The 72089-nt window shown below is 46.2% G+C and overlaps 1 protein-coding gene across 1 annotated transcript; it reads left to right on the top strand.

The window, feature by feature from the left end:
• Window positions 1–31715: 31715 nt before the first annotated feature.
• LOC120933559 (protein mono-ADP-ribosyltransferase TIPARP-like) lies at window positions 31716–64846 on the top strand. The gene is made up of 6 exons (XM_040346814.1): window positions 31716–31951; window positions 43117–43967; window positions 47724–47889; window positions 54308–54495; window positions 61333–61587; window positions 63637–64846. The coding sequence occupies exons 2-6, from the start codon at window positions 43537–43539 to the stop codon at window positions 64085–64087; spliced, it is 1491 nt and encodes a 496-aa protein (XP_040202748.1). The 5' UTR covers window positions 31716–31951; window positions 43117–43536; the 3' UTR covers window positions 64088–64846.
• The last annotated feature ends 7243 nt before the right edge of the window (window positions 64847–72089 follow it).

Here is a 72089-nt window from a genome sequence, read left to right as displayed (position 1 = left end):
GAGAAGGCTTGAGGCCTATCTAATTTGACGTTTCAAGCGATTTTAAAATAGTTGTTGCAGTTACACCAGGAGCATTTTCACTTCAAATTTGACTTTATCAAAACTGTGGATTACAGATCACAAGGAATTACTTTAGCTAGCGAAGAAAAGAAGATCCAAGACCAAGTACTTTAAGTGAGATCTCACGCATAGCTTATAAAGTGGGGGGGGCTCCCAGGTATAAACCTATGTTTATGTATACTGGGCCATATTCTCAAAGAATTACGCCGGCGTATCAGCAGATACGCCGACGTAAGTCCGATTCTAAGGCCGTCCTATGTTTAAGTGTATTCTCAAACTGAGATGCACTTAAACGTGCCTAAGATACGACGGCCAGCGCCGTTGTATCTTAGGCTGCAATATCTACGCTGACCGCTAGGTGGCGTTTCCTTTGCGGTCAGCGTAGAATATGCAAATGACTAGTTACGCCGATTCTCTAACGTACGCTTGCCCGTCGTAGTGATTTTACGTTGTTTCCGTAAGCGATACGCGGCGTAAAGATAAACATGCCCCCTAGGTGGCGTACTCAATGTTAAGTATGGCCGTCGTTCCCGCGTCGAAATTTGAAAATTTACCGTCGTTTGCGTAAGTCGTCCGTGAATGCCGCTGGAAGCCATTTACGTTACGGTCAAAACAAATGACGTCCATGAGACGTCATTTAGCGCAATGCACGTCGGGTAATTTACCCGACGGAGCATGCGCATTACGATCGGCGCGGGAGCGCGCCTAATTTAAATGATCCACGCCCCCTACCAGGATCATTTGAATTAGGAGTGCTTGCGCGGGTGGACTTTACGCTACGCCACCGCAAGTTTACAGGTAAGTGGTTTGGGAATCAGGCACTTGCCAGTTAAACTTGCGGCGGAGTAACGTAAAGGACATACGTTACGCCGCCGGAGATCTATAAGAATATGGCCCACTGTTTTCAAATAGCTTATGTTTAAATCAATTGTGCTGTCGTCTTACGTTGGGATGACAGCACAATTACTGTAATCACTTCTTTGCATATTTCACAGTAAAATAGATCTCTGGTTAAGTATCCAGTTGTTGTGGCGTACTGTTTTTCTCACTCCAAGTGCAGTCAGTGGATCCTGGGGTTATAATACAGGTATTTTGTATTGTCTTACATTGTATTGTATTGCTTTGCATCACAGCTGTGCCAAGGGGATTGAGCCAAAGTAGTGGGGTTTATCGGTGCAGGCCCAAATTAAACCAGCAGCTCCTTCGGGGGTCAGTGCTACAGAAGCATAGTAAACACAGTTTACTATGTTTCAGTTATGAATGGACAGTGTCGGTGAACAGTACTGATCACTAGACATGTGCACTGCCAAAAAAATCTTTTTTTTTCGTTTATGTTATTTTTGTTTTTTTTGTTTTCGGAAATTCGGGGGGAAAAAAAAAAAAAAAATCGTTTTTGCTTCATTCGTTTTTTTTGCTTTTTTTGGAAATTCGAAATTTCGAATTCGGAATTTTCGGATTACCGAAAAAGCAAAAAACGAAAAAACGAAATTTCAGAAAAAAAGGAATGAAACGAAAAAATAATTAAATAATTTAATAATTAAATAAATAATTAAAAAAATAATTTTCGGAAATTCAAAAATTTCGGAAATGAAAAAATTGGGAAGTACGAAAAAAAATTAATTTGAAATTTCTAAAAATCGAAAATTAAAAAAAAAAAAAAATTCCACAATTTCGGAAACTCCACAATTTCGAAAATTCAGATTTTTTTATTTTTCGAATTTTCGAATTTTTAAAAAATCAAAATTTCGAAAATGAAAATTTCCAAAAATCGATATTTTGAAAATGAAAAATTCGAAAATTCGAAAATGAAAAATTCGAAAATGAAAAATTCGAAAATGAAAAATTCGAAAATGAAAAATTCGAAAATGAAAAATTCGAAAATGAAAAATTCGAAAATGAAAAATTCGAAAATGAAAAATTCGAAAATGAAAAATTCGAAAATGAAAGATTCGAAAATGAAAGATTAGTAAATGAAAAATTTTGAAAATTCGAAAATTCATAAATTAGAAATTTCGAAAATAAAAAATTCGAAAATTTGACATTTCGAAAATTCGAAAGTTTAAAAATTTGAAATTTCGAAATTGGAAAATTAAAAAATTTGAAAAATCGAATGAAAAATGCGAAAATTAAAAAAAAATGAAAAATTTGAAATTTCTAAAATTGAAATATTCGAAAATGTCTACTGATCACTGACTCTCCATTCAGCACTGGAAGAGGCCGGTAACTTGCACCTTTACCGGCCCCTTCCCCGCTCTCCATCCTGAAAGGTTCTCCACAGCAGCTGGAAGGGGGGGAACCCGGAAGAGCTGTGGGTGACAAGGGAGGCGGCCAGGAGAGAACACAGGGGCTGGGAAAGAGCACGGGATAGCAGAAAGAAGCTGGATAGGAGGAGCCGCATGAGAGAACTGATCTCTCAATTTTCCTCCTGCAGCCGCTGATTGCCTGCTTGAGGAACATGGGGCAATCTGTTCCTCTATATGCAGCCACTCCTCATATGGGGAGGGGCACACTTTCCCCCCTGCAGCATGGGGTGGGTTGCAATTGTGACCCCTGTAGGTACACCCCTGCTTGGAATAGCATATGCCAGAGCTCCTCCTATTTAAAATGATGAGGCATGATCCTCCTATTACAAATGCAGCTGTGGGGTTTCTGTACAAAAACTGCTGCCCCCCCCCCTTTAAGCAGAGCTAGAGAAGGAGATTGTGCGCCGCTCATCCACTGAGTTTCAACAGCCCGGCGTGGGCGCATTACTGTAATATAAGAGGGACCCCCACACAGCTGCATCTGTATTGGGAGGATTAAAAACAGGAAGCTGTGGTAATACCTGCATGTGATGCTGAGCCTCCACTGGAACTAAAATCAGGTTTTCATACTGTGACGGAATTAGAATATCCCCGTCAAGCATTCCCTTCTTCCCATAAAAGCAAATCACCCCAATATTCCCAGAGGAGGAATATTCCTGGAATCACCCAATAAGCCACACATGAGTCAGAGCTTACTGCTGGAACAAGACACTTTAATGGCAGCATGCTGCTCGGTATATATGCAGTTTACAAGCTAAATCCTCAATCACAGAACAATGAAATCTCCACCCCCTTTCCACACACAGTGGGGGCTCTCATACAGATTATAGGCAGACACTTCGGCGCCGACTCTGAAGACACATTTCTTTAGATAATGACATCAGTGAAGGTAATTACTAGTTGTAACAGAATACGTTATCTAGACAGCTTGGCCCCGCATATAGAAGAGGTAATTACCACAATGAAGCAATCAGAATAATTAACATGAGCCCCTTCTAATCACAGTAAACAGTAAACACAGGGCTTCTTCACACAACACACTAGATCAATTACCCTTTCATACACAGCATTACTAGCAGGGAGAATTAACTGAAGCATATCCTTCACACATACATTTTGTTAGCATGTTCTTGAGGGAAGAACCAGGCGAGGCAAAATATAAGCAGAATAAACTTCAGCTTTAAAATGTTTCCTCCCAATTGCTCCCTATTACACCGCATAGATTTTGGCACAGATCATGCTGTAAGGCCTGTTTCATGCGGGCTCCAGCTTGTATAAGAGGAGCATGCACAGCAAGCTTTGACAAAGCATTTGCAGGGCTTTCAGCAAGCTTTTTTGAAGCGCCATTCAGCTCCAGTTTGTAAATGTTGAACAGTTGAATACAGATCCTAATGAGATTATTGATTGCTACTTTAAACGAGCTGCTAGCAGGCTTCAGTAGGTATGCAACAAGCTTCAAATAGTTCTGAAACCTGCTAGCAGCTTTTTTATGTGGTAATCAGCACTCCCATTAGGACCCGTGTTCAATATTTACACACTGGCGTTGAATGGTACTTTAGGCCCCTTTCACACGGGCTGTCCGATCAGGTCCGTCTCAGTTTTTCACCTGATCAGACCCTCCAGTCTCCCCTATGGAGTGGCGGATGTCAGCAGACACAGGTCCACTGACATCCACCGCTATCCGATCCTGCCCGCAAATTCCAGATGGATGGTGGTTCTATTTTCCATCCGTCTATCAGATTGGATGAAAATAGACAGGCAGTCTGTTTCCATCCGATTTCCCAATGGGCTGTGTCCGTATCTGCTCAGGACCTGTCATCCGCCTGCTCAGTGTGGATCAGCGGAGAGATCCCCCCCACTGAGCAAGCGGATTCAAGTGTACAGAGGCACCCATGTGAAAGGGGCCTTAAAGCTTCAAAAAAGCTTGCTGAAAGCTCTGCAAAAGCCTGCTTTTTACACTTGTAGGCAGGTAGTTGTTGAGGGTTTATTGTGTTTCCTGGGTTTTTCTTGGGTCCGGCCCCCCCCCCCCCCCCTATTCCAGGGTAAAAAGGGATGGAAGCCTGGACCCTAAAGGGGGAGAGATCTGTCTTACTAAGGGTTTTGGCTTACACTAAGAGGAACGACTGAGCTGTTCATATTGCTGTTGCCATAGTCTGGATTGCCATGCCATGCTGATGTCGGAGTTCCCGCTACCTAGGGGGGGGGGGGGGGATTGCTGGGCCTTTTTTTTGTTTGTTTAAAGAATTTATTGGTATTTCAGAATAAATCATATTACAAAGCAAGACATATGTGTAAATACATCAAGATAAGGAACAGGAAATTAAGTGAATCATCACTGTCCATGAAACAGCATAAGATATTAAAACATATACGGTATAAATCACTTACAATAAATGCTACCTGTTAGAAAGTTAAAATAAGATCAGATAGAAGAGTATTATATCTCTCTACATGAAATTCAATAAGACCAGTAAAAGAAAGAAAGAAAGAAAAAAAAAAAACCCCATAAAAAAATTAAAAAAAAGGAGGGGGGGGGGGTCACATTGCAAACAAAGGTCGTGTATGAAATAAAAACGATTTCAAATAGGAGTTGAATGGCGAGACAGATCCAGAAACTCTGCAGAGTCAGTAAAGCGAGTCCAACAACTCCACTTATCATGAAATCTAGTGGAGGAGTCCAAAGATTGACAAATCAAGTCCTCTATTTCCGCAATCCGTTCAATTCTTTCGCAACCATTCCGAAACGCTAGGAGGGGAAGTGTCCTTCCAGTGTCTCGGGATACAAAGTTTGGCTGCATTAATCAATGGTATCGTTATCGTATTTTTGTAAATGTGGTGAGGCAGAGAGGTATGGTGCAGTAAGAATTGGGCAGCTGTGAATTTCGGAGAATAAGAAGTGATGCGCGGGATAATGCGGTGAACTTCCTTCCAAAAGGGTTGTATAATGGGGCAGTCCCACCAAATATGTAAGAGAGTACCCAAAGATGATTTGCAGCGCCAGCAGGCAGGTGAAGTGGTAGGGCTGAATTTATGGATGACATAGGGCGTCCTATACCATTTGGAAAAAAGTTTATAATTATTTTCTTGAGTAAGAACATTTATAGAACCCTTATGAATGTAAGAGAAAATATGACACCAATCACTGGTAGAGAGATGTAAATCAAGATCTCTCTCCCAATGTAGGATCCTTTCATCCTTCTCAAGAACTACATCAGAAAACATCAGCGAGTAAGTTTTCGAAATAATATGTCTTTGGGGGACATCATTAACACATATTTTTTCAAAGGGGGTCTTAGGTCTAATCCATAGATGAGGAGGATCCAAGTTCAAAATAGAGTTTAGTATAATTTCATAGTCCATCCTAGAAATATTGAATTCCGAAAATGTAAGACAAAAGGTATCGTAAGATAAAATTTTACCATCAATGAAAAAGAGTTCCGCTCTTAGTGAAGGAAATAAAGCAGGATGAACGAGATGGAGGTTAGAGGAGTCAGGAAAAAGATTAGGGATCACAGGGATAGGCGTCATCGGACCCGGGGAAGACAAAATGTTAAATTTAGTACAAAGTGATCTAAAGATACGTAGCGAGGGACCCGTAAGGGGGTGTGTACTATTTTCACGGGGTACTTTATGTGGGTCAGTCCAAGGAAGGTTGCTGGGCCTTTTTAGTCAGCCCTGATTCCAATCCTGGACACTGCCAGCATGGAATCAGCCAGATATGGACTCTTTCCTGTGCAGCTATGCTGGGGCAGCCACAAGCCTTAACTTAGGGACTAGGGATGTTAGGTAAAGACTGCACTTTATTTCAGACTGTTGTCTGTATATGTCATCATGTTATTTATTCCAGTAAAGCATGTGAAACTTTGCCTGGTCTGAAGTTTCTTAAAGGGGTGTCCTGCAAGTAATCGACACACATTACAGTTTGGGGGTCACTAAAAACAAAATTGGGATATGAAGATAATGGTACGAGTGCATACAGTGGTTACCAAGGGTAACAAAGGTTCCTCTATTGACCCCCATAACGTTACTGGGAGTGAAGTAGCAGTGATACACTGCACAGATGGAGAGGGCAAGAGCGCTGTGTGCCCCTTCTTTTTTTTTTTTTTTTTCCTTAAACAAATGCTTTTATTGAGCAAAAAGAAAAAAATACATACAGCAGTCTTTCTTGACAAACATTGTGCATATCAATCAGTATCTTTCAATAAAGGCATTAAATAACATCCTCCATTATTGTATGCATTAATTCGAGACTAAGTCATTGGTACCGTGAACAATTGGTCGTGTCCATATAGTGAACATGTTGCACTGCGACATACAATCCCCTCCCTGGTGTAGAAATATCGCAGGAGACCCAGGAAGACCTGAAGCCCATATTATTACCAGTCCTGATCAAGCAAAGGTTGTAGATTCCCTGAGCCTCCTGTCCCATATCTTGTTGTACTTTTAGGGGCACCCCCTATGGGAGTAGACCAGTTTCTTATAGGGCAATACATTATTGACCTCCGCTATCCATTGCGAAAACTCTGGTGGATTGGGTCTCATCCAGACCCTAGCTATGACTTTCCGTGCCGCAAAGAGTGTTTCATGCAGGAACACTTTAGTAAATTTGTTAAGCTCCGGATCTGGAAAAATACCCAAGAGGCACGGCTTTGGCTGCAGCGTTATGGGAGAGCCCATTGTGTCGTGCAGAAACCGCACAATCTGTTCCCAGAATGCCTGGATTTTGAGGCATTGCCACAGTAAATGGTAGGTGCCCACCACTTGACCGCACATTGGGCAGGCAGCGGGATGATTTCTTTTGTACCTAGAAACTCTAAGCGGCGTGAGGTACGCCCTGTGTGTGATGAAGATTTGTGTCAGTCGATCCGACAATTTTGGGGAGACTAATTTACAAGTGTCTAGGGCAGTGATGGCGAACGCGTGGCACGCGTGCCACACCTGGCACGTCAAGCCCTCTCTGTGGGCACGCCAGGAGAAAAGCAAACACCGACCGGTGTTGTAAAAAATCCTCGGACAATAGAAACTTATTCGGCCCCCATCAAACTACACATCCCACAGGTCTCTAGGGCAAGCAATGACGTGTCTGAGGTGGGCGTGAATGATAAGACCCGGCTCCCACAAGTCTCTGGGGCCAGCGGTGATGTGTCTGGGGTGGGTGTGACAGAGAACATGGCTCCCATGCGGCTGGAATCAGGGGTGATGTGCGGGCGGGAACGCGCTGTCGGATTGGGAGACACAGACACTGGAGACAGGTGAGATGTGGACATCATGTGTAGATCAGTTCTGTTTGTGGAGTCCTGCTTCTTAGAGGCCGAGGTTTAAGCTCCTAATGTACATCCTGCTGACCGGAGCCATGCTAACCATACCAACTGCTGGAGGTACCTTCCCCTTCAACTTCAACTCCTTCCTGTCTGGTTTCACCTCCTTCATCCTGGCCCTGTGTCTAGGATCCAGATTAACCCCCAAAATAAAAGATTTCCTGGGAATCTCTCCAGAAAGTGCCTTTGCAGATTTTCTCTTTGCCAATACACTTGCTTGTCATACACTTTGTTGGGTGAAATTATCGTTTTTCTTCATTGGAAAAAAAAAATATATATATATACATTTTTAAACAGCAGCCCTGGGAATTGTGCCCCGTTATTATTGGTATCATTGTGAATCCTTGTACCCCATCATTGGTGTCATTGGGCCTCATTATTGGTATCATTGGGAAACCTTGTACCCCATCATTGGGCCTCATTATTAGTGTAATTGGGAAACATTTTACCCCCCTCATTGGTGTCATTGTGCCTCATTTGGAAACCTTGTGCCCCATCATTGCTGTTATTTGGCCTCATTCTTAGTGTCATTGGGACATTGTGCCTTATTATAGGTGTCATTTGGAAACCTTGTGCCCCATCATTGCTGTTATTTGGCCTCATTATTAGTGTAATTGGGAAACATTTTACCCCCCTCATTGGTGTCATTGTGCCTCATTTGGAAACCATATGCCCCATCATTGCTGTTATTTGGCCTCATTCTTAGTGTCATTGGGAAACATTTTACCCCCTCATTGGTGTCATTGTGCCTCATTTGGAAACCTTGTGCCCCATCATTGCTGTTATTTGGCCTCATTATTCGTGTAATTGGGAAACATTTTACCCCCCTCATTGGTGTCATTGTGCCTCATTATTGGTGTCATTGGGAAACATTGTGCCTCATTAGGTAGGTCAGTGCATGTGTAAGGTAGGTCAGTGTATGTTGCACAGTGCATTCTAAGCACAATGCATTCCTGAACCCTGCATTCTGAGCGAATCTGGCAGAATCTTACGTTTTTTACCTCTTAGGGCTCATTCAGAGAAGGATGATCAGTCCCATCCTCTGTACAGAGCCGCTGGTGGGTTTAATTCTGTGTTGGCACTTTGAAAGAAATACGTTCGTTTTGCGTCGCGGTTTGGGCACTCGGGCTCAAAAAGGTTCGCCATCACTGGTCTAGGGCATCACTCCATTCATCATCCTCAAGTGAGCCCACCTCCTCCTCCCACCTAGACTTCAGGGCATATGCCATTGTGGTTGCCTTCGGGAGTGTCAGCATGGTGTGGAAATGAGAGATCAGTTTCTTGGGATCAGGGTATTTTTTTGCCGCCATTAAGTGGTTATCAGGGAGAGAAAGACCGTCTTGGGGGAACTGGGAGCGAAAAGCATGACGGAGCTGGATATACCTAAAATACATCTGATTCGGCAGATCGAATTCAGTTTGAAGACTATTGAAAGATTTCAGTTTCCTGTTAAGGGTGATGTGGGACAGGTAGAATATCCCCCTAGAGCTCCACTATCCTGAATAAGGTCAAACTCATGCAGGGCCGCGTTATGCCATAGGGAGGTATAGCCATGTGGTGTTGTGATGTTCAACCTGTCTGAGGCCATACTCCACACCTTTCTATATTGGTATAATAGTGACTGTCGGTCTTTCAGTGATCCCCCACCCCTCGCCACCGCCACCAACGGGTCCAATGTCGGCCACATCCATCGCGGGTATAGAAAGTGAAGGAATCTGTTCCTGTCCACCTTGTCAATATGAAAGATCTGTGACAGCTGGGCAGCAAGGTAGTAGGTATTGAAGTCCGGTAATGCTGCGCCAGCCAGATCTGTCGGGTTCTTCAACCGATGCCACGGGAGTTTGTGTCTAGTTTTCCCCCAGATAAATGGTTTAAGGAAGGTTTCCAGTATCCTGAAATGCCTGAGCACCAGGTACACTGGGGAGTGCCATATCATGTACAGTATCTTAGGCAACAGGGCCATTTTCACAAGGTTAATGCGACCCATCACTCCCAGTGGGAGGCGGGCCCACACCTGTGTCTTTTGCTTCAACATGTCATATAGTGGCATGATATTGAGTGGGACATAATCCGCAGGGTCGCGGGTGGTCCGGATGCCCAGGTACTTGATGACCTCTACCCTTTGAAGGGGTAGTAGTGCCCTGTCGCGAGGTGGCGGGAAGTGGTCAAGGGGGAGTATCTGAGACTTGTCCCAATTAATCCGGAGGCCAGAAAAGGCGCCGAAGCACTCTATTAAGTCTAATGCTACAGGCAGGGACTCACCCGAGTCCTCTAAGTATAATAGGGTGTCGTCTGCGTAAGTGCTGATTTTCTCCACCACCCCTCCTCTCTGCAGTCCCTCTATCTCTGGATGCGACCGTATGGCTATCGCGAGGGGTTCTGCCGCCAGAGCATAAAGCAGCGGCGACAGGGGGCATCCCTGTCTCGTGCCCCTAGACAGGGGAAACTGTTCCGAGGGCCATCCATTGGCCAGAACCCTGGCCACTGGACTCTGGTATAGAAGCTGCACCCATTTTATGAACCTAGGGCCGAGACCGAACCTATCCAAACAAGTCCAAAGGTACCGCCACTGAACCGAATCGAAAGCCTTGGCGGTGTCCAAGGCTACGATCACTCTGGATCCCGGATTGTCATGCGTCGTCTGAAGGTTAATGAACAATCTCCACAGATTAAAAGAGGTGTTCCGGCCCGGCATAAATCCGGCCTGGTCTCCATGTATCAAGGTCAGAATTACTGTGTTCAGGCGGAGAGCAAGCACTTTTGCAAGTATCTTGACGTCCATCTGAAGCAGTGAGATGGGGGCGATAAGATTCCGGGAGGTGTGGGTCCTTACCAGGTTTGGGAATTAACACTATGGTGGCCTCCCTCCTGTGTGCCCCTTCTAAATGCACAAGTGACCATGGTGATGTACAGTAATATTGGGAGAATCATTAGAAATCAGTCGGTTGTTCCAGTAAAGTTACCCCCTGTGTAAGGCAAGTGACCCTATCTAAAGTGCCTAGCGTATCGCTGAAGAACTCACACTGGAGTAGGCCTCTCATGTGACCCTTGCTTGGTGCCCAACAAGGAGAGGAACACAAGAGACGTGACGACCACCTCGTCACACCACAACTTGCCCACACACTGCTCTTATACAAGCTGAAGCCCAAGTGAAACAGGCCTGAATCTCTGGCTGCGCTGCTATCAATCTATCCAATCAAGAGCCAGTGGGAGCAATGCACGCCGGGAAATTCCCCGGACGGCGCATGCGCATTTAAATCGGCGCGGGAACGCGCCTGATTTAAATAGTACACTCCCCCTAGCTGCGGAATTTGAATTCCGCCGGGGGATTTAGGATCCGCCGTTGCAAGTTTGGAGGTAAGTGGTTTGTGAATTAGCCACTTGCCTCTTAAACTTGCGGGAGCGGATCTTAAATCACGTAGATCGAGCGGATCTATAGATCCGCTGATCTACGTGAATCTGGCCCTATATCTCTATTTCTCTCTCGCTCTGAATGTGTCTCTCTCTCTCTCTCTCCCCCCGCTCCGTCTATGGTAATACGTCACTTCCGTGACAAATTGTGATGGGTTCACTGAAGGGTAGTGTCGTAAATCCTGTGGAACGCATCGCAATTGCGGTTGGAACGCATTGCGCATGCACAGTTGTCCGCCACGTGACTTCCGCAGAATTCTACGATAGGCAGCAGAATGTGACAATACACCGGCCCTTCTCAACCAAAGTTCACTGGAACCCCAACGTTCACCAGTGACCTTTCAGGTATCAATAAAGGTGGGCCTTCTCTCACTCACCACATATGCAAGACGTATTCTGCCCCCTGACCACATATGTACAGAGAATTCTTCCCACTGATCACCAATGTAAGGGACATTCTTCCCACTGATCACCAATGTAAGGGACATTCTTCCCACTGATCACCAATGTAAGGGACATTCTTCTCACTGATCACCAATGTAAGGAACATTCTTCCCACTGATCACCAATGTAAGGAACATTCTTCTCACTGATCACCAATGTAAGGGACATTCTTCCCACTGATCACCAATGTAAGGAACATTCTTCTCACTGATCACCAATGTAAGGGACATTCTTCCCACTGATCACCAATGTAAGGAACATTCTTCCCACTGATCACCAATGTAAGGAACATTCTTCCCACTGATCACCAATGTAAGGAGCATTCTTCCCACTGATCTGACTACCACTGACGGAAAGTATTCAGACCCCCTTACATTTTTTACTCTTTGTTATATTGCAGCCATTTGCTAAAATCATTTAAGTTCATTTTTTTCCTCATTAATGTACACACGGCACCCCATATTGACAGAAAACACAGAATTGTTGACATTTGTGCAAATTTATTAAAAAAGAAAAACTGAAATATCACATGGTCCTAAGTATTCAGACCCTTTGCTGTGACACTCATATATAACTCAGGTGCTGTCCATTTCTTCTGATCATCCTTGAGATGGTTCTACACCTTCATTTGAGTCCAGCTGTGTTTGATTCTACTGATTGGACTCGATTAGGAAAGCCAAACACCTGTCTATATAAGACCTTACAGCTCACAGTGCATGTCAGAGAAAATGAGCATCATGAGGTTTAAAGGAACTGCCTGAAGAGCTCAGAGGCAGAATTGTGGCAAGGCACAGATCTGGCCAAGGTTACACAAAATAAATTGTGCTGCACTTAAGGTTCCTAAAAGCACAGTGGCCTCCATAATCCTTAAATGGAAGACATTTGGAACAACCAGAACCCTTCCTAGAGCTGGCCGTCCAGCCAAACTGAGCTATCGGGGGAGAAGAGCCTTGGTGGGAGAGGTAAAGAAGAACCCAAAGATCACTGCGGCTGAGCTCCAGAGATGCAGTCGGGAGATGGGAGAAACTTGTAGAAAGTCAACCATTACTGCAGCCCTCCACCAGTCAGGGCTTTATGGCAGAGTGGCCCGACGGAAGCCTCTCCTCAGTGCAAGACACATGAAAGGCGGCATGGAGTTTGCTAATAAACACCTGAAGGACTCCAAGATGGTGAGAAATAAGATTCTCTGGTCTGATAAAACCAAGATAGAACTTTTTGGCCTTAATTCTAAGTGGTATGTGTGGAGAAAAACAGGCACTGCTCGTCATCTGTCCAATACAGTCCCAACAGTGAAGCATGGTGGTGGCAGCATCGTGCTGTGGGGGTGTTTTTCAGCTGCAGGGACAGGACGACTGGTTGCAATCGAGGGAAAGATAAATGCGGCCAAGTACAGGGATATCCTGGGCGAAAACCTTCTTCAGAGTGCTCAGGACCTCAGACTGGGCCAAAGGTTTACCTTCCAACAAGACAATGGGCCTGATTTACTAAGCTATGTGCGCTGCGCTGGTTCATGCATTAATTAGTACTCCGGGTGGAGGCTTAATCAGGCGCATGAACCAGCGTAGCAGCCGGCGCATTGAAACTAATATGTAAAGCCGCGCCGAACTCCCTATAGAAGTCTATGGGAGAAATCAAAAGTGTTCATTTTAAAGGCTAATCTGCAAGTTTTGTCCTAAAAAGTGTTTGGGGACCTCAGTCCTGCCCCAGGGAACATGTATCAATGCTTTTTTTATTTTTTAAAACGGCCGTTTTTTCGGGAGCAGTGAAATTAATAATTCTTAAAGTGAAACAATAAAAGTGAAATATTCCTTTAAATTTCGTACCTAGGGGGGGTGTAATGTCAGCATGTGAAATAGCGCATTTTTCCCGCACTTAGAACTCCCCCTGCACAAAGTGACATTCTGAAGGAAAAAAGTCATTTAAAAATTCACACGCGGCTATAATGAATTGTCGGCTCTGACAATTCTAAAGGGATTCATTCATAAAACAAACAAAAAAATGTGTAGGGGTTCCCCCAAATTAAATTACCAGGCCCTTCAGGTCTGGAATGGATATTAAGGGGAACCCCGCCGTAAAAACCAAAAAAAAAAAAGACGTGCGGTTCCCGGCAAATATCCATTCCAGACCCTTCAGGTCTGGTGTGGATTTTAAGGGGAACTCCACCCCAAATTGAAAAAAAAAATGGCGTGGAGTCCCCCTAAAAATCCACACCAGACCCTTATCCGAGCACGTTGACCTGGCCGGCCGCAGAAAAGAGGGGGGGACAGAGTGCGGCCCCCCCCCCTCTCCTGAACCGCACCAGGCCACATGCCCTCAACATGGGGAGGATGTCCCCATGTTGATGGGGACAAGGGTCTCATCCCCACAACCCTTGCCCGGTGGTTGTGGGGGTATGCGGGCGGGAGGTTTATCAGAATCTGGAAGACCCCTTTAACAAAGGGGACCCCCAGATCCTGACCCCCCCCCTGTGTGAAATGGTAATGGGGTACATTGTACCTCTACCATTTCACCCCAAAAAAAATGTCAAAGTGATAAAAATGACAGTAGCCGGTTTTTGACAAATCTTTTAATAAAGTCTTCTTTTCTTCTTTCCTTCGGGGTTCTTCCGCTGCTTCTATCTTCTCGTCCACATCTTGCCCGACGTCTTCTTCTATCTTCTCCGTCCGTCCTTCCGCCTTCTGGTACCGCATCTTGCCCGTTGTCTTCTCCGTCCGCCTCCTCGTCCGCATCTTGGGTCTTCTGCGGTCTTCTTCTCGGTCCGCCGCCTTCTCGTCCCCTGCGTTTGAATTGTAATTGGCCGCCGTTTTCCCGCTCCTGGGACCCGCCCCCCTCTGACGCCACAAGTAAACTCCTTAGAAGGTCATGTGCGTCAGAGGGGGGCGGGGTCACATGAGTGTGACACGGCGGGAACTTCTTCTCCGGGCGGCGCGATTGAAATTGAATTCCCCCGCTGTGTGACGCTCTGCGACCCCGCCCCCCTCTGACGCACATGACCTTCTAAGGAGTTTACTTGTGGCGTCAGAGGGGGGCGGGTCCCAGGAGCGGGAAAACGGCGGCCAATTACAATTCAAACGCAGGGGACGAGAAGGTGGCGGACCGAGAAGAAGACCGCAGAAGACCCAAGATGCGGACGAGGAGGCGGACGGAGAAGACAACGGGCAAGATGCGGGACCAGAAGGCGGAAGGACGGACGGAGAAGATAGAAGAAGACGTCGGGCAAGATGTGGACGAGAAGATAGAAGCAGCGGAAGAACCCCGAAGGAAAGAAGAAAAGAAGACTTTATTAAAAGATTTGTCAAAAACCGGCTACTGTCATTTTTATCACTTTGACATTTTTTTTGGGGTGAAATGGTAGAGGTACAATGTACCCCATTACCATTTCACACAGGGGGGGGGGTCAGGATCTGGGGGTCCCCTTTGTTAAAGGGGTCTTCCAGATTCTGATAAACCTCCCGCCCGCATACCCCCACAACCACCGGGCAAGGGTTGTGGGGATGAGACCCTTGTCCCCATCAACATGGGGACATCCTCCCCATGTTGAGGGCATGTGGCCTGGTGCGGTTCAGGAGAGGGGGGGGGGCCGCACTCTGTCCCCCCCTCTTTTCTGCGGCCGGCCAGGTCAACGTGCTCGGATAAGGGTCTGGTGTGGATTTTTAGGGGGACTCCACGCCATTTTTTTTTTCAATTTGGGGTGGAGTTCCCCTTAAAATCCACACCAGACCTGAAGGGTCTGGAATGGATATTTGCCGGGAACCGCACGTCTTTTTTTTTGGGGGTTTTTACGGCGGGGTTCCCCTTAATATCCATTCCAGACCTGAAGGGCCTGGTAATTTAATTTGGAGGGACCCCCTTTTTTTTTTTTTTTTTTTTAATGAGCAATGACTCTATTCTTTATAGCCATGAGTACTTTAACCACTTGCCCACCGGGTTAATTCTGGCACTTCTCTCCTTCATGTGAAAATCACAATTTTTTGGCTAGAAAATTAATCAGAACCCCCAAACATTATATATTTTTTTTTAGCAGACATCCTAGGGAATAAAATGGCAGTCATTGCAATACTTTTTGTCACACCGTATTTGCGCAGCGGTCTTACAAGCGCACTTTTTTTGGATAAAAATCACTTTTTTGAATTAAAAAATAAGACAACAATACATTTTGCCCAATTTTTTTCTATATTGTGAAAGATAATGTTACGCCGAGTAAAATGATACCCAACATGTCACGCTTAAAAATTGCGCCCGCTCGTGGCATGGCGTCAAACTTTTACCCTTTAAAAAACTCGATAGGCGACGTTTAAAAAATTCTACAGGTTGCATTTTTTGAGTTGCAGAGTAGGTCTAGGGCTAGAATTATTGCTCTCACTCTAACGATCGCGGCGATACCTCACTTGTGTGGTTTGAATACTGTTTTCATATGCGGGCGCTACTCGCGTATGCGTTTGCTTCTGTGCGCGAGCTCGTCGCGACGGGGCGCTTTAAAAATTTTTTTTGGGGTTTTCTTATTTATTTTTATTTAGTTTTATAATGTTTTACACTGAAATAAAAAAATAAAAAAAAAATTATCAGTTTTCTTCCTATTACAAGGAATGTAAACATCCCTTGTAATAGGACTAGTGTGTGACAGGTCCTCTTTATGGAGAGAGGCGGGGTCAATAAGGCTGGAAAGCATGGTATTGAAAAAAAAAAAAATAAGATCTCATGCTTTCAGCTGCAATCATGTTCGTTCACCACAGTGGTGTAGTGTATAGCACTTTGACCTAGCAGCAAAAGAGTCGTTGGTTCGAATCCCGCCCGTGACAGCATCTGCATGGAGTTTGCATGTTCTCCCTGTGCCTGCGTGGGTTTCCTCCCACAATATAAAAACACGCTGTAAATCGGTTCCGGTCTAAATAAGCCCTAATATGCAGTAGTATATTAAGGTTTGGTTCTGCCCTAGGCCTGACTACATATCTGCACCTCCTAATAGAAAAATGACCCACCCCTTCCTGTCAAGGTCACACCCTGTTTTTGTATAACCCCGCCCAGTAATTTTCAGGGGACCCACACACTAGTTCTGGGGGGGCACTGGATTCCCTTAACCACTTCCATACCAGGCACTTACGCACCTTCCCGCCCAAGCCAATTTTCAGCTTTCAACACTGTCGCACTTTGAATGGCAATTGCGCGGTCATACAACACTGTACCCAAACAAAATTGGCGTCCTTTTTTCCCCACAAATAGAGCTTTCTTTTGTTGTTATTTGATCACCTCTGCGTTTTTTTTTTTGCGCAACAACTAAAAAAAGACTGCAAATTTTGAAACAAAAAAACCTTTTTCTTTTTTTAGGTTAATTTTTTTGTAAATAAGTTTTTCTCTTTCAATTACGGGCACTGATATGGCGGCACTGATGGGCCCCGATGAGATGGCACTGATGGACATCGATGAGGTAGTACTGACGGCACAGATGAGGTGGCATTGATTGGCGGCGCTGCTATGCGGCACTGATGGGCACTCATAGGCGGCACTGATGGGCACTCATGGGCGGCACAGATGGGCGGCACTTATGGGTGGCACTGATGGATACTTATGGGCGGCACTTATGGGTGGCACTGATGGATACTTATGGGTGGCACAGGTGGGCACTGATAGGTGGGCACTGTGCATGGATGGGCACTGTGGGGTGGCACTGATTTTCCCAGTCAGTGCCCATTTGTGGGCACTGATTGGCATCTTTTTTCTTATTTTTTAATGCTTTTTGTTTTTTTGTTCTATATTTTTTTTGTTTTTGCACACCCTGGTGGTCCAGGGTGGGCATCCCTGGTGGTCCAGTGTGGTGATCCGAGGGGGGGCTGCGCTGATAAACAATCAGCGCGAACGCCCCCTGTCAGGAGAGCCGCCGATCGGCTCTCCTATACTCGCGTCTGTAAGACGCGAGTGAGGAAGAGCCATCGATGGCTCTTCCTGTTTACATCGTGATCAGCCGTGATTGGACACGGCTGATCACGTGGTAAAGAGTCTCCGTCTCCGTGAGAGACTCTTTACCGAGATCGGAGATGCAGGGTGTCAGACTGACACCCCGCATCACCGATCGCCGCGCTGCGTGCCCCCACAGGCGCGTGCGGCATGAAATCCTGCAGGACGTCCTGTCAGGATTGTGTAACCACTTCCCGGACGTAAATCGGCCATAGGCTGGGCGGGAAGTGGTTAATTTGCATAGTTTTTCTCTCACTTCCTGTTTGGCTATGGGGCAGGAAGTGAAGGCAAATCTCCCCAATTGGACACAGATAATACAAAATAAACTGACAGGGCCTATAACCCTCCCTCACTCTATCCAAAATGAAAGAAAATAAAACTTGTTGATTATAGTTCTTGTCAGGGGCGGACTGACCATTGAGTCACTCGGGCACTGCCCGAGGGCCCCATGCCACTAGGGGGCCCCATCCGGGTTGCCAGGCTCAGTAAAACCAGGGACAGTATGTAAAAATCTGTGTTTTTTTTAGATCTGTCCCTGATATGTCCGAAAATGACATGCTTTTAATGTGAATATCCCAAGATTTTAGCTGCCCGCCTCTGCACTACCTCCTGGCGTGGTGGTCATCTGTAAGCCAGAGGGGCCCCATAATCTTCTATTGCCCGGGGGCCCCATGAGTTGTCAGTCCGCCCCTGGTTCTAGTTTAAGCACAAATTTCATAGAGTTTTATTGAGAGCCCTAAGAAAATATAACCATGCCAATAGGCCAGGATAGAGCGTTGCTAATATGTAGGAATGTGTGTGTTAGAGCACCCCACCCAATGTTAACTAAAAAATTATTAATTTGCAAATAAGTATTATCTGCTCATTTTTTTGGGGATGTCTGCACCCCTGATAGTGACAACATTTGTGAGGTGTCTTCACCCTTTCTAATTCATTCACTTCCTGTCACATAGCCAAACAGGAAGTGAGGGTAAAACCTTACTAATATATTTTCTTGTGGACACAGATCAATCTAAATAGTTTCCCATTATGTAAATTGCACTCTAGCATTTTGCTGTGTACACCCCAAATTATTAGGGATCTTGGACTTTGGGGTCCATTTACTAAAGGCAAATCCACTCCTACAAGTGCAAAGCAAGGACGAAAACAAAACAACTTTGCTTCTACAGGATTGGATGTTAAAACCATCAGTGCTTCCTCTCTGATTTTCAGCAACTATGCTTGTACTGCAGAGTGGCTTTGCCTTTACTAAACCCCAAACTAAATAATCATTTGGGGCAGGGATCCTCAAACTACGGCCCTCCAGCTGTTGTAGAACTACACATCCCATGAGGCCTTGTAATGCACTGACATTCACAGACATGACTAGGCATGATGGGAATTGTAGTTCCTGAACAACTGGAGGGCCGTAGTTTGAAGACCCATGATTTGGGGTGTACACAGCAGTGCTGGAGTGCAATTTGCTTAATGGGGACACTAGTTAGATTGACCGGTGTCCCCAAGAAATGACACTGGTAGGGTTTTAACCTCACTTCCTGTTCAGCTGTGTGACAGGAAGTGAAGCCAATTTTAAGAAAAGGGACACAAAGCTCAACACAAAAATAAATAAACACAAAGCAGGGGTTCTAACACTCACTTGGCTTCCCTCAAACACCCACAATTTGAATAGGATTGCCTTGCGCTAGATTTAAGCACAGTGCTGTAAATCAGCACGTCAAGCCTGTCCACCAATAGCAAACCCCCCCCCCACAGGCCAGGTTTGCAGGTTTTCCTTCATCTTGCACATGTGCTTTAAAATAGTCTGGACAGCAATTCTTGATAAGAGAAATCCCCAAAACATGTCCTGTCGGGGGTACTTGAGGGCTGAGGACCACTGCAGAATAAATAAAATACTTACCAGTTTTTGTCTTTAAAGTCATGGGAGAATAAACATGGCAAACATTTCATGATTACACACCAGGAAAGAAGCTTAGACAAAAATCACACATAATTTGTTAGGCCCAAACCTAGTTCAGCTGCAGCTGTCAACATATGTAGCATGAAAAAGTAACAAAAGACAAACTTAACAATTTTAAAGTAATTTTTATTGGTCAACAAAACAAGGAAAGCAAAAAAAGACAAACAAAAATACATTTCAAAATTCTAATTAACCATAGCTTTACACATTTTTCATAAAATAAGGCCACATAGACAAATACATCAAAGTGAACATTATTTAAAAATAAACCAAAACCATTGGCAAAATAAAACAAAACCCATGCAACAAACCACATTTGTGTTTAGCAACAGCATTTCTGCCAGCCTGCCCCTTCTGAGGGCAGCTGAGGACTGATCGATCCAAGCTTTTTATAACAGTGCTAGTAATGAATCAATTGAAATCACATGAACAAATTGCAGTCTCTAGTTTGGGTGAGCTTGTAATTGGGCACACCTGCAATTAACCCAAACCACGCTCTATGAGCATCCAATGAGTGTTTTTCACCTTTTAAAAAGAAAGGATATTTTTTTTCTAAGTGTTTGAGCATGCTCAGTTCATCACACATGTAGGAACCAAGCTGCAATGGAATGAGAGCTTTTTTTTTTTGTTTCCCCTGATCTGATGCTTTCCAGCCTGAAGGGGAGGTGTTAAAGACAGAAGTAAACACGCACATTTAATAATCTATTTGTGTGAAAAAAAAGGTTGCCAATTTTGTTTGGGAGCCACGTCGCACGACTGCGCAATTGTCAGTTAAAGCGACGCCGCGCCGAATCACAAAAACTTGCCCGGTCATTGACCAGAAATATGGTCCGGGCTCAAGTGGTTAAAATTTAACAAAACACAAAAGTGAGCCCAATTTTTGGGGATAATGTGAAAGATGATGTTACACTGAGTAAATAGATACCTTACATGTCACGCTTTACTATTGGAAACACTCCTGCAATGGGGCCAAAATGAATTCCGTGAATATCCCCATAGGCGACCTTTTATATTTTTTTCCATGTTACCAGTTTATAGTTACAAAGAAAGTCTAGTGGTAAAAGTATTGCTCTCGCTCTAACGCACGCGTCAATACCTCACATGTGTGGTTTGAACGATGTTTATATATGTGGGCGGGACTTGCGTAAGTCCCGCCCACATATGTAAAAAATATTTTTACTTTTTGCTATAATAAATATCCCCAAAAATATATATTCAAAAAACTAAAAAACCCCTCAGTTTAGGCCGATACGTATTCTACATCTTTTTGGTTGCAAAAATTCGCAAATAGCGTTTAGTGTTTGGTTTTTGCAAAAGGTATAGCGTCTACAAATTTATTTTTTTTGTTGTTTTAACTAGTTATTGGGGCGATCAGCGATTTTTATCGGTACTGCGACATTATGGCGGACACATCGAACACTTTTTTGGAACCATTGGCATTTTTCTAGCGATCAGTGCTGTAAAAAATGCATTGCTTACTCAAAAAATGCCACTGGCAGGGAAGGGGTTAACACTAGGTGCGAGGGAGGGGTTAAATATGTTCCCTGGGTGTGTTCTAACTGTAGGGGGGGGGGATGGGACTGACATGTGTAAATGACAGATCGCTGTTCATGAAGGGGAACTCCAGACCCCCCCCAAAAAAATAAGGTGGGTTCCCTCCAGGTGCATACCAGGCTCTTAGGCTTGGTCTGGAACATAAGGGGTTAAACCGGGGCCCAAAAAAATAGCGTGGGCCCCCCCCCCCCAAGATCCAAACCAAGCCCTTATCCCAGGCACGCAGTCTGGTCAGACAGGAATGGGGGTGGGGACGAGCGAGCGCCCCCCTCCCTCCTGAGCCATACCAGACCACATGCCCTCAACATGGGGGAGTGTGTGCTGTGGGGGAGGGGGGCACTGCCCCCCCCACCCCAAAGCACTCTTGCCCCCATGTCGATAGGGACAAGAGCCTCTTCCCGACAACCCTGGCCGTTGGTTGTCGGGGTATGCGGGCGGAGAGCTTATCAGAATCTGAGAGACCCCTTTAATAAAGGGGTCCCCAGATTCCGGCCCCCCACCCTATGTGAATGAGTATGGGGTACATCGTACCTCTACCCATTCACATGGGGGAAATGTAAAGTAAAAAAAAAACACCACACAGAATAAAATATTTTATTAATCTGCTCCGGAGCCCCCCCTTTCTTCTTTAGCTCTCTTAGAAGGGGGGGTTTCTTCTCTCCCGATCTTCCGCCGGGACCCTGGGCTTCGGTGATTTCTGCCGGGGGAGGGCGCCATCCCTCGGTCCTCTCCGGAGCCTTCCGCCGGATGCCCCCACCCCATTTAAGCTCTTTTTCATTAGGGAGGGGCATCCGGACTTCGGGGTCTTCTGCCGGGGGATGGCGCCTATCCCCCGGTCTTTCCGGTGCCTTCCGCCAGGGTTCCGGTCTTCCTGGTCTTCTGCCGGGGGTGCGCCAACTCCCCGGTCTTTTCTCTTCTGTCTTCTCTGCTCCCTCTTCTGCCTGGCTCCCCCGCGGAGCCAGGGCTTTCTTCCGTCTTCTTTCTTCTCTCTTCCTTCTTCTGCCTGTCTCCTCCGGGAGCCCAGGGCTTGTCTCCGCTGTCTTCTTCCTTCTCTTCCATTCGATGTTGACACGACGAGGTTCCGCGCTGACATGCCGTGTCAGCGGCGGGCATGGACTTATATAGGGTAATGCCACCATGTGACCTCAACCCATGTGACATCACATTCCCTGGGCATGATGGGAATGTGATGTCACATGGGTTGAGGTCACATGGTGGCATTGCCCTATATAAGTCCATGCCCACTGCTCAGACGGCATTCCAGCGCCGGACCTCGTCGTGTCAACATCCAATGGAAGAGAAGGGAGAAGACAGCGGAGACAAGCCCTGTGCTCCGCGGAGGAGACAGGCAGAAGAAGGAAGGGAGAATAAAGAAGACGGAAGAAAGCCCTGGCTCCGCGGGGGAGCCAGGCAGAAGAGGGAGCAGAGAAGACAGAAGAGAAAAGACCGGGGAGTTGGCGCACCCCCGGCAGAAGACCAGGAAGACCGGAACCCTGGCGGAAGGCACCGGAAAGACCGGGGGATAGGCGCCATCCCCCGGCAGAAGACCCCGAAGTCCGGATGCCCCTCCCTAATGAAAAAGAGCTTAAATGGGGTGGGGGCATCCGGCGGAAGGCTCCGGAGAGGACCGAGGGATGGCGCCCTCCCCCGGCAGAAATCACCGAAGCCCAGGGTCCCGGCGGAAGATCGGGAGAGAAGAAACCCCCCCTTCTAAGAGAGCTAAAGAAGAAAGGGGGGGCTCCGGAGCAGATTAATAAAATATTTTATTCTGTGTGGTGTTTTTTTTTTACTTTACATTTCCCCCATGTGAATGGGTAGAGGTACGATGTACCCCATACTCATTCACATAGGGTGGGGGGCCGGCATCTGGGGGCCCCCTTATTAAAGGGAGCTCACAGATTCCGATTAGCCCCGCCCGCATACCCCGACAACCAATGGCAAGGGTTGTCGGGAAGAGGCTCTTGTCCCTATCGACATGGGGGCAAGAGTGCTTTGGGGTGGGGGGGCAGTGCCTCCCTCTCCCACAGCACACACACCCCCATGTTGAGGGCATGCGGTCTGGTACGGCTCAGGAGGGGGGGGGGCCGCTCGCTCGTCCCCTCCCCCATTCCTGTCCGGGCCAGACTGCATGCTTGGGATGAGGGCTTGGTTTGGATCTGGGGGGGACCCCCGCGCCGAATCGGCGCGGGTTTAACCCCTCACGTTCCGGACCAAGCCTAAGAGCCTAATGTAGCCCTGAAGGGGGACCCGCGCCGATTTCAAGTTTGAAATTTGGCGCCGAGTTCCCCTTCAGGGCTGAAAACAGCTCGGAGATTCCCGTGCGCCGCGTCACGCAGCGCATTCACGGGTACGCCGCTTGGTATTTACTTTTCTCTCTGCGCATGCCCAGTATGCAAATGAACCTCCCGAGGTTCAGGCGCACTGTGCAAGCGTACGGGGATCTGTTTTCAAAAAACACTTTCCCTTTCAATTCGGCCCGCCAAACACTTCAAAACACATGTCACTTCACTTCCCCTGCATCCCCCCACCTCCCCCCTTAATAAACTCCCGCCCAAACCCCCACAATTTATAGTTTAATGTGCCGTGCGCCAGGTCTGTACTGGTGCACAATGCACCCTCTCCTGGGCGCACGGAGCACATTAGTAACTAGGGAAATACACTGCACTAGCAGCGTATTTCTTTAGTAAATGGCCAAACGGCTGCTACTCCTGCTTTTACTCCATGAGTCATGGAGTAAAGGCTTGGTAAATCAGGCCCCATGACTCTAAGCACACAGCTAAAATAACGAAGGAGTGGCTTCACAACAACGAGCATCTCTGGAGAGACCTAAAAATGGCCGTCCACCAACGTTTACCATCCAACCTGACAGAACTGGAGAGGATCTGCAAGAAGGAATGGCAGAGGATCCCCAAATCCAGGTGTGAAAAACTTGTTGCATCTTTCCCAAAAAGACTCATGACTGTATTAGATCAAAAGAGTGCTTCTACTAAATACTGAGCAAAGGGTCTGAATACTTAGGACCATGTGATATTTCAGTTTTTCTTTTTTAAAGTGGTAGTAAACTCTGTACTACCACTTTTACCTACAGGTAAGCCTATAATAAGGCTTACCTGTAGGTATAAAGCAGGGGTCTCAAACTGGCGGCCCTCCAGCTGTTGCAAAACTACGAGTCCCATGAGGCATTACAAGGCTTGAAAGTTACAAGCATGACTCCCTCAGGCAGAGGCATGTTGGGACTTGTAGTTCCCTAACAGCTGGAGGGCCACCAGTTTGAGATCCCTGGTATAAAGAATATCTCTTAAACCTGTACGGTTTAGGAGATATTCCCCTCGCAATCCCCCGCTGATTGCAGCGGCGCATTCGCAGCGCAGATCCTCGGCTAAAGGCTCGGCAGCCGCCGGACCTTTCCGGAATGAAGTCTCCCGCGCGCATGCGCGGGAGTGACGACATCGCCCCTCCAGCCAATCACATCGCTGGAGCGGCAATACCCGGAAGACACGCCGAGGCAAGATGACATTTCCCTCGGCGTGGACCAGGTAAGTTCCCCACACCTCGTTCCAAGGTAAGTATTTCATAATGAGCTAGTATGCGGTGCATACGAGCTCATTATGCCTTTTGCCTTTCAGACTCCACCCTAGACTCAAGTGAGACCTTCCTCTGTTGAGAGCGCTGCTATTTTGTTTCTTTGTCCATAAAGGAAGAGTAGTTGTAAAAAAGTACTTGTGTTTAACTAATCATTTTTTTGGGGTATAATTCTCCTTTAAGGGGGCGTGGCAGGGGGTGTGTCCTATGCCTGCATACTTTTGGTAATTGGTGTCCCTCGTTCCCATCGCAAAAAAGTTGGGAGGTATGTTAATGGGCCACCATATGTGATGTGAAGGGGTTAAAAAATGGCAGTTGTTGATGACATACATAGCTCCCTACTGTCCCTGAGTTTGAGGGACTGTCCCTGATTAGGAACAATGGGCCAGATTCACATAGAACTGCGACGGCGTAACGTATCATAGATACGTTACACCGCCGCAAGTTTTCATCGCAAGTGCCTGATTCACAAAGCACTTGCGATGAAAACTACGCCGGCGGCCTCCGGCGCAAGGCGGGCCAATTCAAATGGGCGTGTGCCATTTAAATTAGGCGCGCTCCCGCGCCGGACCTACTGCGCATGCTCCGTTTCCTAACTCCCGCCGTGTTTTGCGCGCCGTGACGCCATTTTTTCGAACGGCGACGCGCGTAGCGTACTTCCGTATTCCCGGACGTGTTACGCAAACGACATTAAATTTTCAACGACGGCCATACTTTAGACAGCAATACGATTGCTGACTAAAGTTAGGGCAGGTCAAACGACGACTACCTTTGCGACGGGAAACTAGAGTAGCAGCGACGTAGCAAACGCGAAAATCCGTCGGGGATCCGCCGTAACTGCTAATTTGTATACCCGACGCTGGTTTACGACGCGAACTCCAGCGGCAGCCGCGGTATTGCATCCTAAGATCCGACAGTGTAAAACAATTACACCTGTCGGATCTTCTGGCTATCTATGCGTAACTGATTCTATGAATCTCCACTGTGAATCTGGCCCAATGTCCCTCTGTCCTCCTCATTTGTCCCTCATTTTGGTCTGATCTCTATAGAGTTGTATATAAAATGCACTATTTATCTATCAAAACATGTTTCCCAGCGCTAAACCTTTCATCTGATTTATAAATTGCTGCATTTGTAAATTCCAAAAGCCAATAGTAGTGGTAAAAAAAAAGTCCTTGTGGATTTAATTCGGGATTTTCCTAGTTATCATGACGGAAAATCTGAGTTATATGATGACAGGAGGCGAATATCTTGCATTAATCTTTCTTTTTAATGCTCATAGCAGAAAACATAAACATTTGTTTCTTTACATTTTTGAGAAAAAACTTCATAGAACTACAGTACCCAGATGCCCCATGGACCCCTCCCCCATGTCCTTGAGTCTATATAAGGGGCTGTCTGGGTCTCCTCCTCCTCTTTCTTTATGCGACGTTGGTAAATCCAAAATTTCTCGTAACCTTGCCGTAGTAGACAACACGTTCCACTGTGGTCTGGAGATCTGTCCCCGACGCTGGGAGTAGGCCAACCTGGCCTCATCGACAGTAATACTTGGAGGATGCTCCGACGGTCATAACAGTGCTCAACTGGAACAAAAACAAAATAACCGTCATACTGGAACTCCAGAAACTTTTCTTATCTTCCGCATAGGCGTAGACTCCACCCCTCAATAACCTGAAACGAGAAAAGACATCGTGATAGGGTGGGTAGGGTGGGAAGATATTCGCCTCCTGTCATCATATAACTCAGATTTTCCGTCATGATAACTAGGAAAATCCCGAATTATATATCAGACAGGAGGCTTCATATCTTGCATGTTTAAAGCTAACAGACTTAATATGATACATGCAACAATGTTAAAGTACTGAAGAGGAAACATGACTTTGAGGTCGGAAGTAATAGCGACGAAACGTCGTTTCTGACGACCAATCCGCCGCTAGTAGGAGGTCTGAGAGAGAACCGCCCGATGTGACCACCTTAGTAGCCATGGCCCCTCTGGTGGAATGAGCTCCGAAGAGCGAGATGTCGATCCCAGCCATTTCCATGGCCGTTCTCACCCATCTGGCCAATGATGCTGAAGACACTGGTAGGTGGGGTTTCACATAAGAGACCAGTAATTGAGTACAAATGGGCGACCTCAGGGTTGCGGTCCGATGTTCATATTGCTGTAAACATCGTACCACGCAGATGTGTGGGTGGTCAATGAAAAGGGGATAGAATACTGTCTGTATTCCCGTTTTCGTCCGACGAACCACAGAGAATCTAACTCCTTCTGGCAGGAATTGGCGTCGGGATATGTCAAGAGCTCTAACGTCCGAAACCCTTTTTATGGAAATAAGGCATAAGAGGGTAGAAAGTTTGACAGAAAGTTTCTTCAGAGAGAGGGCCTCATTGTCCCCCCATGAAGTGAAGAGTTGTAGAACCCGAGAGACATCCCAAGTGGATTGATACCTTGGTCGGGGAGGTCGTTTGAATCTCACTCCCCGTAAAAGTCTACAGACCAGAGGGTGTTTACCCACCGGTGCTGCGTCAACCTGACAGTGATAGGCCGATATGGCAGACCTATAGACATTCAGGGAACTGTAGGATCTACCTGTCTCATACGCGTCTGCTAAGTAGTTCACTACCGCTGCTACAGGTGCATGAACGGCATCAATCTGCCGTTGATCACACCAACGAACCCACATGGTCCAGGCAGATCTGTACGCCGACCTAGTCCCGGGGGCCCAGGCCAGGGCGAGGAGATCTCTAGCCGATTGTGAAAAATTGATGTCAGTGGTTCCGAACCCGATACTAACCATGCTAGCAGTGGGAGGTTGCCCTCCAGCAGCAATGGATGGCAACCCTTGGACTCGTTTGATAGGAGCTGAGGTGAGAAGGGAAGCAACCGGGGGTAATCGATTGACATTCCCAGCAGAAGGGGAAACCACGGTTGCGTTGGCCACCAGGGGGTGACCAACACCACCGTCGCCCCTTGGGTCACTACCTGTAGAAGGGTTCTGGTGATCATATTGAACGGAGGGAACGCGTACTGTGTCCCTCTCGTCCAAATTTGACGGAATGCATCGACTGCCAATGCTTCCGGATCCGGCCTCCAGCTGTAAAAACGGAGTAGTTGTCTGTTGAGGCGGGAAGCGAAAAGGTCCGTATGAAAGGGACCCCACATTGTTTGCAATGTCAGGAAGACTGAACGATCCAGTGACCAGTCGCTGGAATCCGTCAGATAACGCGAGTTCCAATCTGCGACTGTGTTGGAAATCCCGGGGAGGTATTCCGCTACCGGAGTGGTATTTATTGACAGACAGAATTGCCAGAATTCTGACGCGATGTCTGCTAATATCTTGGATTTTGTTCCCCCCAAGCGGTTGACATATTGAACCGCTGCTATGTTGTCCATGCGTAAGAGTACGCATTTGTTGGACGTATGTGGAAGAAAACTTTTGATCGCAAAGAATGCTGCCAAAAGTTCCAAAGCATTTATGTGGAGGCGAGTTTCCTCCACTGACCATTTCCCCCCGGTGGTGATTTGTCCGCATCGAGCGCCCCATCCTTGGCGACTCGCATCGGATTCTATGATCACATCTGGGTATGAATTGAAAATTGTTCTGCCGTTCCATTCTACTGCGTGGCGGAGCCACCACAGCAATTCCTCCACTGCGTCCGAGTCTAATGAGACCTCGTCTGCGTATCGCAAGCCCTGGCGCAGATGGAGTGTTTTTAGGCGCTGTAGGGCGCGATAGTGTAAGGGTGCTGGGAAGATTGCCTGAATAGACGCCGATAGAAGGCCTACTATGCGAGCAATCAACCGCAGGGATACCTGTCCTTTGCGCAACGTGGCTCTGATTTCTTTGCGAATCAGAGCTAGTTTCGCCTTCGGTAAGAGGAGCAAAGCCTGTTTGGTGTCTACCAGAAAACCCAAGAATTCCATCTCCTGAGATGGTACCAGAACGGATTTCTTGTAGTTGATAAGGAATCCGAGTTCCCTCAGCAAGGACACCGCCCATTGACTGTGTAGGGTCGCTTGTGTTCTGGAACGTGCCATGATCAGCATGTCGTCCAAGTAGATGATTAGGCGTACCCCCCTGCTCCTCAGAGCAGCTACTACTGGTTTGAGTAGTTTGGTGAAGCACCAGGGGGCTGATGACAATCCGAATGGAAGGCAGGTGAACTGCCACATTCGGTCCCGCCACAGAAATCTTAGGAAAGATTGAGATTGCTTGTGCATAGGGACCGTAAGGTATGCGTCTTTTAGATCTATTTTTATTAGCCAGTCTCCCGGCCACAGGAGGTCTCGTAACAGGTGAATACCTTCCATCTTGAAATGGCGGTATGTCACGTGTTGGTTGAGTTCCCTCAGATTTATGACGGGGCGGTAGCCGCCGTCTTTCTTCTTTACCAGAAAGATGTTGCTGACGAAGCCATTGGAGAGGGGGTCTACCTCCTGAACCGCTCCTTTGGCCAGCAGTTCCTTGAGTTCCTCGTCTATTAATTCTACGTTTTGAGTAGCAAAATGAATAGGAGGGGGTATGACATTCAGTGTTGGGGGAGACACGAACTCTATCCGGTAACCCGTTACCGTCGAGAGGATCCATGCGTCCGCCGAGATCGTGGACCAGGCGTGGGAAAAATACATCAGTCTCCCCCCCACCTGTGTGTGTGGAAGCGTATGTAGAGATAAACTCACCGGTCGGTGGTCTCGATCTGGGGAATCCACGTCCTCCGCGTCCTCTCCAGGGGCGTCCACGAGGAGGGAAGAAGGGTGGTGGTTGAGCCATCGGCATGGTGTACGGCTGTGGAGCAGGAGCATACTGCTGGTTTGGTCTTGCATAGGGCCTGTACTGAGCCATGCGGCCGGTAGATCGCCCTCTGCCTCTACCGGCCTTGCCAAAAACCTTGCCCGGTTGAGATTTCCGTAGCGAGGTCTGTGCCTTGTCTAGGCTTGAAAATAAGCTGACAAACTTATTTATATTTTTTATTAGGTCATCACCGAATAGAAGGCCATCGGCGGATGGTCCCGGTTCGTTCTCAGCGAGATGGCTTAGTTGGGGGTCCAACTTCATCAATATGGAACGTCGGCGCTCCACTGAGCAGGTCGTGTTGGCAGTGCCCAGCAGGCATATAGCCCGTTGCGCCCAGCCCCTAAGCTGTGTCAGGTCAACAGGTTGGGCTGCTGACGCCGCCTGTTCTGACAAGTTTAAGATTTTGGTGAGCGGACCAAGGAGGTCCAAAATGCGGTCTTGAATGACTTTAAAGGACCGCTCGATGCCTTTTTTGGCGTATTTCCCGGATCTCGTGAGATATTTAAGTAATACCGGGTCTATCTCAGGGGTGATAGCCACCTTGTTTGCCACCTGAGGTCTGGGGCATTCTGCTCGCAATTTATTGCGGTTGCCTCTATCTAAAGACCGTCTGGTCCATAATTCAAGATATTGGGCCACATGAGGTAATGGGGTCCAGTCCCCTGAACGAGGATGTGAAATCTCGTCCGGATTAAACAGGGATTGCCCCTGGGCATCCAATATGGCATTTTGCAACACTTCCGTGTTGGCATCCGCCGTAAACCCCGTCTCCTCTTCCTCACTTATGTCAGAGTCAGAGGTCTCGGCGTTGTCAGACAATTCAGATTCGTCTTCAGACGTGTCAAATGAATTTGGTTTAATGCGCCTAGCGGCTCTTTGCCCTTTTATAATCTCCTTGGGGCCCAAGGGTCGCATGTGGTCTGGCCTGTGTGAGGCCTGGCAGGTCTGGTCAGATCCTGCTTGGGGCACATTATAAACTTCCCCTGCCGGGGAGTCGAGGTGCACTGACAAGTGCTTCAACTTTTGGGATGCCTTGCCCTTAGTAGGGGGGCAGCCCGAGGTGGATGGCACTGGTACCTGGTGTTTTGCATTAGCTGTCAGCGCTGCATGGATTGATTTTGAAATCAGTTCTTGAATTTGAGTTGTGGATAGCAGATGCGTCGCATCCATATCCACTACCTCTTTTGCCAGTCCCTCAGTATTTGCCATTTTTTACCACTTTTCAATCTTTAAATATATATATTTTGTAATCTTTCTGGAACCAGAGAGCTTGTCAGGGATAAATCACTGACACTCTTCCACTGTTAGTTAATAGGCAGGTCGGGGGGGGTTAGAGCACTCTATTCCCGATTGGCCTAGTCAGGGATAGTGTGTCTAATCCTTGCCCCCAAGTTTAGTAAGGTACCTGACCGAGGTATCTAGCAGCAGCCGTATCGTCCAGCGCTCCCCTGTGCTCTCCGTCCGTACAGTGAGAGTCAGGGGACGGCGCGCTGCTAGAAACTCCTCGGCCGTAATCTCGCGAGATTACGGCCGAGAGCGTTCCGATAGGTCGGCTGACGGTGCAGAGGCGTGTCGAGGACACTCGTCGCTCGGCCACGCCCCCGTGCAGGAGAAAAGCCCGCGAAGCGCGGCTAAGTGAAAGGGGGGGAGGGAAGGTGGATGAGGAGAGGGCCGTGTATTACGGAGCCTGACTAAGCCAGGATGTCAGTCAGGGTAATACACGGCTCGGAACCGCGGGATTCCCGCGGCAACCTGTAATAGAATACCTACTAGATACCAAAATCTACCTTCATTACTCTAAAATACATAAATAAATACATCAATAATAAATCAATATTAAAATCAATAATAAATAAATCATTAATGACAATCAATATGACACAAAGAAAAAATTGTACTTATCTCTATGCCATGAGCAGAAAGAAAGAGGAGGAGGAGACCCAGACAGCCCCTTATATAGACTCAAGGACATGGGGGAGGGGTCCATGGGGCATCTGGGTACTGTAGTTCTATGAAGTTTTTTCTCAAAAATGTAAAGAAACAAATGTTTATGTTTTCTGCTATGAGCATTAAAAAGAAAGATTAATGCAAGATATGAAGCCTCCTGTCTGATATATAATTAACCTTTTTTTTGTTAATTCTCCTTTATGGGGGTGTGACAGGGGGCGTGTCCTATGCCTACATACGTTTGTCAGTAGGTGTCTCTCATTCCCATTTCAAAATGTTGGGAGGTGTGAACACACAGTGCAATACTGTAGCAAACGAAACGTTATTCTAAGTTTACATTGAATTTTAAGACAATTGCGACTATGTATCCGAGCTCTGAGGTCACATGACACATGACGTGATCCGGTCTACGCTGTTCCTTGTTTGGGTTTTATGGTGCCGTGAAATGACTCAATGTCCTCCTGTACCGTGCCCTTCTCCGGTATTCTATGATTCATCTCTGGAACTTCCCTGCGGGTTTTTAGGAGTGTTTATGATGAGAACTAACAATCATTTACATAAAGTAAAAAGTGAAAGTAAAAGTAGCCAGGCTGCTACTGCCGTCTCTGTTCCTGCTGCTCCGTTCTGGTAAGTCATCGGCTTTGCCTACAAAATTATTTAATGTTGAGAAACATAATTATCCACAACTTCCCAAATAATCATTTCCGGGTCCGTATAGTTCGTTACTACGTCTGCTGTAGTGGGCAGAAGAGGGGTGATTAGGTGGGCTTAGAGGAGGCGTACACTTTTATAGATTGCATCAGTATCCGTAGAAGGATCTGGGCACCCAGAAGAACGTAGGAGAGAGGGTACAGATCTACGTATCGCTGTTTAACCCTTTCATGACTAAGCCTATTGCTGGGGGTTGATTTACTAAAGGCATATTGGGCCAGATTCACGTAGCTCAGCGGATCTATAGATCCGCTCGATCTACGTGAATTAAGATCCGCTCCCGCAAGTTTAGGAGGCAAGTGGCTAATTCACAAACCACTTACCTCCAAACTTGCGACGGCGGATCCTAAATCCCCCGGCGGAATTCAAATTCCGCGGCTAGGGGAGTGTCATATTTAAATCAGGCGCGTTCCCGCGCCGATTTAAATGCGCATGCGTCGTCCGTGGAATTTCCCGGCGTGCATTGCTCCCACTGACGTCACTAGGACGTCAGTGGTTGCGACGTGAGCGGGACTTGCGACGCGCGTGTTCGTGAATCGGCGTACGCAAACGACGTAGAAAAATTCAAATTCGACGTGGGAACGCCGGCTATACTTAACATTGGCTGCGCCTGATAAAAGAAGGGGTAAGTATACGACGGAAAACCGCTACGGAAACGACGTAAGAACACTGCGACGGGTCCGCGTACGTTCGTGAATTTGCGTATCTCGCTGATTTACATATTATTTATCGTAAATCAGCGGGAACGCCCCCGGCGCCATTTTTAAATTTAAAAAAAGATCCGACACAGTGTAACACATTGTAACACTGTCAGATCTAGCCCTATCTATGCGTATCTGATTCTATGAATCAGGCGCATAGATAGGACCAATGTAAGTCAGAGATACGATGGTGTATCTGTAGATACACCGTCGTATCTCTTTGTGAATCTGGCCCACAGACTGTGCATTTTGCAAAGGGCAGTTGCACTCTACAAGAGCAGTTGCTCCAGAGTTTAGTAAATGATTAGAAGTTCTGCTGACTTCCATCATCCAATCAGATGCAAGCAAAAATGCTGTTTCTTTATTTCCCTTGCTTGTGATTGGCTATTCTTTGTAAACTAAAACTTTACCTCATTTACTAAGCTCTGGAGCAATTGCACTTGCCAAAAGGCAACTGCTCTTTGCAAAGTGCACATGGGTAGATTCAGGTAGGGGCGCGCTAATTTGCGGCGGCGTAGCCTAGCGTGTTTACACTACGCCGCCTTAAAGTGGTTGTAAACCCACTATTTTGACTTTTACCTACAGGTAAGCCTATAATAAGGCTTACCTGTAGGTAAGGAGAATATCTCCTAAACCTGCACGGTTTAGGAGATATTCCCCTCGCAATGCGGGCTGCGCATGCGCAGGGGGAAATCCACGGCGATAGGACCGGCATCCGCCGGACCCTGTCGATTTTAAATCTCCTGCGCGCGCGCACGCGCGGGAGTGACGTCATCGCCGCTCCAGCCAATCACAGCGCTGGAGCGACGATACCCGGAAGACACGCCGGAGCAAGATGACATCCTGCTTGGCGTGGACCAGGTAAGTGGTGTTCACCTCGTTCCGAGGTAAGTATTTCATAATCGGCTAGTATGCGGTGCATACTAGCCGATTATGCCTTTTGCCTTGCAAAGTTTATGCGGTTTACAACCGCTTTAAGTAAGAGAGGCAAGTACATGATTCTCAAGGCACTTACCTCCTTACTTAGGGCGGCGTAGTGTAAACACGGCGGGCGTAAGGGCGCCTAATTCAAATGACTGGGAGGGGGGCGTGTTGTATGGTAATGAGGCTTGACCTCACGTTTTTGACGTTTTTTTGTCACTGCGCATGCGCCGGGCGACTACATTTCCCAGTGTGCATTGCGGTTGCGTACGCCGCAGGGGCCTATTGATTTTGACGTGGACGTAAACTACGTAAATCCCGATTCGCGGACGACTTACGCAAACGACGTTAAAATTTAGAATCTTGCGGCGGGAATGGCGGCCATACTTTAACATTGCTATTCCACCTCATAGGTGGAATAACTTTAGGCCTGCAAAACCCTTACGGAAACGGCGTAAATCGACTGCGGCGGCCGGGCGTACGTTCGTGAATCGGCGTATCCCCTCATTTACATAATCTACGCCGACCGCAATGGAAGCGCCACCTAGCGGCCATCCGAAAAATTGCAATCTAAGATAGGACGGCGCAAGCCGTCGTATCTTAGATATGTTTAAGCGTATCTCAGTTTGAGCATACGCTTAAACATCCGTCGGCGTAGATTCTGAGTTAGGCCGGCTTATCTACTGATAAGCCGGCCTAAGGCCCCGTACACACGGCCGAGGAACTCGACGTGCCAAACACATCGAGTTCCTCGGCCAGTTCAGCCCTGAAGCCGCCGAGGACCTCGGCGGGCCGAGAGCTCCCATAGAACAACGAGGAAATAGAGAACATGTTCTCTATTTCCTCGTCGGCTTCCTCGGCCGAAAGTGTACACACGGCCGGGTTTCTCGGCAGAATTCAGCCAGAAACTCGGTCGGAAGCTGAATTCTGCCGAGGAAACTGGTCGTGTGTACGGGGCCTCACTCTTTGTGAATCTACCTAACAGTCTTTTTGCCTTTAGTAAATCAACACCTTGGTGTTTACAAGTTAAAATTCATATTTTTTGCTAGAAAATTACTTAGAACCCCCAAAGATTATATATATATATTAGCAGAGAATCTAGAGAATAAAATGGCGATTGTTGCAATATTTTATATTAGATGCTATTTTGTGCAGTGGTGTTTTTTTTAAACAGGGAAAGTGCAGTGGTATTTTAAACAACATTTTTGGGAAGAATACATTTTCATGAATTAAAAAAAAAAATGAAAAGGTAAAGGTAGCCCATTTTTTTTGTATAATGTGAAAGATGATGTTACGTCGAGTAAATAGATACCAAACATGTCACGCTTTATAATTGCACAAACTCGTGGAATGGCGACAAACTACGGTACCTAAAAATCTCCATAGGCGGCGCTTTAAACTTTTTTTACGGTTACCAGGTTAGAGTTACAGGAGATCTAGTGCTAGAATTATTGCTCTCGCTCTGCCGATCGCGGCGATACCTCACATGTGTGATTTGAACACTGTTTTTCATATGCGGGCGCGACTTCCGTATGCGTTTTCTTTGTTGCGCGAGCTCACAGGGAGGGGAGCGCTTTAAAAAAAATGTTTTCTTATTTATTTTATTTATTTTTATAATAAAAACTTTTTTTTTTTTTTTTTACATTTTGATCAGTTTTATTGCTGTCACAAGGAATGTAAACATCCCCTGTGACAGTAATAGGTTGTGACAGGTACTCTTTATGCATTTATTGCACTTCAAAGTATTCAGATCACCGAAAACGGCGATTCTGAATACTGTGTACTTTTTTTAAATCCGACGCCATTGGCAGCCGAGTAACCCAGAAGTGATGTCATGACCCCGCTTCTGTGTTTACATTGCGGAGACTAAATCGAAGCCGTTTACGACTTTGTTTCAGTCTGCGCCTAGACACTGGAGGCGCCAGATCGCGGATCGGGTCTCCCGGTGGGACGGGAGGCCCGGTCAGAGCGGCGGCGAGAGGGGGGTCCCCTCCCAGAGGGGGGGGGGGGTCCCCTCCCACTCCTCCGACATAACAACCGAGCAGCTTTTAGCCGCATCGGTTGTTATGCCTGGATAGCCAATCGCTGGCTCTAAACAACGGTACCGGGATGATGCCTGCAGCTGCGGGCATCATCCCGGTATAACCACCGAAAGCCGAGGACGCATATATGCGTATGCTTGGCGGGAAAGGGTTAAAGTCTATCTAAAGGCAAAACATTTTCTTTTAATTTTGGATAGAGTAGGGAAGAGATGTTTTTTTTTTTTTTAGTATACAGGTATGTGAACCCTTACCTTGTAAAACAACCCATTCAGTTTAAAGTAGAAATATAAAAAAATCACTTGTGTGCATATAACATATACACTATATTGTCAAAAGTATTGGGACACCTAATTTACATGCTTATCCTTATTATACAGTGCCGACAGTTTACGCAGCGCTTTACAACATGAGGGTAGACAGTACAAATACAATACAGTAGGAATCAGAGGGCCCTGCTTGTTAGAGCTTACCATCTAAGGGGGAGTGTCAAGAGGTAATAACTGTGGGGGATGATCTGATGGAGAATAAATGTAGAGTTGTTAGGTGGGGGCCCGATAGGCTTCTCTGAAGAGATGAGTTTTCAGGGATCGTCTGAAAGTGGACAAAGGGAGCTTGACGGACAGATTGGGGTAGAGCATTCCAGAGGGTGGGAGAGGCACAGGAGAAGTCCTGGACGCGAGCATGAGATGGGGATGAACTTTAATAGCATCCCAGTCTTAGTCCGTAGGGTTCAATATTGAGTCGGCCCCGCCCTTTGCAGCTATAACAGCTTCCACTCTTCTGGGAAGGCTGTCCACAAGGTTTAGGAGTGTTTTTGATTGTTCTTCCAGAAGTGCAACTGTGAGGTCAGGCACTGATGTTGGAACGAGAATGCCTGGCTCGCAATCAAATTCATCCCAAAGGTGTTCTATTGGGTTGAGGTCAGGATTCTGTGCAGGCCAGTCAAGTTCCTCCACCCCAAATTTGCCCATCCATGTCTTTATTGACCTTACTTTGTGCACTGGTCCAAATCATTTGGTGGAGGGGGGATTATGGTGTGAGGTTGTTTTTCAGGGGTTGGGCTTGGCCCCTTAGTTCCAGTGAAGGGAACTCTTAAGGCATCAACATACCAAGACATTTTGGACAATTTCATGCTCCTAACTTTGTGGGAAAAGTTTGGGGACGGCCCCATCCTATTCTAACATGACTGTGCACCAGTGCACAAAGCAAGGCCCAATCCCTGAAAAACAACTGCACACCATAATCCTCCTTCCACCAAATGATTTGGACCAGTGCACAAAGTGAGGCCCATAAAGACATGGATGAGAGAGTTTGGGGTGGAGGAACTTGACTGGCCTGCACAGAGTCCTGGCCTCAACCCGATAGAACACCTTTGGGATCTGCGAGCCAGGCCTTCTTGTCCAACATCAGTGCCTGACCTCACAAATGTTCTTTTGAAAGAATGGTCAAAAATTGCCATAGACACACTCCTAAACCTTGTGAACAGCCTTCCCAGAAGAGTTGAAGCTGTTATAGCTGCAAAGGGTGGGCCAACTCAATATATAACCCTACGAACTTATGCCGCGTACACACGATCGGACATTCCGACAACAAAACAGTGTATTTTTCTCTTCCGTTCATGGACGGACACAGCAGCATCTTGACCTTAGGGTATTATCCTCCTTCTAGGAGATTGACTAGGCAGAAAAACAGCATGTTAAGTGTTAAACACATCACACAGTACAGTACCTCCCAGGGGGCGGTTCCCCAGGGTACATCCTCCTCTCTCTGCATCTGCAGCCTCAGTTTTTTGTCTGCCTAGCACAGGAGAATGACATGGCTCATGTGGCCTGGGGATTTTTTTGAAATTTTCTTGCTTTTCATTTTTGTTTTTCTGCATTTTTGGATCCTGAGATCTACAATCAACTGCCGACTGGGTGACAGGCTGGATCCTTGTAGTCCCCCCAGTTCGGCCATCGAGCGTGTACCCGCCTTTTAGCTACGTGCTGGGTCGTCCACGACATGCCCCGTTGCTCCAGGGGTGGCCGGTGAGCTATACGCTCCAGGGCACACATATGACCGGGCTCTATGTCTGTGTCACAGTGTGTCGGGCCGACAGCCATGCCGTAACCGTGCGGACATTGGTTCTGTCTGGGATGCCTCCTTTTCCGCCCCCAATCGTTTTTTTCGTCCGCCCGGTGCTGCAGGTAAACGTTCCCAGGCCGCTAAGGCGCCCCTGGTTCCGCAAGCCCAACAAGCCTGCGGAAAAACCTGCTTCCGCATGAAGGTCTGCCCCCGCCCGTCTCCCGGGGTGGGGGGCCGACTTCGCAAATTCACGGCTCGGTTGATGTCTCTTCTTTGCGACCGGTGGGTTTGCGTAGTAGTTTCCTCGGGGTACAAGATAGAGTTTCTCTCTTGTCCACCAAACAGATTTTCTCCTTCCAACCTCCAGCTTCCTCCGGGTCGTCAGGAGGCCCTGTTTTTGGCTGTTCAGGATCTGCTGGTGAGGGGGGTGATCGTTCCGGTTCCTTTACTGGAACGGTTTCAGGGGTTTTACTCCAATCTGTTTGTTGTTCCCAAGAAGGAAGGGGTCCGTCCAATCCTGGATCTCAAGGCCCTCAACTGTTTTGTCAGGGTGCAGAAATTCAGGATGGAGCCGGTTCGCTCTGTGGTAGCGGCGCTCCATCCGGGGGATTTCCTGGCGTCCTTGGATATCAAGGACGCGTACTTGCATATCCCCATATGCGCAAAGCACCAGAGATTTCTGCGCTTTTCGGTCGGGGAGGACCACTTTCAATTTGTGTCCCTCCCTTTCGGCCTGGCTTCGGCGCCAAGGGTTTCACCAAGGTGCTGGCTTTGATTCTGGCCCTGCTGAGGCAGTGCGGAATCGCTATTGTAGGATACCTGGACGACCTTCTTCTGAGAGCTTCTTCAAGCTCAGAGTTAGAGGAGGATGTGTCTATTACCTGCCAGACCCTCCGGGAATTCGGTTGGCTGCTAAATGTTCAGAAGTCGGTGTTAGTACCGTCTCAATGCCTGGAATACCTGGGGCTGGTCCTGGATTCCTCGGAGGCGAGAGTTATTCTTCCCATGGAGAAGCTACAGACACTGCGGGCTGCGGTGCAGCGGTTGACAACCCAAAAATGGTCGTTCGCTTTTGCATGTGAGTTCTGGGTCTCATGGTGGCCTCCTTCAAAGGCGGTTCCGTATGCTCAGTTTCAAACTCGAGTGTTGCAGAGGGAAATTCTGTCGCGTTGGGACAGGCGCCCTTCGTCTCTGGATTGCCAAATCCGGGTGAGTCGCCTGGTCAGGTACTCCCTAGTGTGGTGGCTGACGTCCCTGGTTCTTCGGGCCGGGAAGTCGTTCCTCCTGTGTCATTGGACTGTGGTCATGACGGACGCCAGTCTCCCAGGCTGGGGGGGAGTGTGGGGTGATCAGTCGGCCCAGGGGCGCTGGACTCAGGAAGAATCCCGATTGCCGATCAGTGTCCTGGAACTCCAGGCGATCAGGCTGTGCCTCTCCAAGTGATCTCTGAGTCTACAGGGCCACCCGGTCAGGATTCAGTCGGACAACGCCACGGCTGTGGCTTATGTCAATCATCAGGGGGGCTCAAGGAGCTCAAGTGCAGCGGCGGAAGTCGCTCACATCCTCCGGTGGGCCGAGCAAAACGTTCCGGCTCTTTCGGCCGTATACATTCCGGGCGTACTGAACTGGCAGGCGGACTATCTAAGTCGCCAAACGCTAGACCAAGGAGAATGGTCGCTACACCCGGACGTGTTTCAGAGTCTGTGTCTAAAATGGGGCACTCCGGACGTGGATCTCTTGGCATCACGACTCAATCGGAAGGTGTCGAGGTTCGTGGCCAGGTCAAAAGACCCGTGAGCGGACGCATTGGTGGCACCGTGGGGTCACTATCGCCTAATCTACACCTTTCCTCCTCTGAAGCTTCTTCCTCGTCTGCTCCACAGAGTGGAAGCCGAGGGGATACCGACGATCCTAACTGCTCCACATTGACCTCGCCATCCCTGGTACGTGGATCTGGTGTGTCTGGTGGCTGATGTTCTGTGGCGCCTGCCACTGCGAGAGGACCTTCTGTCGCAGGGTCCTATCTTTCATCCTGCTTTACAGTTGTTGGCTTTAACGGCGTGGCTATTGAAAGCCAGGTGCTGAGGGACCAAGGTTTGTCGGATTCGTGATCTCTACCATGCTGAAGTCTACTTCCCGGAAGATTTACCATCGTATGTGGAAGGCTTACATCTCTATGTGTGAGGAGATGAATTGGCACCCCCGTGCATACGTGATGTCCCGGATTCTGCTGTTCTTACAGCGTGGAGTGGACCAGGCACTCGCCTTAAGTACAATTAAGGGGCAGATTTCGGCCTTGGCTGTTTTCTTTCAGCGACCCTTGGCGGCGCACTCCCTGGTGCGTACATTTGTGCAGGGGGTTCGGCATGTGGCCCCTCTGGTACGTCCTCCACTGCCGCCGTGGGACTTAAATTTAGTTCTCTCTGTGCTTCAGAAGCCTCCGTTTGAGAACATTAGGGAGATCCCTTTATTGACTCTTTCCCAGAAGGTTTTTTTCCTGGTGGCAATTACATCGGTCAGACGGGTTTCTGAATTGGCGGCCTTGTCTTGCAAGGCTCCCTATTTGGTCATCCACAGGGAATAAGGTGATGCTGCGTCCGCAGCCATCATTCCTTCCTAAGGTTGTTTCGACCTTTCACATTAATGAGGACATTGTTCTCCCATCCTTGTGTCCTCGGCCGGCGAACCCAAGAGAGGCTGGGCTGCATTCCTTGGACGTGGTTCGAGCCCTACAGGTGTACCTGTCTGCTACGGCTCCGTTCCGGAGGTCGAATTCACTGTTCGTGTCAGTGACTGGTCCTAAGAAGGGTCTGGCGGTCTCGCCAGCCACCATTTCTAGGTGGATCAGGCAGGTCGTGCTTCAGGCCTATGCTCTAAAGGGGCGCGCACCCCCCTTCCCGGTTATGGCGCATTCGACGAGGGCAATTGGTGCCCCTTGGGCTTTCCGCCATCAGGCATCTGTTTTACAGGTGTGTAAGGCAGCGACTTGGTCGTCGGTCCACACCTTCTCAAAGTTTTACAAGGTGGATATGAGTGCATCTTCAGATGCCTCCTTCGGCCGCAAGGTTTTGCAGGTGGCTGTTTAAGGTTGCAGTTCCTCCGTTAAGGAGCTCTGGTTTGTTTGGGGTGAAGTTGGTTTGCTGTGTTTTCCCACCCCTCGATTTTTTGACACTGCTTGGGGACGTCCCTAAGGTCAAGATGCTGCTGTGTCCGTCCATGAACGGAAGAGAAAAAAGGATTTTTGTACTCACCGTAAAATCCATTTCTCTGCACCCACCCCTCCTTTGTTTGTACTGCTTGTTGATGAACTGAGGCTGCCGATGCAGAGAGAGGGGGATGTACCCGGGGGGAACAGCCCCCTGGGAGGTACTGTACTGTGTGATGTGTTTAACACTTAACATGCTGTTTTTCTGCCTAGTCGATCTCCTAGAAGGAGGATAATACCCTAAGGTCAAGATGCTGCTGTGTCCGTCCATGAAATTAGAGAAATGGATTTTACGGTGAGTACAAAAATCCTTTTTTTTCCAACGGATGTTGGCTCAGACTTGTCTTGCATACACACGGTCGCCAAGAAGGCGGTCACGTACAACACGTACGACGGCACTATAAAAGCGAAGTTCAATACCAAGTGCGCCACCATTTGGGCTCCTTCTGCTAATCTTGTGTTAGTAGAAGTTTGGTGAGAGACAATTTGCGCTTTTCAGCATCAAAAATACAATGTCAAATGAACAAGGGACACCAACCAACCTCCTTGAGGTTAAAAAATACAAGATAATAATGGTGTTGTGGTAACTTGACACACAAAACGAAAAAATATATTATGGAGATCACTAGAATTTATTTTATTTTTTTCATAAAAAAAAAAAAACAGGTGATCTTGATTTAAAAAAAGATCACTGTAAAAATGTAATTATAAACATTATTATGGAGATCTGGCTTAAAAAATAAAAAGATTATTCAGGAGATCACGAGAAATACTGTATATATCGAGTATAAGCCGACCCGAATATAAGCCGAGGCACCTAATTTTACCACAAAAAACTGGGAAAACGTATTGACTTGAGTATAAGCCTAGGGTGTCCATCTGCATGCCTCACTGTGTCCATGCCTCACTATGCCCATGCCTCACTATGCCCATGCCTCACTGTGCCCATGCCTCACTGTGTCCATGACTAAACTGACGTTTAACATGGGAGACTATGGAAGGGGTGCCCGGCTTTGAAAAATCGGTGCTCCCCAACCGTAGGTCCCCCAGACAACAAACTTTGCACAGTTGCAGAGGAGAAATGAGGCTACATGTGTGCCAAGTCCAGGGGACCTACGACCACCCGGTACCGGGTCCCCAAAGTCACCGGAGAAATTACTGTTTAACATGGGAGTCTAGCTCCCATCAAACATTTGTTGTCGGAAATTGTAGTGTAGGTAGGGAAGGTAGGTAGGTAAACATGGCCGGAGGGGGGGGGGGCAGTTAACAGACCAATTGATTAGATGTAGAGATTCAAGACACGGCCATCGAAATCCTGGAGGGAAGAATGCCCAAAGTTTCCAAATGGTTTCTTATAGGGGCATTTTGTGGTGAGTTTAGTGATAAACTTTTCAAAAACGATGGATTGGGATAATCTTGCTGTTCCTTTAGACCTCTTTCACACTGGGGCCGGGATCCTGGGTGACAGGCTGGACCACAGGAGTCCCTGGGCGGGGGGGGGGGGGCAACACAGCACACTTGGGGGCACAGTACGGATTTTGCGCCCCCCCAAATGTTGCACTTGGGGCGAGAGTGCCAGGTGCCCCCCATGCCACTGCAATCCGGGGACAAATCCGGAGACAGACTGGCTCCGGGGACAGTGTCCTCAATCTGGGGACTGTCCCGGGAAACCGGGGATGTCTGGTCACCCTAGTGTAGAGAGAGTTTTACTGGTCTCTGAATGATGTGTCTGGTGTGGCAGTGCAGTTCCTTGCCAGGGTCTAAATAAAGGTTGTAACCCTGGATTCTCAACCAGGCAGGTTGAGGGGCTCCAGGGGGTTTGTTTATTGCAGAGGAAACTGGCTTTTCAGTTTCCTCAATGTTTCGTAAAGTCCGTTTTGGGACCTGGAGCCTGGGGGATTTCTAAGTGATCTGGGAAGACCAAAATCTCCAATCCTGGATCCAGATTTTGTAAGCAGCCAGCACACCAATTGGCTGGGCTTTTAGTAGTGACCTGACCATAATTCTGGGCTCCACCCCGGCAGAAAGGAGGTCTTTGCAAAGAGTTAGGAGGGTGCAACCTAGAAGAGAGGTGTTTGTTACAAAAAGGCCAAGACCAACTCATCTCTTATGTTACCAAATTGACCAAGGTCTTTTTCTTTTTCACAGAAAGCAAAAGCCTGCAGCTGATCCAAAGAAGCATGGACTTCAGCCTGGAGACTGGGTTATGGTAGAAAAAAAAAAACAGAACCCCAAGAACTCATCTTCTCAAGTGGAAAGAGCCACACCAAATGCCCATTGTCACATCCACTGTGTCCAAGCTTGCTAGCAAAGGTCCCTGGACAAATGGTATCCGCCAAAAGTGATTGTGGTGGAGCCAAAGGACAACCCCTATGCCCTTCAAGAGTTACCCCACCAAACTTAGGAGCATTAGAAAAAACCGCTCTGTGCAACTAGCTCACCACAACATTTGTAGAGAAGTTTCGTGGATATGTATCAATATAAAATCAAGAGGCTGCATCACCCTCTATATATTTAACTCAGAATAAATAGTAGTTCCAAAGTAGTCCCCCAGCTGTTCAATGGGACATGTATCCAATCAGAGGGAAGAGGAGGAAGACATCATTAGACATTAAGCCGGAAGAGATCACTGGACTAGATCCCATACAAGAAGAAATAGCTTTACAAAAATTGGAACTTTGCACTGAGAATACTTTTAGAACAGTTACCTTGCCCAGTGAGGTCACACTGTATAGTGAAAATCTGGTGCCATTAAATGCCAATAGCTACAATATCCACTATATCCACCTAGACGATGACATAGATATCTGTTCAAACTTTTTGATTGGTCGATGCTTTCAGGGTCTTTTGTGCCCAAAGCACCACACTGCGTGGCCCTATGTATGGCAGCTGAGGTATAAAGCCACAGTGGTTTGGTTTGACATTGACCTAGGAGCTCAACTGGTCCTGGAGAGGCTATACAGTGACCCAGCTACGGGCCAAGTCACCGGATTCCACCAGTAAGTAGGAGAAGCAAAGAAAAGAAATACATTTTTACATTAATACTAAAAACTTTATTGTCAACTCTACGTAAAGAACCTAGTACAGTGTTTTCTTATTCAGATCTCAAGTGTTTGTGCCAAAGCCTTTTAAAAATATAGATAGTCTTTAAGGCCCTGTTCACTCTGGTGCAACATACGCTTCGACTTTGGGAGCACATGGCGCATGACGTGTATAAATTAATGGTTCTCTATAAGAGCTGTCTTAACTGGTCTGACACAAGTCGGTCTGACTTTGAAAAAAGGTTCCTGCACTACTTTGGTCCAACTTCAGCCTATTTAATATCATTGAAGTCAGATCATCATCTTAACTTATCCGACTTTGGCAAGCGACCTGTGCTCTGAGGATCTTGAAGGGGAACACCACGCCAAAATTAAATAAAAAATTAAAGGCGTGCGGCCCCCCTTTCCAATTCCATACCAGGCCCCTTGGGTCTAGTATGGATCTTGAGGGGAAACTCCACGGCAAAATAAAAAAAAATGCAGTGCCCCCCCCCCCCTCCCTAGACCATACTAGACCCTTCGGTCTGGTATGGATTTTAAGGGGAAAACACACGCCAAAATAAAAAAAAAACTCACACCAAAATCTATACCAGACCCTTATCTGAGCCTCCAGCCCAGCAGGTCAGGAAAGGGGGAGGACGAGCGAGCGTCACCACTTCCTGGACCATACCAGGCCACATGCCCCCAACATGGGGGGGTGGGTGCTTTGGGGCAGGAGGTGGGGGGGATATGTGCCCCACCCCCACCCCAAAGCACCTTGTCCACATTAGATGGGGACAAGGGCCTATTCTGACAACCCTGGGTGATGTTTAGATACAGTGCCAATATATAAGCAATAAAAAGGGGGTACCTACGTCCTATCAAAATGGAAAGGTTTGTATTTGAGGCTGGTGGACTTCAATGGTACCGTCCGGGATGTATCTTGGCCTAGGGCAGCACTTTGCGGGGGGGGGGGGGGGCACGGGCACCAAAGCCTCCGCCTCTGGTATGACATGCACCCGGTCTGGCCAATCACCGGCCGTTTAATGCGGGCGTCAGTTGCTCCCTCCCCCTGGCCAAGTACGCCCCATGTATGTTGCTAGCGCAAGTGCCACGCTACAGGCCGCCACGCCAGAGGCTAAATTTATGAGGGAGCCAGAAGGCAGCCGCAGGAGCCGATTAAATAAAAGGACGGATCGGGGGTCTTTTTTTTTCCGTGCGGCTTTTGTGCCTGTGCCTTCCCCCGCAAAGTGCCCGGCCGGCCCTGAAGTGTCTGCAGGATACACTTTTGTTCCTCTAAAGGCATTTAAACATCCCTTATAATAGGAATAGTGCGTGAGGTGTCCTCTTTATGGACATATGTGGGGTCTTCAGGCAGGAAGGTCTGAGATCCCCCCCCCCAAAAAAAATGAAAGATCTCAGGCTTTCCTGCAGAGTCTCCGACATTGTTCATGTCATAACGTCGCGCTCGGGCCCCCCCAAGAGTTATAGAGACTGCAAGGGACCATCTGTTCCTCAGTTTTCTCTATGACTATCTTCCGGGCTGGCGGTTTTCTTTCCCGGCTCACCGATTGCACAGGAGAGCTGGTTGAAGCACAGGAGGGCTGCGGGAGGGTGTCCCCTCCTGCTGCCGCTAATGCCGCGTACACAGGGCTGGACTGGGACAAAGATTTGTCCTTGGACTTCATCCAGACTGGCCCACTTTGACAGGTCTCTCCCATGGCGGCCAGACAACTCCCGGCCACCCAAGCCACCTCTCCCCCTTCACTAGCCACCAGCCGTTCTACTTTATTAGAGTAGAACGGCTGGTACTGGTACTCTTATAGGCAGTACCAGTGGGGAAGCTAGACATTATTTCACCCGGGGCAAAGAATCAGTTCGGTGCCCCCCCCCCATGGGACAAGATTAGGCTGAAGTGAGAAACTCCCAGGCCATAGCTGTTGAGTCAGCTGTCTGTCCCCTCCCCGTGCTCCTTCTGGTCCCCCCATGCTCCTCTGTCGTCGTCCCTGCTCCTCTGGTCCTCCCCCTGCTTCTCTGTTCCCCCCAGGTGAGCGCTGCAGGGAGGGAGAAACAGAGGAGCAGAGGGGGGGTCCGCTGTCACTGAAGCGGACCGGTAGTCCCAATGGCCAGTCCATCTCTGCGCATACACACAACCATTTTTCGGGTTGTAAAATATGACGTTTTTTTTAATGTCATTAAAAACGATCGTGTGTAGGCTCCAGAGCAATTTTTACAACGTAAAAAATGGGCATTAAAAATTTAGAACCTGCTCTAATTTTTCACGTTGTTTTTAACGTTGTAAAAAATGGTCGTGTGTGGGCTTTAACGACGTGAAAAAAACGCGCATGCTCAGAAGCAAGTTATGAGACGGGAGCGCTCGTTCTGGTAAAACTAGCGCTCGAAAACTAGCACATTCGTCACGCTGTAACAGACTGAAAAGCACGAAGACTGAAAAGCGCAAATCGTCTCTCACCAAACTTTTACTTACACGAAATCAGCAAAAGCAACCCAAAGGGTGGCGCCATCCGACCGGAACTTCCCCTTTATAGTGCCGTCGTACGTCACCGCGCTTTACTAGAGCATTTTTTTCACGATCGTGTGTAGGCAAGGCCGGTTTAACAATAATCGGGTTGAAAAAAACCTTGTTTTTTCTAGACCATTAAAAATGGTCGTGTGTACGTGCCATTCTGCCGACATATATACTAGACATGTGCAATTCGTTTAGTTTCCAATTTGTTTTTTAACGAAAATTTGCAAATTCGTTAATTCTGAGTTTTTGTATTAACAAATTGTTTTTATTAACAAATTTTCTGACTTCCGAAAATTTTGAATTTCCGAATATGCAAGTTTTCGGATTTCCGAAAATTCGAATTTTCGTATTTGCGAATTTTCGTATTTGCGAATTTTCGTATTTCCGAATTTTTCAATTTCCGAATTTTCGGACTTCCGAAATTTTGAATTTCCGAATTTTTATAATTTCCGAATTTTTCATTTCCGAATTTTCGTATTTCCGATTTTTTTTAATTTACAAATTTTCTTATTTCCGAATTTCGGAAATTCGGATTTTTAAATTTTCACATTTTCGAATTTCCGAATTTTCGAATTTTTTTCTTTTAATTTCGAATTTTTCAATTTTCGAAATTTCGAATTTTTCGAATTTTCACATTTCGAATTTTCACATTTCGAATTTTTTATTTTTCGAATTTTTTATTTTTCGAATTTTTCATTTTCGATTTTCAACATTTCAAATTTACGAATTTTTCCATTTTCGAAATTTCGAATTTTCGATTTTTTTCTTTTAATTTTCGAATTTTCAAATTTCGAATTTTTCATTTTCGAATTTTCGAATTTTTTATTTTTCGAATTTACAAATTTTTCATTTTTGGAAATTCAGATTTATGGAAATTTGGATTTCGAAAATTCTGAATTTTTTGAATTTTCGAAAATTAGTTTTTTTCATTTTCGTTTCATTAGTTTTTTTCGGAAATTTCGTTTTTTCTGTTTTATTTGTTTATTGCTTTTTCGGAATTTCGGAATTTCTGGAAAAAGCAAAAAAAAGAATAAAACGGAAAAAAAATATTTTTCGATTTTCCCGAATTTCCGAAAAAAAAAAAAAAAACGAATGAAACAAAAACGAATTTTTTTATTTTTTTGAATTTCCCGAATTTCCGAAAATATATACAGGCCGCGGTCGGCAAGTGGTAAATCTCACACTGATCTTCTTTCTCTTAACAGTGGTTCTAAAATACCAATTGACCTCACCACGATGTCCATCCAAAACAGCCTAGTGTTTGATCGTGTCCGACGTCTCTCTACCTCAACCTGTCCCACCACCGAGTTCCACACTGACTACAAATATTACTATGAAGAAGGAGAGAACAAATGGGCGGAATATAGTCCGGTAAGGGAGACTGGAAAATAAAAGGGTCAGTCCACCTAAAACTGATATTTCGGTGTTTGGTAGATGCAGTGGTTCTCAACCTTTCTAGTGCCATGACCCCTTGATAAAATTTCCCAAGTTGTGGGGACCCCTAACATTAAAATTATTTTCGTAGCGTGGGTTGTCAGCACCCAAGGCAAGTAATTTGCGGCCCCAACCCACAGACATTTAGCGCTACCGGAGTCCTTTTAATGGCAATTATAATCACAGGTAGTGTTGCTCGCTGTGTCTCTGGCTTCACTGTGTCTCCGACTTTGTGGTGACACCTATGCCGAAATTAGGAGATAGGGTCTCCTCCAGTCCCTCCCACTTTCCATTCCTCACCAGTCAGCGGACCTCTAGTCTCTGCTCCCCATCCATGTCATGAACTGAATGGGCGCCTGCCAAGAGGCTGAGTGGGCAGCTGCGGGCTCCAGGAATAGCCCAGCTGGGCGGCCACAAGCTCCAGGGATAGCCCTTGCTGGGTGGCTGCAAAAAGACTGGGAGAGCGATAGGGGCTTCATGACCAGCCCATGATTCGGTGATCCCTGGCAAATCATCATTCGACCCCCTAGGGGGTCCCTACCCCCAGGTTGAGAACCACTGTGCTAGAGCAATGGCGGTCAACTGAAAAATTACAGAGAGCATCACGTGCGCCCCCCAACACTTCTAGAGGGCCACGCAATAATAGCACATTTTAGTACATTAACGTCCCCAAAAATGTTGACCCGCTGCAGTGTATCACAATGCACACTTAGGCCCCTTTCACACTGGGCATGGGAGGTGCGGTGGCGGTAGAGCGCCACGATTTTTAGCGCCACTATATTGTCGTATTTACCGCGATATTCGCCCGCTAGTGGTGCGGTTTTAACCCCCGCTATCGGCCGAAAAAGGGTTAATACCGCCGGCAATGCGCCTCTGCAGAGGTATTAACGCAGTTTCTCATTGATTTCAATGGAAAGGAGCGGTATACACACCGCTCCTTTACCGCTCCAAAGATGCTGCTTGCAGGAGATTTTTTTTTCCTCCCGCCAACGCATCGCCTCGGTGTGAAGGCCCTCGGGCTTTCACATTGAGAATGCTGGGGCAGGATTATTTCAGGCGTTATTTATGCGCTATTTTTAGCACGCCTGAAATACGCCTCAGTGTGAAAGGGGCCTAAAGAAGTTGAAAATGGTTGCAAGACTGCATACACACCATTAGATTTTCTGCAGATTTTTGTCTTCAGATTTACCAAAACCATATAATATGAGGTCAAACCTCGTACACACGATCGGATTTCCATCGGACAAATCCATGGATTTTTGTCCGAAGGGCGTTGACCATGAACTTGTTCTGCATACAGAGGGCAGACCATTTTCAGCCAACATTCACAAAACAACGTGTTTTTTCAACTCTCTAGCGCCACCCTTTGGGCAACTTATGCTAATGTTGTCTGATGGTTAGCATTGGTTCGGAGCATGCGTGTTTGTACTTTGGATTTTAGTCCGATGGACTTGTGTACACACGATAGGATAATCCGACAGAACACATTTGTTGTTGGAAAATTTGAGAGCATGCTATAAAACATTTGTTGTCGGAAATTCCGTCAACAATTGTCCGATGGAGCATACAGACGGTCGGATTATCCGACAAAACCCGTCCATCACACAATTGTTGTCGGAATATCCGATCGTGTGTATGGGCCTAAAGAGTTTCAATTTGTATGCAATCAAGCAGGCCCTTGCACTACATGGTTTCGGTAAATCTGAAGACAAAAATCTGCAGAAAATCTAATAGAGTGTATGGGGTCTCAAGGCAAAGGGCCAGATTCTCAAAAGAGATACAACGGCGTATCTCCAGATACGCCGTCGTATCTCTGCGTCTGGCCGGTCGTATCTATGCGCCTGATTCTTAGACTTAGTTACGCATAGATTTCTATTACATCCGACCGGCATAAGTCTCTTACGCCGTCGGATCGTAACTGCATATTTACGCTGGCCGCTAGGGGCGTGTATGCTGATTTACGCGTCAAAATATGTAAATCAGCTAGATACGCAAATTCACGAACGTACGCCCGGCCGACGCAGTACAGATACGCCGTTTACGTTAGGTTTTTCCCGGCGTAAAGTTAGCCCTGCTATATGGTGGCGTAAGTGCGGCGTACCAATGTTAAGTATGGCCGTCATTCCCGCGACAAAATTTGAAAATTTTACATCGTTTGCGTAACTCGTCCGTGAATGGGGCTGGACGTAATTTACGTTCACGTCAAAACCAATACGTCCTTGCGGCGTATTAGGAGCAATGCGCCGTTCGTGAAAAACGTCAATCACGTCGGGTCACAGAACATTTACATAAAACACGCCCCCCTGTTCCAAATTTGAATTAGGCGGGCTTGCTCCAGCCTATTTACGCTACGCCGCCGCAACTTACGGAGCAAGTGTTTGAGAATACAGCACTTGCCCGTCTAAGTTGCGGAGGCATTTCGTAAATATGTTGCGTTACGCACGCACAAAGTTACGCAAAATTAAGAGAATCTGGCCCTGAATGTTTTTTACCTACATGCATTCTATGTACTTTGTGTGCAGTGTCAACCCCAGACCCCCCCAATACTTACCCAAGACCTATCTCTATCCAGCAATGTGCACAAGAGCAGTGGCTCTCCCGGGTCTCTCCCTCCTAATTGGCTGATACACAGCAGTGGGTGTCATTTGCTTCCACTACTGTCAATCGCGGCCAGTGAGAAGGGAGTGTGGGCTGAGCGAGGCGGGGAGGAGCCGCTCTCTGTGTGTCTTATGGACACCCAGAGCCCGTTCGGGAGTGAGCGCACATGAGTGCCCAGTAGCAAGTGGCTTGCTATAGGGCCACTCGTCGAGAAGGAGGTGCCAGGAGCGCCTGTGGGGGAACCGAGAAAAGGTGGATTGGGGCTGCTCTGTGCAAAACCATTACACAGAGCACATGAGTATAACATGTTTGTTTTATAAAAAAAAACACAAGCCTTTAATATTACTTGAAGTACAATAACCCCCAGCACTGATGTCAGTGGATACAGTAATAATAACCCCCCATCACTGATGTCAGTGGATACAGCAATAATAACCCCCATCACTGATGTCAGTGGATACAGTAATAATAACCCCCCAGCACTGATGTCAGTGGATACAGTAATAATAACCCCCAGCACTGATGTCAGTGGATACAGTAACAATAACCCCCAGCACTGATGTCAGTGGATACAGTAACAATAACCCCCAGCACTGATGGCAGTGGATACAGTAATAATAACCCCCAGCACTGATGTCAGTGGATACAGTAATAATAACCCCCAGCACTGATGTCAGTGGATACAGTAATAATAACCCCCAGCACTGATGTCAGTGGATACAGTAATAATAACCCCCAGCACTGATGTCAGTGGATACAGTAACAATAACCCCCAGCACTGATGTCAGTGGATACAGTAATAATAACCCCCAGCACTGATGTCAGTGGATACAGTAACAATAACCCCCAGCACTGATGTCAGTGGATACAGTAACAATAACCCCCAGCACTGATGTCAGTGGATACAGTAATAATAACCCCCAGCACTGATGTCAGTGGATACAGTAATAATAACCCCCCAGCACTGATGTCAGTGGATACAGTAATAATAACCCCCCAGCACTGATGTCAGTGGATACAGTAATTATAACCCCCAGCACTGATGTCAGTGGATACAGTAACAATAACCCCCAGCACTGATGTCAGTGGATACAGTAACAATAACCCCCAGCACTGATGTCAGTGGATACAGTAACAATAACCCCCAGCACTGATGTCAGTGGATACAGTAATAATAACCCCCCAGCACTGATGTCAGTGGATACAGTAATAATAACCCCCCAGCACTGATGTCAGTGGATACAGTAATTATAACCCCCAGCACTGATGTCAGTGGATACAGCAATAATACCCCCCAGCACTGATGTCAGTGGATACAGTAATTATAACCCCCAGCACTGATGTCAGTGGATACAGGATTAATACCCCCAGTGTCAGTACTAATAAAATTACCACACATCGGTTATCAGTGGCAGTGAAAGGTACACCCCCCCCCCCATTCCTCTCCTGCATTGGTGGTCAGTGACAGCGAAATTTAACCACACTCGCCCTGCATTGATAGTCAATGACAGTGAAAGTTAAGCCCCCACATTGGTGGTCATGGCAGTTAACCCTCCCATTCCCCCTATATTTGTGGTCATTGCAGTCAAAATATTAACCCCCCCCCCTGTATTGGTGGTCATGACAGTGAAAGTGTTCGCCCCCCCCCCCCCCATCTTTCCTGCATTCGTGGTCAAGACAGTGATATTTTACCACCTATACTTTGGTGGTCATGGCAGGGAAAGTTAACCCCCCCATGTTGGTGGTAATGCCAGTGACAGCGTTAGCACTCCCCATCCCCCTATTTATGGTGGTCATGGCAATTAAAGTGTTAACCCCATCCATCCCTTTCCCGTATTGGTGGCCATGGCAGTGAAAGTGTTAACCCCAGTGCCCATCTCTTTATTGGTGGCCATGGCAGTAAAAGTGTTAACCCATCCCCCCTCCTGTATTGTTGGTCATAGCAGTGAAAATGTTAACTCCCACCCCATTGGTGATCAGTTAGCCATCACATGCTCCCATGCCATTATCTCTCCCTCTTCCCAGGCCGGGGCTTTACCCAGCTTCATATGCATCGCTGTATTGTTCAGGGATGCACTCCATCATCATCCCAGGAACTGGGACCAAGAAGTCAACTTTTGATGATGGGAAGCCGGTAGCAATAGGCTCCCAATGACATCAGCAAATTACAGTCCTGCATAGGCGTGCGCACAGGGTGTGCCAGGTGTGCCTAGGCACACCCCAATCACCCCGTGTGGCTCAGATTCTCCCTGTTTGGACCCCTGATGTTTCAGAAAAGCCCCCTACCGGGTCAGTATATATACACATGCACACACACACATGTGTGTTTGAGCTTTGGGGTGCACACCCTAATGCAATAGGCTGTGCACACCTATGCAGTCTTGCATGATCAGAAGGCCCTGCTACCGACCTCTGGCATCACGGCCCAATTAAAGGCCCAAGATTTTTCTAAACCTTCTATTAATGAGTTTACAAGTTTACCCTGTTGCTGCCTGTGTAACACATATGTGCAAAAGGAAAATGGCAGGCTTTAATGTCCACAAGCCACAGGGTGGCTGATGTTTCTGTGCTGAGAATGGGTTTAATGTGCGTACCCAACACAGAGACCTTCCTCTCAAAGACAGCTGATGGTCCCCACTAACGATTAGTAGCCAGTGTCAGAAGTATTGGGACACCTGCCTTTACACACACATGAACTTTAATGGCATCCCAGTCTTAGTCCGTAGGGATCAATATGGAGTTGGCCCTTTGCAGCTATAACAGCTTCAACTCTTCTGGGAAGGCTGTCCACAAGGTTTAGGAGTGTGTCTATGGGAGTCTTTGACCATTCTTCCAGAAGAGCATTTGTGAGGTCAGGCACTGATGTTGGATGGGAAGGCCTGGTTCACAGTCTCCGCTCCAAAGGTGTTCTATCGTATTGAGGTCAGGACTCTGTAAAGGGCTGGTCAAGTTTCTCCACCCCAAACTTGCTCATCCATGTCTTTATGGACCTTGCTTTGTGCGCTGGTACGCAGTCATGTTGGAACAGGAAGCGGCCATCCCAAAACTGTTCCCACAAAGTTGGGAGGATGAAATTGTCTTAAAATGTATTGGTATGCTGATGTATTCCCTTCACTGGAACTAAGGGGCCAAGCCCAACCCCTGAAAAACAACCCCACACTATAATCCACCCTCCACCAAATGTTTTTGGCCAGTGCACAAAGCAGAACCTTGTGGACGGCCTTCCCAGAAAAGTTGAAGCAGTTAAAGCTGCCAAGGGGGGGCCAACTCAATATTGAACCCTATGTACTAAGACTGGGAAGCCATTAAAGTTCATGTGCGTGAAAAGGCAGGCGTCCCAATACTTTTGGTAATATAGTGTATATACAATGTTGCATTGTTCTAGAATATGCTCCATCAGCCCTCCTAGAAACATGACCAACCTGTCTACAGCTTGCAGACAACTTTCAACAATGGGGAGCCAGTAGGATGGGCTCCCGATGATGTCAGCACTAATCAGAAGCCCCTGCTACCGGCCTTGGGCATCACAACTAACTTGAATGCCCGTCTTCAGACATCTAGCTAATGTTTAATGCTTAGATTTTGGTACAGCAAATCAGTACATAAGAAATGCAACTGTTAAAGTTAAAAATATTATTAAAGGATTATATTGAACAAATAAAAGAATGAAAAACTCATTTAAATATTGTGAACATAAAGCATTACTGGGTTTTGGTTGAGCGTTTTTTTGTTTTTTTTGTTCACTGTTTTCATGCAGGACTTTGTGAAATGCATAGAAGAAGGCCTCCGGGAGCATCATGAAGAGGTCTTATGCAAAATTGGCCAGTTTAGTTATTCCCTTCACCTGGTCAACATGGTGCAAACTAACATGGATACCGAGACCAAGAGGAGGATGAGGAAACGGCCAGTGCTCCAATCTCCCATTGTAATGGTTCATAAGCTGCGGTAAGAGGATCAGACATGAGGAAGAGGATCAGACATGATGTAGCAGACTTTAGTAAAAGACTTAGGGCTAGATTCAGGTATGTCGGCGTAATTTTGATGCGGCGTAGCGTATCGCATATACGCTACGCCGCCGTAAGTCAGAGAGGCAAGTGCTGTATTCACAAAGCACTTGCCTCCTATGTTACGGCGGCGTAGCGTAAATGGGCCGGCCTAAGCGCGCCTAATTCAAATGTGGAACAGAGGGGCGTGTTTTATGTAAATGACTCGTGACCCGACGTGATTGACGTATTTCACAAACGGCGCATGCGCTGTCCGTGGACATATCCCAGTGTGTATTGCTCCAAAGTATGCCGCAAGGACGTATTGGTTTCGACGTGAACGTAAATTACGTCCAGCCCCATTCACGGACGACTTACGCAAACAGCGTAAAATTTTCAAATTTCGACGCGGGAACGACGGCCATACTTAACATTGGCTAGGCCAGCTATTTGTTCGACTAACTTTACGTCAGAAAAAGCCTTACGTAAACTACGTAAAAAAAATGCGCCGTGCGCACGTACGTTTCTGAATCGGCGTATGTAGCTCATTTGCATATTCTACGCCAAACTCAACGGAAGCGCCACCTAGCGGCCAGCGTAAATATGCATCCTAAGATACGACGGCGTAGGAGACTTACGCTGCTCGTATCTTAGCCTAATTTAAGCGTATCTGGTTTCCAGAATACGCTTAAATTTACGACGGCGTAGATTCAGAGTTACGACGGCGTAACTACTGATACGCCGGCGTAACTGTACCTGAATCTAGCCCAAAGTCCCCTTTCACACGGGACGGATCAGTAATGATCTGCCTCCGTATGCTTAGCGGGGATCGCTCCGCTGAGCTGGCGGATGACAGGGCGGTCTCCGCACACTGATCCGCAGACGGAAGGAAAAATAGGGTTTCCTTCCGTCTGCAAAATTGGATCTTTGCGGAGGCAAAAGAGATCGGGTGTCAGCGGATGTTCATCCGCTGACATCCGCGATCTCATAGGGACCAATGTATGTCCCTTTTTCATCCGCAAACGGATGGATGAAAAAGTGGGCATACGGTCCGCATGTGTGAAAGGGGCCTTAGGGCTCATTTATACTTGACTCATTTACACTTGCTCCAAAATGTGGCATTGCACATGCTATTTTAAAGCTCTCTGAATGCCAATTGAAGCCCCTGTCACCAAATGGTTACCTTACAGTCCTGTTCACATGTTGTATTTGCTTTCCTTCTCTTCACAAATTATACCCCGTGTCACTTTCCTGGTGCTTCAAATCATCTCCAAAGCCCCCAAAACATCTATGACAACACTCGCTTATAGCACCTGTGTCAGAAACCATGAATCAGACTGAGACAGAAGTACAGTTAAATCACACTTGTTTAATAATAATAATAAAAAGAGTTCAGGAACCGGATCGGATAGTCAGCCAAGCCAAATGTCAGAGAGCCAGAGGTAAACGTAGTAGAACAGCAAGGAGGATCAGGGATGTCAGCTGAGCAAAGTCTATAACAGGAATGCAGGAGAAAGTCTCTGTGATGTTGACCAAGGCGAAGGCAGAGGGCAACTGAACTGGAAGGCTTAAGTAGGCAGGACTGACGAGCAGGATCATCAACAGCTGAGTCACTGTGGAGAGATAGGAGCTGGCAATTTGCCAACAGCAGAGCGGCCAGCTCAGAGAAAAAAAGGACTGAGCACAGCCCTGACAACCTGAAGCTTTAAAAGAGGCTTTTATTAAGCATTACCTTCACTTTGTTTTGGAGGTATTACTGGTATGAGTTATTCCAGGATACACTGGGAAACCAACAAGTGAACTGGAAAGACGTCATCAGCAGTCACTTCCGGTTCATGTGTATATATATATATTCTGGGAGTGTCTGGTGCATACATCACATCTGGTGTGCAGCGTGGAGCAGCGGGAAGGTGAGGGGGGATCGTAATGGAGTGGAGCAACTAGCAGACTGCACACGTGGTGTGCAACATAGGAATGCTGTGGTGGAAGGTGCACGGAGACCGGAGAGAGAAGCCTGAGCAGCAGAGGATCAGCAGAGCTGGGGGAACAAAGCAGGAAAAAATAAACAGTCTCAGCGTGGGAGCAATTAAGTGGGAGGTGAGTTGGGTCTGGAGAGAGTGGAGGATCAATAAACCAGAGGATCAGCAGAGCTGGGGGTTACTACTGAGCAGGGGATCAGCAAAGCTAGGAGTACTACTGAATGGGGCATTAGCAGAGCTGGGGGTATTTCTGAGCAGGGGATCTACTGAACAAGGGTACTAATAAGCTGGGGATCTGCTGAGAGAGTACTAATAACAGTACTGGGACAAGGTCATCCAGCGCCCAGGGCAAAGATGCCATACTGCACACACCCCATTCATGATGTGCAATCTTAGGGATCCTATGCCCAGCAGTCACCCGCTTGTGCAAATCACTGTTGCTATCACTACTCCTGTCAACCTTGTAACAGAAGGAAGGCGCCCCAGTCTCTACAGTAAACCATTGCACCTAGAGCAGCCCCCCTTCTGCTCACCCCTTGTCCTGGCCCTGACTAACAAACAGGGGATTTGCCAAACAGGGGTACTAATGAGCTGGGGATCTGCTGAGTGAGGGGTACTACTGATCCAGGGTTCTTACTGGGCCTCTTTAAGACAAATAGAAAATCAACACACACAGGGCATTTGGGCAAAAGCATCACAGAAGCATCAAAAATACATTAAAAAAAACACATTGATTTGGTAGGCGCTTTCCCCACTTGCCTTCCAAGCCAATTCTGGGATTCTGCTCCTACATGTAAAAATCATCATTTGTTTGCTAGAAAATTACTCAGAACCCCCAAACATTATATACGCTTTTTAGCAGAGACCCTAGGGAATAAAATCATGGTCGTTGCAACTTTATATGTCACATGGGCAGCAAATTATGAAACTTTTTTTTGTAAAAAACCTGTTTCATGAAAAAAAAAAAAAAAAACACACTAAAGTTAGCCCGATTTTTTTTTTGCATATTGTGAAAGATGATGTTACGTCGAGTAAATAGATACCTAACATGTTACGCTTTAAAATTGCGCACATTCGTGGAATGGCGCCAAACTTCGATACTTAAAAATCTCCATAGGCGATGCTTACATTTTTTTTTCTTTACAGGTTACCTGTTCAGAGTTACAGAGAATTATTATTATTGTTTATTTTACTTTTATTTTTATATTTTGACCCTTACCCTTTACATTTTTTTTCCTGATCACTTTCATTCCTATTACAAGGAATATGAGACCCCTTGCGATAGGAATAGGTCATGAAAGGGCTTCTTTATAGTGAGATCTGGGTTCTATAAGTCCTCACACCTCACCTCTAGGCTGGAAAGCCTGAGATTAAAAAAAAAAAACGTTCTTGACTTCCACATTGACTTTTTCTGTTATTTTGTCCTACTTGTTGTTTGCTTCACAATAATAAAAAAAAACATATCTTTAACCACTTTAGCCCCGGGCCTGTTTTTCAGAGTTGGTGTTTACGAGACTAAAACATTTTTTTTTGCTAGAAAATTACTTAAAACCCCAAAACATTATATATATTTTTTTCTAACACCCTAGAGAATAAAATGGCAGTCATTGCAATACTTTTTGTCACACCGTATTTGCGCAGCGGTCTTACAAGCGCACTTTTTTTGGAAAAAATTCACTTTTTTAAATTTAAAAATAAGACAACAATAAATTTGGCCCAATTTTTTTATATATTGTGAAAGATAATGTTACGCCGAGTAAAATGATACCCAACATGTCACGCTTAAAAATTGCGCCCGCTCGTGGCATGGCATCAAACTTTTACCCATAAAAATCTCGATAGGCGACGTTTAAAAAATTCTACAGGTTGCATTTTTTGAGTTACAGAGTAGGTCTAAGGCTAAAATGATTGCTCTCGCTCTAACGATCGCGGCGATACCTCACTTGTGTGGTTTGAACACTGTTTTCATATGCGGGCGCTACTCGCGTATACGTTCGCTTCTACGCGCGAGCTCGTCGGGACGGGGCGCTTTAAAAAAAATTTTTTTTGGTTTTCGCATTTATTTTTATTTATTTTACAATTTTTAACACTGAAATAAAAAAAAAAAATTATCACTTTTATTCCTATTACAAGGAATGTAAACATCCCTTGTAATAGAAAAAAGCATGACAGGTCCTCTTAAATATGAGATCTGGGGTCAAAAAGACCTCAGATCCCATATTTAGGCTTAAATGCAAAAAAAAAAAAAAAAATTTGGAAATGTCATTTTTTCAAATGACAAAAAAAAAAAATGTTGCTTTAAGAGGCTGGGCGGGACTGACGTTTTGACGTCACTTCCGCCCAGCAGAGCTATGGGGACGGGCGAAGGAGATTTTTCCTTCAGTCTCGTCCCCAGCCGAACGGTCCCGATCGCCTCCGCCGCTACCGACGGCTACGGTAAGCGGCGGAGGGAGCGGGAGGGGGGGGCCCCTCTCCCGCCACCGATAACGGCGATCTCGCGGCGAATCCGCCGCGGAGACCGCCGTTATCGTGTACCGGACCGCCCACTGAAGAGATGAATATCTCGATTGTGGCAGCAGCTGCTGCCGTTACCGCGATTATTATCTTTAAAGTGATGACGTATAACGACGGTGGGCGGTCGGTAACTAGTTAAAGTTGTGGGCATGTGCTGTAAATTAAATGATGCAAATCCTCAAACAATCCATGATAATTCCAGGTTGTGAGGCGACAAAACACGAAAAATGCCAAGGGAGGTAAATACTTTTGCAAGGCACTGTTCTGGGGACACCTGTCTAAGGGGGGATATCTGAATGATGGGTGCAGCTACAGGCATCATTCAGATATCACTGTTTTCTGCCGGCGATTCTATGGACCATAAGAATGATCATCGTGGCAGTTCTGCCGCTTGATCGTTCTTATAGGCGACGGGAGGGGACGTTCCCCCCCCTCCTGCCACCATCGGGTGCTTCTCCGGGCTCTCCCATGCCATCGGAGACCTGTAAAAAGACCCACCAGCGTCGGATGGAAAGCATAGAGATGACTGGGGACCAGATGGTCATCTCTATGGCCATCGGAGGCCCGGGCGCGATGTTATGACGTCACGCCCGGGTACCCCGGAAGTAAACAAAGCCACAATCGCGGCTGTCGGCATGAGATCGGTGAATTTTTATTCACAATCTCATGCTTTCCAGCCTGAATGAGAGAGGGAGTCTTATTGACCCCGCATCTCTCCATAAAGAGTACCTGTCACAAACCATTCCTATTACAAGGGATGTTTACATTCCTTGTAATAGGAATAAAAGTGATCAAAATTTTTTTTTTTAAAGTGCAAAAAAAAAAAAAAATTAAGTAAAATAATAAAATACAAAAAAATGATTTAAAACGCCTCTGTCCCTAGTAGCTCGCACTCAGAAACGAACACACACGCAAGTCCCACCCACATATGTAAACACCGTTCAAACCACACACCGCGTGCGTTAGAGCGCCAGCAACAATTCTAGCACTAGACTTCCTCTGTAACTGTAAACTGGTAACCTGTAAAAAAAATGTAAGCGTCGCCTATGGAGATTTTTAAGTACTGAAGTTTGGCGCCATTCCATGAGTGTGCGCAATTTTAAAGCGTGACAGGTTAGGTATTTATTTACTCGGCGTAACCTCATCTTTCACGTTATACAAATAAATAGGGGTAACTTTACTGTTTTGTTATTTTTAAATCCATGAAACCGTTTAAAAAAAAAAGAAAGAAAAAAGGCATTTGAAAAATTATTGCGCAAATACCATGCGAGATAAAAAGTTGCAATAACCACAATGTCATTCCCTAGAGTGTCTGCTAAAAAAAAAAAACATATATAGGGCTAGATTCAGGTAGGGGGACGTAAGTTTGTGCGGGCGTAGCGTATGTTATTTACGCTACGTCGCCGCAATTTAGAGAGGCAAGTGCTGTATTCACAAAGCACTTGCCTCCTAAGTTATGGCGGCGTAGCGTAAATGGGCCGGCCTAAGCGTGCCTAATTCAAATGTGGAACAGGGGGACGTGTTTTATGTTAAAGACTGGTGACCCGACGTGATTGACGTTTTTAACGAACGGCGCATGCGCCGTCCGTGGACATATCCCAGTGTGTATTGCTCCAAAGTACGCCGCAAGGACGTATTGGTTTCGACGTGAACGTAAATTACGTCCAGCCCCATTCACGGACGACTTACGCAAACGACGTAAAAATTTCAAATTTCGACGTGGGAACGACGGCCATACTTAACATTGGCTAGGCCAGCTATTTGTTCGACTAACTTTACGCCGGAAAAAGCCTTACGTAAACGACGTAAAAAAAATGTGCCGGGCGCACGTACGTTTCTGAATCGGCGTATCTAGTCATTTGCATATTCTACGCCGAACTCACTGGAAGCGCCACCTAGCGGCCAGCGTAAATATGCACCCTAAGATACGACGGCGTAGGAGACTTACGCCGCTCGTATCTTAGCCTAATCTAAGCGTATCTGGTTTCCAGAATACGCTTAAATTTACGACGGCGTAGATTCAGAGTTACGACGGCGTATCTACTGATACGCCGGTGTAACTGTCTCTGAATCTAGCCCATAGTGTTTGGGGGTTCTGAGTAATTTTCTAGCAAAAAAAATGATGATTTTTGCATGTAGGAGAGGATTGCCAGAATAGGCCCGGTATGGAAGTGGTTAGATCGACAATAGGATGATGGAGCCAATCAAGCTTTGAAGCTTTTTGGTTCCTACAAAATGACCAGCAGAACGAAGAAGAAAGCGGGTATTTCCATGTCTCAGCATGTTTTTTTATTGTTCTTTTATAGAGACCTATATAATTCACTCTGTCCTCGGAATTCGCTGGAAACGTTTAGAAGCCATCCTGATAAAGATGATGATTACCCCAAGACCTGGATCATTACCAATCAAAACCTTATCTACGAAAAGTGCCTTGTAGCCCACACAGATAGCGAGTACGCACACATCTACACCTACTTCCACAAGACCATGGCAGAATCCAAGTACGTCATCCTGGAGGTCTTCCGAATACAGAACTACTTCCAGTGGAGAAAATACTCACAGTATGTCTGTCTTTTCATTTCTTATCAGTCTGTGAAGATGCTTGGTCACTATACAAGGGGAACTATTAGGGTTTTAGGACAATTATAGTTTCTTTTTTAACTTTAGGGTAAAACACATCTTAAAAGAGATGTATGTTTTTTTTTTTTTTTTTTTTTTTTTAATGCAACATCGGTCTGATAGCATCTGTCCCCCGGTGCCTCCAAGGCTGAGAACTGAGCGATCAAACACACCACTCTCTGCTCTGCCCCCTCCTCGCTCATTGGAGCGAAGGGCTGTGGAGGGGCTGGGAATGGCCAGCTCAGGCTCTCAGCGGCTCCCTGAGAGGATGAGTCGGGTGCCAATCCAGGCATGTGGGCGGATACCGACTTCATTGTCGCAATCTTGCCCGAGCCTGGATTGGCTTTGTGACGTCAGCAGACAGCGGGCTTCAGCCTCTGCATTAAAAATAAACGGCGCTGCCTCGGCTGGGAAGCCAGGATCGTTTTTATTTTTTATTTCAGGCTTCCCAGCCTAGAGGTGAGATGTAGGGTCTTATTGACCCCCATATAAGTCAGTTTAACCACTTCACCCCCGGAGGATTTGGCTGCCCAACGACCGGGTAATTTTTTGTGATTTGGCACTGCGTCGGTTTACCTGACAATTGCGCGGTCATGCCACGTTGCACCCAAAAAAAATTATGTTGATTTCTTGAATTGTTCTTGAATTGAAAACACAACAAAGGGTTCCCAGAGCACTCGGGGTTATCTATAGAAGCAGCATACTGTAGCAGAAGTAATTTGTCTTTTGGATAACCTGCCTCTTCTCTCTCTTTGATGTTGATTATGGTGTGCGTTTAAGACTTTAATACTATGTATATCCATTTGATTATGTCTTTTACACCATAGGTAGTATGTTGGACTACACAATTTTCTGTTTAATAAACTTCTCTTCACTTTGAGTCAAGGTGTCAGAACATGTAGTGATAAAAAAATAACAAAAAAACGGGGCAGTAAAGAACAGGAAGCCAGTATAGCGCCGGACACCACCAAAGCACAGTTTCTAGTAGGATGAGGAAGATCTAGAACCTCTCTCCAGATTTTATTGATGCGTTCAGATTGGGGAGATTCCCTTCACTTCGTGTCTGTGTTATGTGACTTGGATGTACAGGAAAGCCAAGAGTCCATCTCTGTAGGAGGACAAAGATAGCAATTTAAAACCTTACCACCAGAAACAACCCTGTGACGGACCCCCGTACTCAAGATGAGTCTGTCCGCCGTAAATGCTTCCTCTGTCTGGTACCACACAATCCAAGACCCCTTAGCTTTTCCATTCACTAGTCGTAGCTCAGTGTAGGGTAAAACATCAGACAGTTTATTAGAACAAAAATAGTCTTATATACAGTTAAAGAGGAGGTTCCCCCCCTCCTGCTCATATTACTCTAACAATACACCTGTAACCAGAAACATAAATTACCATGAGCTAATTAACTAATCCCTTAAAGCAGCCGATGTGACTCCCTAACTACAATACACATTATCACATACATATCAACATAGAACTCCTTCATACAATTTCAGGGTTAATTAGCACAAACAACAATGGGTGAAAGACTCTTAGAAGCTGTGGCAATCCATACTAGACTCCTTTACTTTATAGCAGACTACAGACAGACAGGTGGCTGGAGTTGACATCAGCATCTCCTACTGTAACAGTATGTGTCCCAACATCAGTCACTATTTCTAATATGGCATATACAGGGTTCCCTGAGTTTGTGTGTCCTGGGGGGTCATGGACCTGAATCCAAAGTAACACCACCTCAAGGGCTCCTCCAGCATACAGCTCACAAAGAGCACTCTTCCCCCAAATGCCAGGGCCCATAATTGCAAGACAAGAGGCTAGCCCCGGGTAGGTCTGTCACAAACCCTAACATAGAAATGTTGGCAGTAATTAACTCCACAGCATCTAGCGAAAACTGAAATGTAGTATCTGAACAGTTTTGTTAGAGAATACATTGTTCGTAAAATTCATTAATGCAAACAGTCATATGCTTATCTTTTTACATTTTACAGGAAGAAAAAATTCATGCAAAGCATGCTTAAAGAAACCAAAGACGGTTGCTTGGAGCGCTACCTGTTCCACGGCACAAAATCAAACCACATAGAGGCCATTTTTAAACTGAACTTTGATCCACGTGTGTCAGGCACGAATGCAACGGCTTACGGTAAAGGGAGCTACTTTGCCAAGGATGCCAGTTACTCTCACAGTTATGCTCCCCCCTCCCCCGAAGGTCACCACTTTATGTTTCTTGCCAAGGTATTGGTGGGACGTACAACATTGGGTAATAACTCTTACACCCGACCACCACTGTTAAATGAAGAGTGTGCTTCAAGCCTTCTCTATGACTCGTGCGTGAACAAAACTATAGACCCAACAATATTCATTATTTTCGACAATGACCAGTTCTACCCATATTTTATCATTAAATACCAGAAGTTGCAAGATATAGTCCTTCTGGATTAAAGAAGACCTTTACATGAATACCTGTACTCAGAGGCGGCTCTAGGCTTTGTGAGGCCTTAGGCAAAATTTAGACACAAGGCTCCACTCACGCCCATAATGGACAAAGTTTCCGCCACCTGGCCCGACTCCTGACCCGAATAGGCAGCCAGCCAGAAGCGGAGAGGCCAGGTGAGTGGTGCCGGCTGAAGGAGCAGCTCAGCTGCTTTAGGGCCTCACATGGACTTGTGGCCCGCCCGGTGTGCCCTATGGCTGCCCGCACAGCTTTTATAGATGGCACCTGGAGACTGTTGGTCAGTCCAGTGATCGAGCAGAGGCGAATTAGGTGGCCGCGAAGCCCCTGTGAGTGTGAGGGCTTAGGCGGCCGCCCAATTTGCCTAATTAGAGAGCCGCCTCTGCCTGTACTTATTTTCTGTACACTCAAACATAGTGATTTACAGGACTTGGCTCATCAACTTTTATGGAAGAGATGTGGAAATGTGTACAGTTTGAGGTTTTATCTAAGACAGACTGATTCTTACCTTTGATGGATGAGCTGTAGTATGAGTAAAACCTAAAGTATTGTCTGAAAAACTTTGAAAATCACCAGCACTATAGGTAACTCTTTAATTATGAAAATGACCAGGGGTACCAATATTTTATTGTCGAATATCTAAAAGTGCAAAACGTGTTTTTGGAACGATAACTGTAATTACTTATTTTCTTTCCATTTACAAACTGTGGTTTACGGCAGTGGTTCTCAACCTCAGTCCTCAAGTACCCTCAATGGCCATGTTTTGGGAACTTCCCTTAGATAAATAGCTCTTATCAATACTATGTCATTGATATTGATTTAAAGCGGAGGTTCCGCGGCCAACTTTTTTTTTTTTTTTTGAGCATTCAATGTTGTTTCCCAAATACAAAGTACTACTCACCTGTTTGGTGTTTTCAAATGTCCCCTGTTCGTTTTCGTCTAAAACATGACCTTTTAAAATCCGTGTTTGGCAGTTTCCATTTTGCGTGTGGGCATTGTGAAGCCCACACGCAATGACTTCCTGGAAGCATTCACCGCTGTTACTCGCGCATGCGCGGTGTTTAGGAGTAGCGCCGCCAACTTCCTTGTTGACATCACAACGGGCGGCGTCATTGATAGTTCACGCCTTTTGCTGGACGGCGTAGAGCAATGTCTCCTGGGAAGCATGACGCTGTGCTCCCAGGAGAACTCCCAGATCACATTGCGGCGCCGGGGAAAGGAGTAGCAACGCCTACTCCCGCGGGAGTGAAAACCCGGAAGTCGCAATTCAACCAGCTGTACTACGGTAATTACAACATAAAAAAAAATATTATGTGGCTATTGAACATGTCTGTACAGTAAGGAATGTGATCTGATAGTTATTATTTTGGGTGAACCTCCGCTTTAAAGCAGCTGTGCAAAGTAAAGGAAAACCTGAAAACATGGCCCGTTGGGGTACTTGAAGGGTGGGGTTGAGAACCACTGGTTTACGGGACTTAGGTCATCAACCTTTATGAAAGAGCTATGGAAATGTGTAAAGTTTGAGGTTTTATCTGAGACGGACTGGTTGTTAGAGAAGGTAAATTCTGGTGGGTGGTGGCTTTTTTCTATTAGTTCTTGGTAGATCTACTTTACATTTTTATTTTATTTTGTGAAGTAAGTAGAGGGTTTACAACTTGACCTTTGTCATGCTAGTTCCCCCCACTTCACTTTGTTCATTTCATTTTGGCATTATAGGCCGCGTACACACGATCGGTCTGATGGACCGTTTTTATCGGCCCAAACCGATCATGTGTGGGCCCCATCGGTTAGTTAACCTTCGGTCAAAAAAAATAGGAACTTGCTTTAAAATTGAACCGATGGACGCCTAACCGATAGGTCAAAACCGATCGTTAGTATGCAAAAGCATCGGTTAAAAACCCGAGCATGCTCAGAATCAAGTCGACGCATGCTTGGAAGCATTGAACTTCGTTTTTTTCAGCACGTCGTTGTGTTTTACGTCACCGCGTTCTGACATGATCGTTAATTAACCGATGGTGTGTAGGCACGACGGACCATCAGTCAGCTTCATCGGTTAACCAATGACAACGGTCCTTCGGACCCTTCTCATCGGATGGACTGATCGTGTGTACGAGGCCATAGAGAATGCTAACCTTCTAAAACCAACTTCTTCTTGGATTGTTTAACGTTGGTGGCCATATAAGAGGTCAACTCCTTTCCTCCCAAGCCTGTGCTGCACATTTCTGTCTGCCTCCAAAGGCATTGTCCTTCAATTATGGCAGCTCCAGAACCAACATTTTCAAAGGAATTCAAAGGTTTTGGGGAAAGGATAGGCCGGGGCACAAAGGGCATTATTATCATTTAACCACCTGAGCCTTTTTCTCTTCTGAATAGTAGAATGGGCCAGGATTGTTTTGTGGGACGTCAATGGGGGCCAAATCAATTCTGGCCATTTTCAAGTCAAGGGGTTGTCCAACAAAGGGCATAGGGAACTGGGCACTGCCAAAAGGGATATATGTCAATGGAAAAAAAAAAAAAAACATTCCGGTCAACAGAGAGAAGCGATTTTAATAATGCTTCAAGTGAAACTTTAAAAAAACTAAATTATTTTAATAAACATGATTGGGGGGGATGCACTAAACCCGCCTGTGAAGTGGTGCACCCCTAGGAGGTGTAGACTGTACTGCAGCAAAACTGACATTGTGTGAATAGAAAATGCCATTTGTGATCATTTAAAATTTGCTGCTGGCTTGTTTTTTTATTAACAACATGGGGGTCCCCCAAAATTGATACCAAACCCTCATCAGGGGTCATCAATAGCAGGAGATTCCCAACCAGCAGCTTAAAATTTATGCAAACCCTCACTTTATTAAACAACCCATTGAGTTTAAAATGGAAACGCCTGTCGGATCTTCGCCAAAAGCCGTCGTATCTTTTTTTGTGAATTACAAATAAAGATACGACGCGGCAAATTTGAAAGCAGATACTCCGGCGTACTTTTTCTGTGAATCTGGCCCAAGATGTCTGGCAGGATCAACGGGCATTATTCTGTATATGCAAAAGATGCACTAAGCCTGGGAAAAAACAAAAAAAAACAAATGCAGCCATCAAATCTAGGGACTGGTAAGCTGCAATATATAAAATGTTTGTACTTGCGTTTAGATATACTTTTAGAAAACTGTAGTCGGTGGAGGATGATGTCAAAATCCTGAAAAATGTATTTTGGGTTTACACCCACCTAAGCAGCATTTCATATTACATGTATATGAAGTGAACGCATGTTTGATACGTGTTATAAAAAGAAAAAAGGACAAAATGGTTGCAAGAAATGGTTTCATATAACCAGGGATGTAATGTCATGTAAAAGCACAGCACATGAAAACAATGGGAAAGCGCGGTAATACCGCGGTATTAACCCTTTTTCGGGCGCTAGCGGGGGTTAAAACCTCACCGCTAGCGCCCGAATATCGCGGTAAATACCAAATAGCGCAGCTATACCGTCACCGCGGCTCCACGCCTCAATGTGAAAGAGGTCTAACACACACAGTCCAGGTGCGATTTAGACATGTGCACTGCCAAAAAATTCGTTTTTTTCGTTTATGTTATTTTCGTTTTTTTTTTTTTCGGAAATTCGGGAAAATCGGAAAAAAAAAAGTTTCGTTTTTGTTACATTCGTTTTTTTTATATTTTCAGAAATTCGGGAAAATCGAAAAAAAAATTGTTTCCATTTTATTCGTATTTTTGCTTTTTTCGTAAATTCGGGAAATTCGAAAATTCGGAATTCCGAATTTTCGGATTTCCGAAAAAGCAAAAAACGAATAAAACGGAAAAAACGAAATTTCCGAAAAAAAATGAAACGAAAATGAAAAAAAATAATTTTCGGAAATTCAAAAAATTCGGAAATTTTAATTCGAAAATTCGGGATTTCGGAATTTCTAAAATTCGAAAATTATAAAAATCGAAAATTCCACTATTTCGAAAATTCGAAAATTCAGATTTTCTTAATTTTCGAATTTTAAAATCTTATTTTTCGAATTTTCGAATTTTTCATTTTCGAAATCTCGAAAATTGAAAAATTCCAAAATTCGAAATTTCGAAAATGAAAAATTCCAAAATTCGAAAAATTAGAAATTTCGAAAATTCGAAAATGAAAAATTCGAAAATGAAAAATTCGAAAATTAGAGATTTCGAAAATTAGAAAGTTCGAAAATTAGAAATTCGGAATTTCGAAAATTAGAAAATTCGGAATTTTGAAAATTCGAAATTTCGAAAATTCATAAATTCGAAATTTCGAAAATAAAAAATTCGTAAATTAAAAAAAAATCGAAAATTAAAAAATTGAAAATTTCGAAAGTAAAAAATTTGAAAATTCTAAATTCTAAATTTCGAAGATTCGGAAATTGAAAAATTCGAAATGTGAAAAATCGAAAATGAAAAATGAAAAATTCGAAAATTAAAAAAATGAAAAATTCGGAATTTCTAAAATTGAAAAATTAGAAATTTCGAAAATTCAGAATTTCTAAAATAAAAAGAAAAAGAAAATTCGGAAATGTAAAAATGCGAAAATACGAAATTGAAAATTCGAAGATTCGAAAAATTCGAAGATTCGAAAAATTCGAAGATTCGAAAAATTCGAAGATTCGAAAAAATCGAAAATTCTAAAGTTCGAAAATTGAAAAATTCTAAATTTGAATATGAAAAATTCGAAAATTAAAAAAAAAAATATGAAAAATTCAAAATTTCTAAAATTGAAAAATTCGAAAATAAAAAATGAAAAATTCGAAATTTCTAAAATTCGGGATTTTTAAAATAATTTTTTTTCGTATTTCCGAAAATCCGAATTTCTGAAATTCGGAAATACGAAAATTCGGAAATTTAAAAATTCGGAAATACGAAAATTTTCGGAAGACCGAAAATTCGGAAATTGAAAAATTCGAAAATACGAAAATTCGGAAATTTGGAAATTCGAATTTTTCGGAAATCCGAGAATTTGGAAATTAGAAATTTTCGGAAGTCTGAAAATTCGAAAATTCGAAAATTTGTGAAAACGAAAATTCGAAATGAACGAATTTCTGAATTTTCGTTAAAAAACGAAGTAGAAACTAAACGAATTGCACATGTCTATTAAAGAACATGTATTGCTATAATGCAAAGACAGTCCACAATAAACCCAGTGGGAAGTCCACACAACTGGGTGCACTCACAGGTCCAACAGCGTGTAGAGAGCAGGTTTCAGGCAAAGGTTTCAGCAGCTGTTAGGAGAGGCCAAATGTGGCCTGGCTGTCTCTTGCCCCAGCAGAAGATGTCCAGAGAAGTAGTGAGCCCTATGCTTTCCCTCCTTATCAGGAAACTCCCCCTGTCACTAGTTCTGTCTCTTCCAAGCGGTGTGCCTGTCCCTACTCTGGGATCCAGGGCCTTAGATAGGCTCTGCCGGGCCAAAGATGGCTGTTAGAGTCCCCTTTTTTTTTGGTGGCCTCTACAAGCCTCTATTGTACTTAGCATTGAAGTGCTTAACAACCTCAAACTTTTAGGTCCATTTCAAAGCCCTACTTTAATCTAGTTCGGGCGTCACTAAATGGCGGACCGCGGTCCGGTTCCGGCCCCAGTGACCATTCTATCCGGACCGCAGCCTCGCCTGTGTGTCTCTGTGGCCGGCTCGCCCGCCTGCCGATGCCGCTATTTACACAGCATTGCAGGCGCAGCAGGTCTGTGCCGTCTCTGCACTCCCCCCTCCCCACACTGCCTGTCTACCTTATTCACACAAACTTGAATCACGACCGCGCTGGACAATGGGCGGGACTTTTTAAGTTAAAAAGTGGGTGATTGGTTGCTAGGCAGCGGGTCGGTTTCAGCAACAAATCACTCGCTTTTAATGGGAAAGGTCCCGCCCATTGCCCAGAGCGGCCACGCTCCATGTCCTGTGTGAATAAGGTAGGTTTTCTGTGGGGAGGGGGAGTGTTGTGCTGTGCAGGACAGGACAGGGGTTTACTATTGAGAGGATTGTGATGGGGGGGAGTCAGTCTGCGATGGGGGGGGGGAGGGTCTGTTATTGTAGGGAGGGGGTTGTTCAGTCTGTGATGGGGGGGGGGGTCAGTCTGTGATAGGGGGTCTGATTTGGGGGGGTCAGTCTGTGATAGGGAGATCTCTGATTGTGGGGGGTTCAGTCTAAGATGGGGTGTTCTGTGATTGTGGGTGGGGGGGGGTTCAGTTTGTAATTTGGGGGGGGGGGGTTAAGTCTGATTTGGGGGGTCAGTCTGTGATAGGAGGTCTGTGATTTGGGGGGTCAGTCTGATTGGTGGGTCAGTCTGTGATGGTGGGGATCTGTGATTGTGGGGGGGGGGGTTCAGTCTGTGAATTTGGGGGGTCAGTCTGTGATTGGCGGGTCAGTCTGTTATAGGGGGTCTGATTTGGGGGGTCAGTCTGTGATGGGGGGATCTGTGTTTGTGGGGGGTTCAGTCTGTGATGGGGTGTTCTGTGATTGTGGGGGGTTCAGTTTGTAATTGGGGGGGATCAGTCTGATGTGGGGTCTGATTTGGGGGGGTTTGTGATTGTGGGGGGGTTCAGTCTGTGATGGGGTGGTCTGTGATTGTGGGGGGTCCATCTGTGATTGGGGGATCAGTCTGTAATAGGGGGTCTGTGATTTGGGGGCTCTGATTTGGGGGGGTCAGCCTGTGATAGGGGGATCTGTGATTGTGGGGGTTCAGTCTGTGATTGGGGGGTCCATCTGTGATTGTGGGGAATCAGTCTGTGCTGGGGGTGTCCATCTGTGATTGGGGGGGATCGGTATGTGATGGGGGTCTGTGATTTGGGGGTCAGTCTGGGATGGGGGATCTGTGATTTGGGGGGGGTCAGTCTGTAATGGGGGGTTTGTGATGAGGCAGGGGGATGTGATGTAAGGGGGGGGGGGGCTGAGGACACTGATGTAAAAGGGGTTCTATGATTTCTGCACTGGCAAAACACAGGTCTCTGTTTTCTATGTGTCCTGTTCACATTGAAACAGCGCCCCTGCGTGCTGAGCAGTGTGGTGCAAAATGCATTCTGTTTCTATGCACCGCAACTGATCTGTGCTGCCTAAAAATGAAAGAAATGTATTTTGAGATTTTTATGTCGATTTCGATGGTGTGTGGGTCTTAAAGGTGTGTGCATGTGTGTGGTGGGGGGGGGGGGGGCGCTAGGAAGTGGAGGATATCATGTGGCGTCATAGCACCAATATGACATTCGGACCTCCGCTGGAAGAATTTTTTTCCGACCGGACCCCCGTGAATTTTAATTCACTACCCCTGATCTAGTTGAATCTGTTTCCGACTTTCAACTTCAATCTAGTTAAAAATCTGGTGCAAGACATGAAAGTTAAAGTAGATCTAAACTCTATCTGGATAATATTTAGTAGTAGTCCAATTTGGCTCTCAACCTCACCTATGCTCTTGTAGTAGCTCCTGATATTCTGATATGGCTCATACTCCTTCTACACTCACTTGGATGATTCTTTCAGCACTTAGACCTCTTTCACATTGAGGCATGGAGCCGCGGTGACGGCATAGCCGCGCTATTTGTAGCGCCGCTATACCGTCGTATTTACCGCGATATTCGGGTGCTAGCGGTGAGGTTTTAACCCCCGCTATCTGCCGAAAAAGGGTTAATACCGCCCACGTTGTGGGCGGTATTACCGGGGTTTCCCATTGATTTCAATATGAAGGCGCGGTATAGGAGCGGTGAACACACCGCTCCTATACCGCAGTAAAGATGCGGCTAGCAGGACTTTTGGAGCTCTCCTGCTAGCGCGCCGCTTCAATGTGAAAGCCTTCGGGCTTACACATTGAACACTACAGGGCATGATTTTTCATGCGGTATAGCAGCGCTATTTTTAGCGATGTACCGCATGAAAAACGCCTCAATGTGAAAGGGGCCTTAGGGCCAGATTCACAGCAGTAATACGCCGGCGTATCTACTGATACGCCGGCGTATTTTCAAATTTGCCGCGTCGTATCTTTGCAATCTTTGCAATCCTCAAAC

The sequence above is a fragment of the Rana temporaria genome, chromosome 3 (genome assembly GCF_905171775.1).
Source record: "Rana temporaria chromosome 3, aRanTem1.1, whole genome shotgun sequence".
NCBI lineage: Eukaryota > Metazoa > Chordata > Amphibia > Anura > Ranidae > Rana > Rana temporaria.
The sequence above is the reverse complement of the archived record's forward strand: the minus strand, read 5'-3'. Positions and strand labels throughout refer to the sequence as shown.

Coding starts and splice junctions, on each gene's coding strand:
- LOC120933559 (XM_040346814.1), top strand. CDS start 43,537: ATGTATCCAATCAGAGGGAAGAGGAGGAAGACATCATTAGACATTAAG. Junction 47,890..54,307: donor AATGGGCGGAATATAGTCCG/GTAAGGGAGACT, acceptor GTTTTCATGCAG/GACTTTGTGAAATGCATAGA. Junction 61,588..63,636: donor CAGTGGAGAAAATACTCACA/GTATGTCTGTCT, acceptor TACATTTTACAG/GAAGAAAAAATTCATGCAAA.